We start from the raw sequence: 72,089 nt of genomic DNA, 5'->3' as shown, positions 1-72,089 counted from the left end.
GCTTGCTATTATGTGATTTAAAAAAAAAAATATACATGCCTCAGGCCTAAGAGAATACCTTGCCTTCATACTACCATGGTTAGTTTTAAAGAAAAAAAAATATGGCTAGACCTAATGTCCCATATTAAATAAATAATATAAAGATAAACTCTATTATATGCACAATAGATTATGCCTAGATTTAAATGAAGAAATGAAAAAAAATATGACTATTGCTATGCTGCCATTTATTTTATTTGATTCCTGCAAGTTAAAAATAACAATATTCATCTATGAAAAATTCTTATTAATCCTACCTTTGATTTAACCAATGAAAGATTATATATATATATTTATATTTTTTTTATATAACAAAAAAAAAAGAGATTTAAAAAAAAGATTTTTAAATAAATAAAAAAAAGAATAAACAAATTGGGGGAGCCTCGGCCCCCCCCGCGCTGTGGGTGGCCCCCCACAGCGGCGGCATCAACCGTGCTACTGGCCGCATCCCACAGCGACGGCCAAGGCCGCACTGTGGGTCGTGACCTACAGGCACGACTGCGGCTGTCCCTGCGGGGAGCCCCCACAGTCTCCACCACCGCCGCACCTTGCAGCCGCCTCTAAGCGTCTCCGCCCGCTCACTCTCGGCCCTGCACAAAAATATAAAACCCTAACCTGGTTCGGGTTAGGGTAATTTGAAGTTGTAAAGAAAAATATGGATTGGAAAGGCATTTTATAATATTATTAATTAGGTTGCAAAAATATTTTTTTATAATAAAGTTTGTTTAAAAAATAAATTTCCACATATATAAATAGATGTGTTTAATGTATATTTTGGCCATAGGGGATTATTTTTTTAGTTCACCTAAATTTTGGCTATTCCAGACTAAATTTTATAGGACAATTTACATTATGGATTTAATTGACCCTTTAGTCAAATTAGTTTAACCACATTTTAATTATTGTTAAAATAAAATATAGGCATTAATAATCTAAGTGCTAGGACTAATTTATTTAGTTCCTAAAAACAACTAATGGTTATTGGAGATTAATATTATCTTTAAAGTCAATTAATTTAGAGATTTTTGCGTAATTAATTTTTTTGTTTATTAAATGGTGGGATAATAATAATTTCTTTGGAAGAGGATATCATGGTGGAATTATATATATTCGAAAATAAGTCCAAGACCTTGATCTTGCGAACTCATTTAGCCTAGATGGAATCTTATACTAAATAAAGCAATTAATATTTTAACGTTTGACACTTCAATTTTCAATTGCTCAATTAATTAATATTATCACGTTAAAATCATATTAATAATTAATTTCAAGATGTAAGATTTAATCAAGTTATAAAGGAAGGATGTAATATCACGGATGGAGGAAACTTGTTAGGAGATAAATAATTATTATTGAATCAAGTAATTATATTAATGCCTATTTAGTAGAAGTTGATCTAATTAAGAATTATAATTTGCAACTGTAATAAAAGGGACATTCGATGTGAATTTATTATTGTCTTTATAAAATCATTTTGTTCCGTTTGATTATAGGAGTTATCGTCATTTGATATGTTAGGAATATTTGTACTTTGTCGTCTAGGAGTTTTATAGAAACCTAAGGCTTTTAGATAAATTTGTTCTATTCATCGTTCACGTTTGAAAAATGTTTTATTATAATTTAAGATCCCGCTTGAAACAACCTGTTAAGTTGTCACATCTAATTAAGCATAGGTTGCATATAATTAAGTGTTTCAAAAAAAATTTGTTGTTTGGTTTTTTGCCCAAAAGTTTGGGCATGACATAAGCCTAACTAGAATAGATATAGTTTCAAGAAAAGTAAACAATGCTACATAGCGAATGAGGAAGGAGTAAGTGATGACTCTCAGGATGAACCAATAGAAGACTATAATAGTGGATCCAGAAATGGAAAGGAATGGGTGTTCTATGCTTTAAAGGAAGATGAACCGGAACCGGCTATTTGATGAATACTAAGAGTGGGGGTGAATTAGTATGCCAAAAAATACTGTAAGCAGACTTTTAAACAGTTGAGCAGATAACCAGTGCAGCAAATTCACTAATAAACTGGTTAGGATAAATGCAAACCAAATAGAAAACAAAGCATTCACCCACAAGAGCACAATCACCATAACACAAGATATTTGATGTGGAAACCGAAATGGGAAAAACCACGGTGAGAAGAAACTCACAAGTAACTATCTGTAGAATAGTAACTAGACCAGTTAAGGTCAGACTGGTTAAGGTCATACAATGTTCTTCACCAGAAGAGATCCTGTTAGGAATCCAGATCTTTGTTAGGAGATAAGTCTTATTAAAGACTACCCGTTAGAGGATTTAAGATCCACAGTTGTGAACCACCTTATTAGAGAATTTACAAAGGCTTTGCTAAGCCTACCTGGTTAAGGGCTTTAGACTTGTCGAAGATGTGAGTAATCAACAAGTGAAAGATCTAGATGCTAGCACAGTATGCTTAATTAGATCTTTGATAGCTCCTTGTTAATGCATTTCAGCATTACTTCAGTCTTCAATATCTCCACACTCTATCTCTTCACACAGACCTAATCTTTTCTTTAATGATCGCACATAACCTTTTCTATTCTATATCTCACACATGCAAACCCTAGACATGATGTCATTATAAAGGAATTTGATTTCATGTCGGTCCAATAGAATTAGACTACAAGTTCATAGGTACAATGCATCTAGACACATTTGGTAACATGATACAAACACACCACCAAAGTGTTGGTGGATGATAACTCATCACACATTATAGTAATACCGTTTGGTAACTCATTACAAATATATACCAGTTAATACAATATACCGATTACTGATTGTCAAAAATGAAGACTGGAAGATCCTAGTGTTCCGATCAAAAGTTAACTACCGCTTGAGTCCTTTGTACTGCTTGAGATCCTCGAACTGCTTGGGGTATTCATACTGCTTGGGATCTTTAGTCAATCTGTGATTGGTAAACCATCTTCTGCAAAATATCGATAGTCTAAAGACTATTCATTCAATAATATACAACACCGGTTGGAACAATTACCTGTTGAGCATAACTCATACATCAAGAAAGTGTGTGTCCATCAATGACAATCAAAACATCAACAAAATGCCAAAAATCTCCCCCTTTGGCATTAATGGCAACACTTAGGAAAATTTTGACATCTAAGTGTTTTTACAACAATAACACAAAAGATGCTACAATCAAAATTACTCCCCCTAACCATATATACTCCTACCTTTGCAAAAATTACAAGTAAGTGCATGAAATGGTAACATTCACCAAAATTTTAATGTACACTACTCCCCCTTTGCCAACAATGACAAAGTAATGCAAAGTAACCCCTTTTTCCTTATACAATAAAATAGAGTAGATGTTCATGACAATAAGGAATGAAATTTCTCAAAAACAGATTTAAAGTTCTGCACAAAAGTTTTCATGTCCAATGTCCATGACTCAAGTAATGAGGTAGCAACCTAACTTTCAGTCTTCATATGGAATTCCAGTTCTTCCATTGCATCGATGGTACTCATCTCTTGAGTTACCATGATAGCTTCCAAGTTGAGAAAACATATCTGAAGAACCTATAGTTTTGGCAATAGGAGCAGTTGAAGCTCCTACAAATCTTGAGTCTGGTTGCTGACCTCTAAGTCCATCTTGGCAGTTTGATGCTGAAAATGATGAACAATTTGTCCATAAGGAGTGAATAAATCATAGGCCATCTTGAAGTTGCTGATATATTCCTGTAACTCTGATTGGAGTTGAGCTTTCTATTTGAGCACATCTTTATAAAACAGATGGGGTTGGCAGATTTTACTCAAATGTAATTTACCCTCACCCATAGCAACACCGATATCATTTTGCTACTTCAATAGTTGTGTCTTGATTTCATTCATTTGCTTGACTAAGGCAATATTGAGTGCCTTTTCATGGTTCTTTCTTGCAGTTGCTTTAGCAACATCTTCCAAGCATTATACTTGGTCCTCTACTACAGTACAAAGAAGTTTGAGCTTGCATAGAGAGGAGTCGGTACTGGGGAGGTTAGTACCGGGAATTAGACTGGTAAGGGTGTCAACTACAATTTGTATGAAATCGTGTTCTTTCTTCTTCCACAATTCTTCTAGTCTCTCTTGTGCAAGTTTGATGCCTCGAAGTAACTTAGAATCATCTGTAGATTGAGTCAGACATGCAAGAGTTAGATTAATAGGACTGGTGGAATCAACCTACTTGGTTTGATCACCGGTTGCCTTAGGAGTCTACCCTCCTTCTTTGGTCTTGATCTCCACTTGTTTTCTCTTCTCTACTTCCTTCTCCTCTTCCACTCTTTTATTTTCTTCTTCTTTCTTCTTCTCTGACTCTTTCTTTTTCTCCTCTTCTCGTTTCTTCTCCATTTCTTCCTTCTTCTTATCCTCTTCCTACTTTTTCTTCTCTTCCTCCTTCTTCCTTTCTTCTTCCTTGCTCTTGTCTTCTTCTTCTTTCTTCTTCTCTTCTTCTTTTCTCTTATCTTCTTCTCTCTTATTCTCTTCTTCTTTTCTCTTATCTTCTTCTTGCCTTTCTTTTTCCTCTTGTTCTTTCTCTACTTTCTCTTTGTCCTGTTTCTCCTTCTCAGCTTTTTCTTTGTCAGGAGTGACATCCTCATTATCTAATGCATCAACATCAATAGGGTCAATTTGATCTGTCACTCTTTCACCTTGACTGTCAAATACCTCATCCGGTTTTCCTGAGGATAGGCTAGGTTCTTGATCAGCCTTCCTAGTGGCTTAGAATACCTTGTGTATTTCAATATTAGCTTTAACATGTATGTGTGTATCCTTTTCTACTTCATAATTTTTACCTTCTAGTAAGCCGAGTCGCCTCCTTCTCATAAAGAAGATGCCTTTGTTCTTATCCATAATTTCAAATAACTCAGAATTTGAGGCATCAGGAAAGTACTATGCAAAATTTTTCTTGCTGATCTCTTGTTCTCTTTCAATGGCAATGTGCCATTTATTATCCAAAGAATTATACAAAGAATTTGGAGTAACAGATTTAAGCTCAGAAGGAGATCGATCATTAATACATAAATATTTAATGACCTCCTATTCTACCTCCTCTTTCTCACTATCAGTAAGTCATCAAAATGTTCCTTTATGTCATCAAGCACTTTCCTCCTAATATTCTTTATTGTCCTCTGACAGTGTGTCATTGGTTTATAAAAGGTAATATCTATATTTACCGGTGCAGAAGTTGTTGGTACATTACCGGTAGACTTTGACTTTTTTCTTGATTGCCTTGAATTCTTTATTTCAACCTTCGGTTCAGTGTCCTCTGACTCCGATGAGTGATTCTTGGTTTTCCACTTCCTCTCGAATACTTTTGCTGGAATAATCTTAGGTTTCTTTTTGGCTGGTGACCACTTGGTTACTTTTGGACTGGCAGATGTAACTGGTGCAGATACCGATGGCATTGCTTTGCCCTTTTTCTACTTCGGTTCCTCAATCAGTGTGACCCTCTCCAAGTAGGTACCGGTTCTTTTCTTCTTTGCATCCAATTGTGAGGCAAGTAGGGTAGAGGCATACCCGATCAATATTTCATTTGATAACTCAATGATGAACCACTAGTACCAAACCGATATTGAGAGGGGGGGTGAATCAGTACAAACACAAATAGAGCCCAAAACTAGTTTGACCACAAATACTCCAAATGACTGACAAACAAGGATATTGGTAAAACAACGTGCAACCGGTAACATCCAGTACAACTCAATCAGTAATGAACCGGTCACTCAATAAGCTTTCCTCTTAGCTCAATACTACAGTATCATTATATTCTCATGCATAATCAAGTAAACTTAACCATCAGATCTTAACAACAATGAGTTCAATATGTTTTATAGATAGACATAAAACATAGAACCTTCATGTGCTTAACATGTCAAACAAAGCATCACAAGACAAAAGCATTTCACATGACACACATATTTTTCACGTGGAAACCCAACTGGAAAAAACCACGGTGGGGATGAATACCCACAAGCTTCTTTTTGAACTCTTTAGAAGTCCACTCTGTTAGGAGCCTTGTCTGGTTAAGGACATTACAATAGGTTTTGGTAGGAACTGATCCTATTAGGGATCACCCGGTTAAGGGTTAAACCTAGTAGGGTCACCTTGTTAGAGGATTTCAAGAACTCAATAGCTGAAAGGATCTCCTAAGCTCTCTAGCTTCTCAGAACTCATTAGCCTCGAGTTACTCAATTAAGGGATTTGAATCAAGCCAGTTAAGACCACCCAATTTAAGGGATTTTGAATCAAGCCAATTAAGGCTACCCTGTTAGGGGATATTACAACTCTTGAAGTGGTTAGAGATCAACAGGTATTATAATGATCTGTTAACAACACTCAATGCTAATGTAGATCCATTTAGGCTCCTCTTTTCCTTCTGCACATTCACTTTGCAAGTATCTCTTCTCTCCTTTGGTCTGGCAAGAATCATGTATCACTTCCCTTGGACACACACTAACAACTTTTGCCAACAACCTCAGAAAGAAACACAACATCGACCTTATAGGAAACATATAGGTCGGTAGCAAAAACCCTAAACCCTAAACCTGTTAGGTTAAGCAATTCAAATGGTTCGATCCTGACCGTTGAATCATACCTCATTAAATGCAACAATCTTGAATCGATCTCAAGACATTCTCCATCGTCCATTATCCACCAATTTTTTGGTAGCTGATAACCCATCACGCGTTATCACCATTTGACAGACTTCGCACAAACTCGAGGTAGATAAGAATAGCCTTCTTTATGCAAGATCCTTCATGCACATAGAGCTTATGTGGCAACACGATCTGTCCTCCATCATACTGCTAACTCATCACACAAAGATCACTGATTGAGTCACACAGAATTGAGGTACTCCAACTGGAAACCTCGAAGTGGAAGCTACCTACCAATCGGTAGTCATACAATGCTTCCATGTGCCGGTTCCCATAACTACATGCCGGTTCACCTTGAATAAATATGCTGCTTCACTTTGGCATATAAACTGGTTCATACATATGCCAGTTCCTCTCTTTATTCACCTATCACATGTGTTGGTTCACACTATGTCTCATATTGACATCAATGACAACATACAATATCATTATGTCTTCATGCCGGTTCACATAATGCCAACAATCTCCCCCTTTGGCATTGATGGCAATATACAAAAGATATCTTCTCTGCTTCGCATCTTCTCCCCATTTGCTGTAGATATCTTTTTGCTTCACTCCTATCTTCTCTGCTTCACATCTTCTCCTCATTTGCTATAGATATCTTTTCGCTTCACTCCTTCTCCCCCTTTGACAATAATGCCAAAGTGGAGGTACAATCATCAATGTTTCATCATGCTGCTCCCCCTGAGGAGTAGCATCCTTCAACACACCAATCAACCAAAAATTTGTCTTTCTAGTACTTGACTTATGTGGAACAATCACTTTTAGTTCACCTCCTGAAGGGGCAATACCCCTAATTCACCTCTCAAATGCACAAATGTTGTCTTTGGGAGAGGCTTGGTGAACATGTCTACTAACTGCTCCTTACTGGACACATGCTCCAGTGCAATCTCTTTATTTTGAACCTTTTCCCTCAAGAAATGATACTTAAGCTCAAAATGCTTGGTTCAAGAATGTAAAACTGGATTCTTTGATGTATTGATAACACTTGTGTTATCATAGAATATACTTGCCAGTTCAGATATAGGGATCTTGAAGCCTTCCAATACATGCTTCATCCAGATTTTCTGAGTGTAGTTCATTAAAGTTGCAACATACTCTTCTTCCACTGTAGACTGAGAGATACAACTCTGCTTTTTACTCATCCATGAGACCAGTCTACCACCGAGAAAGAATGCACCACCGGTTATGCTTTTCCAGTCATCCACATTACCTGCCCAATCAACATCTATGAATACTTTTAGATTGAAATTATTGTTGTATGGGTACCACAATCCATAGTCAATTGTTCCCTTCAAATACCTAAGAATCTGCTTGACTGCAATCAAGTGAGATTCTCTTGGACTCTTTTGGAATCTTGTAGTAATGCCAACTGCATGTGCAATATCTGGTCTTCTATGCACTACATAATGCAACTTACCAATCATTGATCGGTATTCCTTCTCATCAACTAGTGCGAAATCATCCTCTTTTGTCAATTTGCAATCGGTCACCATCGATGTACCAACCGGTTTGCTATCTTCCATGCCAAAAGTCTTCAACACCTCTTTGACATATTTGGATTGAATGATGAAGATTCCATTTTCCATCTGCTGGATCTGCAGTCCAATGAAGAACTTAATCTCCCCTATGAGAGACATCTCAAACTCTTTCTTCATCTCATCAGCAAACTCATGACTCATCTTGTCATCTCCACCAGAGATGATGTCATCAACAAAAACTTCACAAATTAGGATATGATCTCCTTCAGACTTCAAGTAGATATTGCTATCTTCACTTTTTCTCTCAAATCCAATCTTCACAAGATGGGAATGTAGGCACTCATACCATGCTCTAGGTGCTTGCTTTAGACCATATAATGCTTTATGTAGCCTACATACCATGCCACTATCTTTAGATAGGGCAAACCCATCTGGTTGCTCAATATACACCTCCTCTTCAAGTACACCATTTAAGAATGCAGATTTTACATCCATTTGATATACCTTGAACCTCTTAAAAGCTGCATATGCAAGAAGCATACGAACTCCTTCCAACCTGGTTACAAGAGCAAAGGTTTCCCCATAGTCTTCACCTTCTTCTTGAGCATATCCTTTGCATACTAATCCGGCTTTATTCCTAATCACTATGCCATCCTCATTCAACTTATTTCTGAACACCCATTTGGTGCCAATTACATTTTTATGCTCCGGTCTGGGTACCAAGGACCATGTACCATTTTTCTCTATCTGGTCAAGTTCTTCTTTCATTGCCTTGATCTAGTCTTCATCTTTATGAGCTTCTTTGAATGACTTAGGCTCAAATTCAGAGATCATACATGAGTTTTCTCTAATCTTTCTTCTGGTAAGGTTTCCTGCATCCTTATCACCTATGATCTTCTTGGGATCATGATTCAACTTGACATACCGAGGAATGGTCTTAACTGGTTCTTCTTGCTTCTCTTCTTCATCCTCATCTTCATCAGTATCAACATTCACTGGTTCAGGAACACTGTTACTTGTACTCGGTTGACTGACAACTGGTTCCCAAAAGATTGCAACTAGTTCATTTACAGCTTGCTCACTGCCGGTTTCCTCAGTCTTCTTAGAGGATTCATCAACTCTTACATTGATGCTTTCCATAATTCTCTGAGTCCTATTGTTGTAGCACTTGAAAGCTTTACTCTTGGTGGAATATCCTAGAAATATTCCCTCATCACATTTAGCTTCAAATTTTCCCTAATGTTCACTCCTCTTGATGTAACATTTGCTACCAAATACCTTAAAGTAGTTAACCACAGGTTTCTTACCAGTCCAATACTCATAAGGAGTTTTGTCCTTATCCTTTTTGATGAGTACTTGGTTCATAGTGTAGACTGCAGTGCTCACAGCTTCTCTCCAAAAGGTGTGAGCAACCTTTCCTTGAAATAACATGGTTCTAGCTGCTTCAACCACCATCCGATTATTCCTCTCTACTAGGCCATTCTGCTATGGAGTCCGGGGGGCAAACAACTGTCTCTTGATGCCAAATTCTTCACAATACTTGTTGAATTCACTGGAAATGAATTCCCCTCCTTGATTAGTTTTGAGACATTTGATCCTTTTACCGCTTTCCTTCTCCACTAATGCTCTGAAAGCTTTGAATTTCCCAAAAGCTTCAGACTTGTCTTTCAAGAATGTGACCCACATCATTCTTGAGCAGTCATTAGTGAGAATCATGAAGTACATATTAGCTTGCACACTTCTAGTTTTCATAGGACCACATAAATCAGTATGCACAAGATCAAGCAAGTTGTCAGCAGTGAAAGATTTACCCTTAAAGGTTGAGGAAGACATTTTCCCCAATTGACATTCTCTACACAAGGTATTATCCAGTTTGCTCAGCATCGACAACCCTCTAACTGCCTTGATCTTACTAGCCTTCACAATGTTATCAAAGTTCACATGGTAGAATCTCCTATTCCATATCCAGCTATCAACAAGCTTAGCCATAAGACATGTAATTATATTTGCATTTAGATGAAATAGGTTACCTTTAGTCTGCATGCCAATGGCTACCAATTTACCATCTTTACCTTTGATTCTGCAAACTCCATTCTTGAATTGCAGACTGAGGCCACTATTTAGCAGGGCAACACTTAGAAGGTTGTGTCTGAGACCATCAACCCAGTACACATTGTCAGCACTACTCTTTCCATTCAAAGAGATGGACCCTCTGCCTTTGACCATGCATGGTGCATCATTGCCAAAGCAAACCACTCCACCATCATACTCCTCTAAGGATAGAAACTTGCTTTGGTCACCAGTCATATGGTGAGAACAGCCACTGTCAATGATCCACTCATTGGAATCATCAAACCGGGAGACAAGAGCCTTCTTGTCTGCCACATCTTCCTTTACAGCAACAAACACAATGTCTTCATTCTCTTCATCTTCTGATTCCTAATATGTGACACCTTCATCAACTACCACAAAACAATTTCTCCAGTTTCCTTCTTTGAATTTCTTGAACCTTTGCGGTTTATCCTTGTTGTCACTATTAGGACAGTTCATAGCAATATGTCCTATCCAGTTAAAGGAGAAACATTTCAAAGGTAGCTTACCTTTGTATTTACCAGTTCCTTTTGAGAATTTCCTGGCAAGAAGTGCTTCAAATTCCATTAGAAACTCTTCATCCTTCATTTCTCTGCTCTGATTAGGTTCCCCACTAGTGCTAGCCTCTTTTCCTTTTCTGGAAGGTATAGTAGAGGCTCTAAAAGCCGATTCTATCTTTTGAACACTGCCATCAAAACTATTCAGCTCATAGGTTGTCAACTTGGCTATGATGGAGTCCAAGGACACCTTAGACTTGTCTATTGATTTCAGCTCCTGAATAGCAACAACCCTTATTGCATAGACCGGCAACAGGGATCTTAGAACTTTACTTACCACAGTGGAATCTTCTATTTTGCCACCTGCACTCTTTATTTCTCCAACAACTATTTTGATTCTTATTCCATACCGCTGAATGGTCTCTCCTTCAACCATCCGCATGTCTTCAAACTTCCCTCTTAGGCTTTCTTCCTTGGCCTATTTTACATGCTCATCACCACCATAGATATTTTCAATAGCATCCCATACCTCTTTAAGATTTTCCTTGTCCTGAACATCAATAAACTCGATATAAGATAGACTACTGATGAGGGCTTCCATGACTTGCCCATTTTCTTGTATCTCTCTCTTTTGGTCATCGGCGAGAGTAGCGGTAGGAACAACATATACACTTTCAACATAACTCTAGTGTTGAACACCCATGCTTTTGATGAATATCTTCATCCTGTCTTTCCATATACCAAAATTTTCCCTGTTAAACTTTGGACCTTCCCTCTTCAGGATTTGACTAGGATCTTTTCCTCAAGCGGTTAGGCTTTACAACATAGAGGATCTGGAGGTGCTCTCATACCAATTGATAACTCAATGATGAACCACTAGTACCAAACCAGTACTGAGAGGGGTGGGGGTGAATCAGTACAAACACAAATAAAGTCCAAAACCGGTTTGACCGCAAATACTCCAAATGACTGACAAACAGGGATATCGGTAAAACAAAGTGCAACCGGTAACATCCAGTACAGCTCAATCAGTCATGAACCGGTCACTCAATAAGATTTCCTCTTAGCTCAATACTACAGTATCATTATATTCTCATGCATAATCAAGTAAGCTTAACCATCAGATCTTAACAACAGTGAGTTCAATATGTTTTATAGACAGGCATAAAACATAGAACCTTCATGTGCTTAATAGGTCAAACAAAGCATCACAAAACAAAAGCATTTCACATGACACACATATTTTTCACGTGGAAATCCAACTGGGAAAAACCATGGTGGGGATGAATACCCACAAGCTACTTTTTGAACTCTTTAGAAGTCCGCTCTGTTAGGAGCCTTGTCTGGTTAAGGACATTACAATAGGTTCTGGTAGGAACCGATCTTGTTAGGGATCACCCGATTAAGGGTTAAACCCAGTAGGGTCACCTTGCTAGAGGATTTCAAGAAATTAATAGCTGAAAGGATCTCCTAAGCTCTCTAGCTTCTCTGAACTCATTAGCCTCGAGTTACCCAGTTAAGGGATTTGAATCAAGCTGGTTAAGACCACTCAATTTAAGGGATTTTGAATCAAGCCAGTTAAGGCTACCCTGTTAGGGGATTTTACAACTGTTGAAGTGGTTAGAGATCAATAGGTATTATAATGATCTATTAATAGCACTCAATGCTAATGCAAATCTGTTTAGGCTCCTCTTTTCCTTCTGCACATTCACTTTGCAGGTATCTCTTCTCTCCTTTGGTCTGGCAAGAATCATGTATCACTTCCCTTGGACACACACTAACAACTTTTGCCAACAACCTCAGAAAGAAACACAACATCAACCTTATAGGAAACATACAGGTCGGTAGAAAAAACCCTAAACCCTAAACCTATTAGGTTAAGCAATTCAAACGGTTTGATCTTGACTGTTGAATCATGTTGCATTAAATGCAACAATCTTGAATCAATCTCAAGATATTCTCCATCGTCCATTATCCACCGATTTCTTGGTGGCTGATAACCCATCATGCGTTACCACCATTTGACAAACTTCGTACATTCCCAAGGTAGAGAGGAATAGTCTTCTTCATGCAAGATCCTTCATGCGCACAGAGCTTATGTGGCAACATGATCTGTCCTCCATCATACTGCTAACTAATCACACAAAGATTACTGATTGAGTCACACAGACTTGAGGTACTCCAACTGGAAACCCCAAAGTGGAAGCTACCTACCAACCGGTAGTCATATAATGCTTCCATGTGCCGGTTCCCATAACTACATGTCGGTTCACCTTGAACAAATATGCCACTTCACTTTGGCATATAAACTAGTTCATACATATGTCGGTTCCTCTCTCTATTCACCTATCACATGTGCCGGTTCACACTATGTCTCATATTGACATCAATGACAACATATAATATCATTATGTCTTCATGTTGGTTCACATAATGCCAACAGTCATTCACCACTTCATACCCCATAGGGCCAACTACTTCCTTTCTAGGTTCCACAACTTCCATTATGCAATCATATGTCCTTATTGTAAAGCAGATGTCATCTTCATACTTCTTCACAATATCACCAGATATCCTCATTCTCTGGTTCATCTTTCATTTGAATTCATCAAAATACTTATTTAGAACATCAGGATATGTAGTTCGCACTGCTTGTAGACTCTCCTTAATCTGTCTGGAAACTGGTAGGTCAGTAGACCATTGAACATCACTGACTCTAGGGAAATAACCTTGAAAATAGAAGAATAGATCGACTACAAGTTGGCCAAACCTGAACCTCAGTGATTTGTCCCATTTGATGGATTTCAGATTCACCAACAATTGCTTCTGTATGCAAGTACATAGGTCATATTTAGTATCTTCCTTGATCATCCTGTAAGCAACATTCACCTCAGCAGCAAGGACAAAATTCATTCCACTAGCATAAAATATCCTGTAACCAATCACCATGCAAGCATATTTTACTAGATCATCAAAAATGGTGTTGATGGTCATTGCTTGTTGGTCACTCACAGAACCGGTGAGCTCTATCATTTTAGTTTTGGTGACCTTCCATAGAACTAGTACTTCTCCAACATTGCGGAATAGGGTGATGACATGAATCGCTTCCGGTGTGATGTCATGGGTCTGCTCAACATACATCTTGTCACCATGCACTCTGCTGAGGATAATGCGAATATGTTCTTCTGTAAATTCTTCCAGAAAGTATACTGCATTGTGTAGTTTCATCTTGTCGAGGATGCTATACTCTAGTTTGATCTTCTTGTCATCTCCACATAACAGACTTAGCTGGGAGTGAATTACTAGGGATACTAGGTCTTCCAACTTACAGTCTATATACCCTAAAATATCTCCCTCGACAATGACTCCGATGGGAATTTGAGATAGGGCATTGTATCTCATTTTATTTTGAAGAAAATTAGGTGTATCTTCAAGTGCACTAGAACTAGAATGTGATGTAGAAGCCATAACCAAATGATAAGAAAGAATTTCAGAAAACACCTTCACAATCTGAAATTTAGGTTTTCCAATATCGTGCACAGTTCACCACTTCGGTTGCTAGTTCAACGCTTAGTGTTCTTCACTGATTGCTTGAAGATGATTGCAAGATTTTGCACATGATTTCTCCAAATGCTAAACATATTTCTCTAGTTGTTCTTCTCTTGAAGATTCTTCTTTCGAAAATAGATAAGTGAAAATGACAATGAAAACCCTTTTAAACAAACTCTCACCGACCATAATAAATGCATCACTACTAGGGTATAAACCCTAATTTTTCTTTTTACCACTTTAGATCTTCTACTGACTGACAGGTAACATGTACCGGTAAAGGTCTTTATCAATATAAATCGAGGGTTTGAAATATTTCACCGATATGTTCCCCCTAAGCTTTTCTGAAGCTAAGTTTGCCAGTTCAAAGACTTCAACACTAGGTGCAGAAGTAGGTTCATCCTATGACTCTCCTTCCGATTTCTTTTTCCAAGTTTTATTCATTTCCACCTGAACAGTTTCAACATCAATCTTCCCTTTTGGAGTGACCGGTATATCACCCGATAGGATCTTTCTCAATCTACAAGTTTTGGCAGTGTGTCTCGATTTGTTGTAATGATAGCATACCATTCCAAGTGTTCTCTATGGTCCATTATTCATACTTCCATTCTTCCTTCTACATGTTGTAGCAATGTGACCGCTACCATGACAGATCAAACAAGTTGCTTTCCAACTAGTTTCCACTTGATAACCGACTGACCGATGGTCATGGGTATCGTACCAGTTGGGATTCTGGTTCACTCCTTGAGTCCTTGGAGGATATCTCCTAGTGTTGTGCAAAATTGACCTGCATTCAAATTCTCTATGCCCAAACTTGTTGCATGCATAACAATTTCCATTGAATCTATTGGATCTAGGCATATTATTTTGAAAATAAGGAAAATTATTGTAGGCCTTGCTTCTACACACATTGGCAGTATGTCCTTCTTCGAGACAATCAAAGAAAACAAGTTTAAATTTTTGCTTACCTTTATCTTTGGATGTCAGTTGCTTCTTTGATGTTTCATCTTTTGTTCCAGAGAACTCACCTTCCTCATACCTAGAGAAACCAAGTCCAGTGGTATCCTTTGCTGGCTTTGCCGATTCTAGCTTTTGCTCTAGCTTAGCAGTACTCTCATTGAATTTGGCAAGTATCTCCTTTGACTCAGTAAGTTCCTTGGAAATAGTAGCATTGGATTCCATCAAGGTTGCATTCTTAGAAATAGCCATGCTTAGTTCACCTTGCATTTCTTCTTTTTCCACTTTACTCTCTTGGAGATGAGTGGTAAGGATACTGATTTCTTCCTTCAGCTTGGAGATCTCATGATCTTTGTCTTTTACCAGATCTTCAGCTTTCCTTTTGTTCTCAAGATCTTGACACATTTTCATAGTCATTCCTTCCAACTCTCTTCTCAGTTTGGATTTAGATTCATTCAGTTTTTCAAATTCTTCAACTAGGGCATCCATGTCTTCTTCATCAGAAGAGCTATTTTCAGTGAGTTCCATCAGTTTCTCAGCATGCTCTCTTCTCTTGGCCAAAGAGGCTTTATACTTGACTTTGATTTCATCATAGGCTCTTTCAATCTGAGTGAGACGATGAGTAAGTTCCCTCACACTGTATTCCCCCATATCTCCTTCCAAGTGGTTAGACTTATAGAAAGGTTGGCTCTGGTACCAATTGATGAATACTAAGAGGGGGGGGGGTGAATTAGTATGCCAAAAAATACTGTAAGCAGACTTTTAAACAATTTAGCAGATAATCAGTGCAGCAAATTCACTAATAAACCAGTTAGGATAAATGCAAACCAAATAGAAAACAAAACATTCACCCACAAGAGCACAATCACCATAACACAAGATATTTGACATGGAAACCCAAATGGGAAAAACCACGATGAGCAGTAACTCACAAGTAACTATCTACAAAATAGTAACCAGACTGGTTAAGGTCATACAATGTTCTTCACCAGAACAGATCCTGTTAGGAATCTAGATCTCTATTAGGAGATAAGTCCTGTTAAAGACTACCTGTTAGAGGATTTAAGATCCATAGTTATGAACCACCTTGTTAGAGGATTTACAAAGGCTTTGCTAAGCCTACCCGGTTAAGGGCTTTAGACTTGTCAAAGATGTGAGTAATCAACAAGTGAATGATCTAGATGCTAGCACAGTGTGCTTAATTAGATCCTTGACAACTCCTTGTTAATGCATTTGAGCATTACTTAAGTCTTCAATATCTTCACACTCTATCTCTTCACACAGACCTAATCTTCTCTTCAATGATCACACATAATGTTTTCTATTCTATATCTCACACATACAAACCATAGACATGATGTCCTTATAAAGGAATCTGATTTCATGTCGGTCCAATAGAATTAGACTACAAGTTCATAGGTATAGTGCATCTAGACACATTTGGTAACACGACACAAACACACCTCCAAAGTGTCGGTGGATGATAACTCATTACACATTATAGTAATGCCGGTTGGTAACTCATCACAGATATATATACTGGTTAATACAATATACCGATTATCGGTTGTAAAAAATGAAGACTGGAAGATCATGGTGTTCCGATCAAAAGTTAACTACCGCTTGGGTCCTTCATACCGCTTGAGATCATTGAACCGCTTGGGATCTTCAGTCAATCTGTGACTGGTAAACGATCTTCTACAAAATACCGATAGTCTAAAGACTATTTATTCAATAATACACAATACTGGTTAGAACAATTACTAGTTGAGCATAACTCATACATGAAGAAAGTTTGTGTCCATCAATGACAATCAAAACATCATCAAAATTCCAACACTATCATGAATGAAGAAAAGGACCTGGCAACAAAAGTTTAAGATAAGGATGAATTGATAATTGATAGTGGATGCTCACATTATATGACTGGAGATAAAGGGAAATTTATGTCCCTACAAGAATACAATGGCAGTCAAGTCAGATTTGGAGATGACAAAGCATGTATGATCAAAGGTAGAGGTACTATTTATTTGGATGGTAAACACAATACCTATAATGTCTATTATGTAGAAGGTTTAAAGCATAATATTTTGAGTGTTGGTCAATTGGTAGACAAGGGTTTCCAAATTCAGTTTATAGATAGAAAAAGCAAAATCATTAACAAGACTGGTTTGGAGATTGCAACTGCTATTCAGATTGGAGGTAATATATTTCACTTGAACACTGGTAATAAGACATGTTTGATTTCTCATATTGATGAGATTTGGTTATGGCATAAGAGGTTGTGTCATGTTAATTTTGATTGTATTGTTAAGATCAGTTCAACCAAGGAAGTTAGAGATACACCTAAGATTATGAAGCCTCATAATCTAGTATGTAAGGAATGTCAATTGAGAAAGAAAGTTAGAACTTCTTTTAAGAGCATGCAAGATAAATCTAATGATGTACTTGATTTGATTCACACTGACTTATGTGGTCTAGCAAGGGCTAGAAACTTTCAAGGTGAGAGGCATTTCATGTTGATTATTGATGACTATTCTGTTGGCATTTCAATAACGATATTGAGAAGGTTGTTGATGATTATGGATATAACTGATTAAGGATGTTTACTGTCTTAATATTATTATTTTGTCATTGATGTCAAGAAATTGATTTTCTAATTCAGTATGATGTTGCCATATCTTAAGAAGTATGATTTGATGAGTATAAAGATGTTGGTAAAAGACACAGAAAGAATGTGATGAATAAGGGGAGAAATAAGTTATTCAATGGGCAGCTATTACCGAGTTAGACAATGATAAGATCATGATGTTTAGATTGTTTTGATATTCTACATATGCTGTTGATTGTAAGGTTAATACTATATTATGTTACCGAGCAAAGAACCTAGTCAGTAAATGCTAAGGAACCTAGTCGGTAAACCTTAAGGTTGTCGCTATCAGTTAATGAAGGTGGAATGTCTATCGAGTAAAGTTTAGTATTTACCGAGTTGTAATCAAGCTATAACAGAATGCATTAAATGATTAAAAGTATTATTTAATGAAGGAAGCTGATGAGCTGGAATTGATTAAATGATTTGTATTTTGTGCATGAAGTTTGTTAAAGAATCTATGGCAATGGAAGATCGGCAGAAAGATCTATAGCTCAGATTGAACCACAATACCTTAGCACAAGTTCCAAGAAATGTATGCAAGTTCCAAGGCGAGGTAAAACATTTTCAGATCGAAGGATACATTATACCTAGTCAAGTTTGAAGATCTTATGGCTATGATTGATCATGGGATACGTGATCAAGGAGATTCAGCGGTTAGCAAATTGTTTATAAATAAGGAACTGTTGATAAGCAATGTATGCAGGCAAGTGTAAGCACAGGGATGCTACATAGTGATTACCGAGCACAGAAGCTTGAAGTCCTATTTGATTAACAGAGTATAGAGCCCAGGAGAGGGACAAGATAAATTCTATGAATAGATTGTATTGAGAAAATAAGAATCTACTTTAGCATTTTTTTGATGTGAAGTTGCAGATATATTTTATTACTGTTATTTTGTAAAGTGACATAAAATCTCATAACTGAGTGGACTTAACAGTCTTATTTGTAAAACCCTCTAGCAAGGTGACATTTTGATTGAGTGTTTGAAACCCTTTAACAAGGTCACTTCTAACAAGGTGAAGATCCTAACAGATCTGAGGGAAATCCCTTAATCGGGTCACATCTAGCAATGTGTTTGTAATCTTTAACAGGATTTGCTTTTAACCGAGCATACTCTAGAAGAGTATATTTCTTAGTGGGTCCGAAATCCCATAGTGGTTTTTCCCTATTCGGGTTTCCACGTTAAATCTGGTGTTATAAGTGTTGCTATGATTATGTGTTCTTAAGGTTGCATGTTTTACAGTTTTGATTACATATATCTGTTTAAGCTACCGAGGTTGAATTTGTTGATTTTATGGAAGATTAAGTGTATATGATTCACCCCCCCCTCTTATCTTGTTAGCTTGGCATATGTACTTAACAATTAGTATCAGAACTATCAATTGGTATTAGAGCATTGGACTCCAGAAGAAAAAGTTTAAAGGTACTTGAGGAAAAGATCCAAAGATGTATAAGAGGGATGCACCGAAGTTGAACAAGTATAGTTTCTCTACATGGCAGAAAAGGATGAAGTTGCACTTATCAGGAGTTGGAGAATATGCTGTATATTATTTGGAGAATGATTTCATTACACCGAGAACCTATCCATTGACAATGGAAGAGATAAAGGCAAAGCAAGAACATATTCAAGCAATGATTGAAATAACATCTGCATTGACCGACTGAGAGTTTAATGATCTAGAAGGTTGCAATGATGCCAAGGCAATGTGGGACAAGCTCATATCTGTGTATGGCGGTGATGAACATGTTCAAAGAGAAAAAGTGGATAGTCTAAGAGGAAAACTTGAGTGTATGAGGATGAATGAAGGTGAGAACATAACCCAATACAGTACAAGACTAAAGGAGATTGTCAATCAAATCAAAGGAGTAGGAGGAACCATTGAGGAAAATAATGTCACAAGTTATTGAGAACCCTTCTACCTGCTTATGAAATCTGAGTCTCTGCAATCAATGAATTGAGGTCTGTACCCAATATGCCAGTTTCTTTGGATGTTACTTTTGGTAAGCTACATGCATTTGAATTAAGTAATTTTGATAACAGTGACTCTTCGGTAAATAAAGTTGAATCTGCATTCAGTTCTTTTCATCTTGGTGAATCTAATGATTACAATGAGAGAATGAGTAAGTATTCTGAAGGGAATCACAGTGGAGCAAGTGAAATATTTCGTAAGAACATGGAAGAAGTACACAAACTGTATGAGGAAATCAGAAAGCAAGAAGATTTTGAAGCACTATTAGCCAGAAGGTTACCGAGAGGCAAAGGTAAGTATAAAGGAAAACTACCTTTGAAATCTTTCAATTGTGATAAGATAGGACATATGGCTTCTAACTGTCCTGACAAAGATTCTACTGAAAAGAGAGATTACCAAGATGACAGAAAGAAAAATAATCATTATAGAGGATACCCAGACTTCAGAAGAAGAGATAGAAAGTCATGCCTAATAGCCGATGAGGATTCAAATGATGATAAATCAGATGAAACTGATACAAAGGAACTAGTTTATGTGGCTATCAAAGATGGATCAGATGAAGAAAGGTATGAAGACAAAGCCCTAATATCTCACATAAATACTAATGACTCTTGGATCATAGATAGTGGATATTCACATCACATGACAGGTGATAAACTCAAGTTTGTTAAATTAGAAGATTATGATGGAGGTTATGTAAGATCCGGTAATGATGCACCATGCCCGGTAAAAGGTAAAGGATCCATAACACTTCTTGACAATGCTAAATGTAATGATGTTTATTGGGTTGAAGGTTTGAAATATAATTTGTTGAGTGTACCACAGCTAAACAACACAGGTTACTGAATAGAATTTCAGAAAGGAATTGTCAAAGTTCATGACAAGCATGGAAAGTTAGCTGCTACCGGGACTCAAACAAAAGGTAACATATTTCACCTTGACTCAACTCTGAATAATTGTCTTTATGCAAAGATAAATGATACCTGGTTATGGCATAAAAGGTTTTGTCATGTAAATTTTTATAATCTGATCAAAATAAGTAAGAAGCACCGAGTAAGAGGTCTACTGAGTTTGGAAAAACCTGAGATTGCTATGTGCCGAGGATGCCAGATAGGTAAGATGACAAGATCAAGCTTTACAAGTAAGTCCTACACTTCTAAGGGAATTTTAGATCTTGTGCACACTGATCTTTGTGGTCCTATGAAAGTTCAAAGTTATTATGGTGATAAATATTTCATATTATTTGTGGATGATTATTCAAGGATGATGTCAGTTATGTTTTTAAAAGAAAAATCAAAAGCTTTTCAAATGTTTAAATGGTACAAGGCAAGAGTTGAAAATGAAATATAAAAAGACAAGTCTCTTCACCAAGAACTCCACAACAAAATGGGATAGCTGAGAGAAGAAACAGATCTATTGTGGATTGTGCCAGAACCCTGATGATTGAAAAGAAAGTGCCACAAACATTTTGGAGAGAAGCAATAAGCATAGCAGTTTACACCCTAAATCGAGTACAACTGAAGAAAGGAACTTTGAAGACACCATATGAAATCTGGTATGACAAGAAACCTAATGTAGTTTACTTCAAAATCTTTGGAAGTAGATGCTATGTACACAAAGATGATAGAAATGAAAAGTTTGATCAAAAAAGTGAAGAAGGAACATTTCTTGGTTATTCTTCTAGAAGTAAAGCATTTAAATGTCTAATCAAATCATCTAACAAATTAGTAGAAAGTGCAAATGTGAAAATTGATGAATTTGCATAAAGAAATGATGAAGGAAATTCTAAGGAACCAGAAAATTATGAAGAATTTGTCTATGTTCAACCGACAAGTCCTACCGAGAGAGTTACTAAAGAAAATAAAGAGGATATTCAGTTATTGAGTGATGAAGAAGATCATACAGAGCCTACCAAGCCTGCATTAGCCAAGTATGTCAGAAGGAATCATGTATCAGGTCAAATTATAGGAGATAAAGATGATCCAGTGATGACAAGGAACAAACTGAGACAAAACATATGTCTGATATCTGAATTTGAACCGAGAATAGTGAAAGAGGAATTTAACAGTGAGGATTGGATAAATGCTATGAAAGAAGAGATTGATCAAATCAAGAAGAATGACACATGGACACTGGTCCCAAGATCGAAGGACAAAAATGTAATCGGTACAAAGTGTATTTTCAGAAACAAGCTGAATAAAAAAGGTGAGGTCATTCAAAATAAAACAAGATTAGTTTGCAAAGGCTATGCTCAAGAAGAGGGAATTGATTATGGTGAGACTTTTGTACCTGTGGCAAGAATTGAAGGAGTAAGAACATTGTTGGCATACATTGGTTACAAAAATTTCAAGGTATATCAAATGGATGTCAAATCTGTATTTCTGAATGGTATATTAGAAGAAGAAGTTTTTATTGAACAACCTGAAGGATTTGTTGAAGGAGAGAATAAAGATCAGGTATGTAAATTGAACAAAGCTTTATATGGTCTGAAACAAGCACCTAGAGCATGGCATGAAAGATTGCACTCTTATTTAATCAAGATTGGTTTTATAAGGACAAGTGAAAACAACAATATGCACATGAAGACAAATGAAAATGGAATACTGATCTCAGCCATATTTGTTGATCATATTATCTTTTGTGTAAATGATCCTTTATGCAAGAACTTTGGAAATGAAATGAGAAAAGAATTTGAGATGTCATTAATCAGAGAGATAAAGTATTTTATAGGTCTACAAATACTGCAAATGAAAGATGAGATTTTCATTACTCAATGCAAGTAGATAAAGGAAATCTTGAAGAAATTTGGAATGGAGGATTCAAAACCAGTAAGTACTCCTATGACTACCAACTGCAAACTATCAAAGAATGATGAATCTACATCTATTGATGAGACACTTTACCGATCCATGATTGGAAATCTACAATACGTTGTTCACAGCAGGCCAGACATAGCACATGCAGTAGGTATAGTTGCAAGATTTTATGCAGATCCCAAGGAAACACACATGACAACAATCAAGAGAATTTTCAGATACTTGAAAGGTACTGAGGATTATGGCTTAGTATATCAGAAAGGAAATGACTTTGATTTAAAAGTTTATACTGATGCTGATTGGGCAGGCAGCATTGATAACAGAAAAAGCACAAGTGGAGGAGCTTTCTTTTTAGGAGAAAGACTAGTGAGTTGGCTTAGCAAGAAACAAGGATGTGTTTCACAGTCAATAGCACAAGCTGAATATGTTGCTACAACATTGAATTGTACCAATATAGCATAGATCAAACAAATGTTGGAAGGTATAAATGAGAAAGTTACCAAGCCTGTAACTATATTATGTGATAATAATAGTGCCATTAACATTTCAAAGAATCTTGTTATGCACTCTAAGACAAAGCACATCTCTATCAAATATCATTATCTTAGAGAAGAAGTTCAAGAGAAGAAAGTGGTGTTGGAGTATGTTAGCACAAAGGAACAAATATCAGATATCTTCACAAAGCCATTGCCAAGGGACACTTTTGAGTATCTCAGAAGCAAATTAGGGGTCCTACCCTATTTTCTACTTACTGATCGAGTTCGGTGAAAGCATCAATTCGATGACTCTAAAGAATATCTTTTAGGAGTTGATGCTGATTTACACACTTTAGGATGTTTTCTAAAGGTGTACAAGAAACAAATATAGGGAACAAGAATTGAAGACATAATGCTTTGATCGAGACCGAGTTGACACATAATAGCAAGGAATTCACTTCTCAGTGGAAGAAATCATGTTTTAGCTCTTTTACTTTTTGGCATTGTTGTCAAAGGGGGAGAAGACTATTGCATGGGGGAGAAGTTTGATGACAGGGGGAGAGCATTTCAGAATCTCACAACAATCCGAATCAATTAGGTCAAATCAATTGGTTTTGCCATCAATGCCAAAGGGGGAGATTGTTGGCATTTCAATAAGGATATTGAGAAGGTTGTTGATGATTATGGATATAACTGATTAAGGATGTTTACTGTCTTAATATTATTATTTTGTCATTTATGTCAAGAAATTGATTTTCTAATTCAGTATGATGTTGCCATATCTTAAGAAGTATGATTTGATGAGTATAAAGATGTCGGTAAAAGACACAAAAAGAATGTGATGAATAAGGGGAGAAATAAGTTATTCAATGGGCAACTATTACCGAGTTAGACAATGATGAGATAATGATGTTTAGATTATTTTGATATCCTACATATGTTGTTGATTGTAAGGTTAATACTATACTACGTTACCGAGCAAAGAACTTAGCCAGTAAACCCTAAGGAGCCTAGTCGGTAAACCCTAAGGTTATCACTATCGGTTAATGAAGGCGGAATGTGTACCGAGTAAAGTTTAGTATTTACCGAGTTGCAACCGAGCTGTAACATAATGCATTAAATGATTAAAAATGTTATTTAATGAAGGAGGCTAAATAGCTGGAATTGATTAAATGATTAGTATGACGTGCATGAAGTTTATTAAAGAATCTATGGCAATGGAAGATCAACAGAAAGATTTATAGCTCAGATTGAACTGCAATACCTTAGCACAAGTTACAAGGCGAGGTAAAACATTTTCAGATCGAAGGATACATTGTACCTGGTCAAGTTTGAAGATCTGATGGCTATGATTGATCATGGGATATGTGATCAAGGTGATTCAGCGGTTAACAAATTGTTTATAAATAAGGAACTGTTGATAAACAATTTATGCGGGCAAGTGTAAGCACAAGGATGCTACATAGTGATTATCAAGCACAGAAGCTTGAAGACCTGTTTGATTAACAGAGTATAGAGCCCAGTAGAGCGACAAGATAAGTCCTATGACTAGATTGTATTGAGAAAATTGTTAGAGTATTTGGGTATTTACTTGATTAATTAAACAATATTTGTTTAATTATTTAAGTTCCCTTTATCTCTTTTACACTTAAGGGAACTTTAGGTGCATAATAATTATTTCTTTTATTAATTATTATGTGCAAACCTATGTTTTCCCTTTTAGGGTTTCTATTATCCTTTTATAAGGATTGTATTGTACTTTTTCATAAATTGATTCCCTTTCTGAATGATAATTTTCTTCTTCAGAGCATTTATGTTTTTTTTCTTTATGTGCCTCCATTCTTCTCTTGTGACATGTATCTGCATGCAGGTGTTCTTGGGATCTCTGAAGTTGTATTTCCTCAACTTCTTCATGGTATCAGAGCCTACATCTGCTGCTGCTTGTTCCTGATTTTTCAGAAGATATTTTGGACGAAGGTTTCAAGTTTTTTTAGAATTTTTTATTAGATCTGGGGTAGTTGTTTTGTTTCTGATTATTTTGGGCTCAAACGGACCTCACTATTGAGCTCAGAACACCCCAAAACCCCCATTTCCATATAAAATTTGTCAAATTTTGACAAATTTGGGTTCTAAAATTTTTTCTTTGGTTTGCCTTTTTTTGGTACGAATTTTGAGAAATTTGTCTAAAGAATTATTAAAAAAACCAGAGCAGTTTGGGCCAAAACAGACCTCACTGTTGGCTTCCAAAGGGCATTTCCATTCATTTTGATATATAATTCGACCTATTTCGGTGACAAGTGCATCTAGGCCATGATTTTTTCATTGGCATGCTTTACGAGGCACACAAATCCATATGGCTGTACCTGCAAATGCGTCAGAAAATTTTTGTCAAAGAAAAAAAATAAATTATTTTTAAATTTTTTATTTTTTTTAACACTTTTTATGCCCAAAAAGAGGGGTTTTTTTCTTTTGGCCATTTCTTGGACATATGGAGTTGTTTTTTAGAAAACGAATAGGTGTCGGAACGCTGGTTCCGAGTCGGACCTCATCATGTTGGTAATTTTTTCCAATTTTGTTATTTGACTATGTTTTTTTCAGTCAAAGTGGGGTCTCTTTTTTGCACTCTGGGAGCCATAGAATGAGCATCCAAACTTTGTTTTTCAAAAACTTTATATCGTTGGAAAGCTTGTTCTGTGCACTTTCCAGCCATATGAGTTTTATTTCCAGATTCTACTCCATGCATATTTTATTCAGTTTTTTGCTTTTCAGCACTCTGGTGGATATCTTGATTGTTTCAGGTCCTGGGATCTCTTCTTTGGGTAGGATGTCTCTATTTTGGTTCTTGTTTCTATTTTCAGTCCTCTTATCATTGTAGCATTGTAATTCTACAAACGCACTGAGATAAAGTGCCATCATGCATTGTTTACTTGAAATCTTGCACATCTTGTGCCTTGTTGTACATGCACTATTGATAAAGTGCCATGAGGGGTTTGATGTTTGCCTATTGTTTGCCATCTTCCTTTGTCTAATGAGTGTTCCTTCCATAACATTCACCTCATGATATGTGTCAAGTGAGTGTTCCTTCTATGACACCGTGTACTTTTCTCAGCACCTTTGATGTTCCTCGTTCTTCGTCATGCAGTTCTTCTTGGCTGTTCTTTTCAGTGTTCCTGTCCCTCTCCCTCTTCCGCATTATGGGGAGGTTTGTCCTATTGGTTCTAATGCTTCCATGGTTCGATTGATCAGCTCTTCACGCTATGGTGTTTTCATGACATCTGTATCTTCAATTTCAGTTGTTTGCCTTGTTTGCCTTCCGATTCGAGTAGTGTCATTTGAGGGCACTTATACAGATTATAGTCTTATCTACCTAGTCATGTTCTATTTCAATGGAGGTTCTTCATATCAGTAGTTATTCTTTGACAGAGTTTGCAGGTTCTTCATGCTTTAGTGGTGTTCTTTTCCATCTCTTTTTGGAGTAGAGTTTTTTTCCCATGTGGTTTTCTCTATTTCTCCAATTCATAGAGATTTCATTGTATTTGGGTACCTGATCAGGCCTTGTTGTCGGGACCCATCTTTCTTGCTTTCAGTAGTTGTTCTAGGTTTTAGCTTCTCCCTAAGTCTAGCTTAAGGGGGGGTGTTAGAGTATTCAGGTATTTACCTGATTAATTAAACAATATTTGTTTAATTATTTAAGTTCCCTTTATCTCTTTTACACTTAAGCTAACTTTAGGTGCATAATAATTAATTCTTTTATTAATTATTATGTGCAAACCTATGTTTTCCCTTTTAGGGTTTCTATTATCCTTTTATAAGGATTGTATTCAACTTCTTCAAAAATAAGAATCTGCTTTAGCATTTTTTTGATGTGAAGTTGCAGATATATTTTATTACTGTTATTTTGTAAAGTGATAGAAAATCTCTTAACCGAGTGGACTTAACAGTCTTATTTGTAAAACCCTCTAGCAAGGTGACATTTTGATTGAGTGTTTGAAACCCTTTAACAAGGTCACTTCTAACAAGGTGAAGATCCTAACAGATCTAAGGGAAATCCCTTAACTGGGTTACATCTAGTAATGTGTTTGTAATCTTTAACAAGATTTGCTTTTAACCGAGCATACTCTAGAAGAGTATATTTCTTAGTGGGTCTGAAATCCCACAGTGGTTTTTCCCTATTTGGGTTTCCACGTTAAATCTGGTGTTATGAGTGTTGCTATGATTATGTGTTCTTAAGGTTGCATGTTTTATAGTTTTGATTACATATATCTATTTAAGCTACCGAGGTTGAATCTGTTGATTTTATGGAAGATTAAGTGTATATGATTCACCCCCCTCTCGTCTTGTTAGCTTGGCATCTGTACTTATCAATTAGTATCAGAACTATCATATTCTAGGATTATGTGGGTGACTTTTCTTAGGGAGAAGTCTGAAGCCTTTGAGAAATTCAAGATCTTTAAAGAAAAGGTTGAAACAGAAACTGGATTGAAATCAAATGTCTAAGATCAGATCAAGATGGTGAGTTCACTTCTCATGAATATAAATGTTATTGTGAGACAAATGGAAATAGGAAAGAATTATCTGCACCTCAGACTCCTCAATAGAATGGAGTAGTGGAAATAAAGAACAAAACCATTTTGGATGCAACAAGATCTATGATGATGGAAGCTAAATTGCCTCACATCTACTGGAAAGAAACAGTGAGTACAATAGTCTACACATTCAATAGAGTTCACATCAAAGGTGAAACTGGTAAGACCCCTTATAAATTATAGTTTGGACATACACCTATTGTTAAATATTTTAGAATTTTTGCAAGTAAATGCTATATCAAAAGAGATGATTCAATTGGGAAGTTTGATCCTAGATGTGATGGAGGGATATTTTTTGTTTATTCAATTCAAAGAAAAGCATGTAGGATTTATAACAAAAGATTACAAAAAATTGTGGAGAGTGCTAATGTGAAAGTGGATGAGCAGTACAAAAATCAATCTATATCATAAGTAAGGGAACTGACAATACCTCAACTGGTACAAGAAACTGAGACAATTACATCAGCGCAGAAAATTCAACTGTGACTAATGATCAGAGCAGTGAACCTGGAGTTCAGAAGATACCAAGGTATGTAAGGTTAAATCACTCTGAAGATCAAATAATTGGAGATAGGAACAAGGGAGTTATGACAAGAAGAAGACTGGCAAATGAAGAGGTATGTATTATTTCTCAAATTGAACTATCATCTGTTATTGAAGCTTGTAAGGATAAACATTGGTTAAAGGCTATGGAAGATGAATTAGATCAGATAGAGAAGAAAGAAACTAGGACTTTAATTCCCCAACCTAAAAATAAGAATGATATTGGAAGTAAATGGGTTTTCATAAATAAACTGAATGAGGATAGTCAAGTTGTAAGAAACAAGGCTAGATTGGTTTGTAAAGGATATTCTCAAATGGAAGGAATTTATTATGGTGAGACATTTGCACCTATAGCTAGAATTAAAGGTGTTATACCATTTCTTTCCTATGCAGCTTATAAGAACTATAAGGTTTATCAAATTGATGTTAAATGTGCATTTTTTAATGGTGAACTTGAAGAAGAAGTATACATTGAGCAACCTGATAGATTTTCACTGACAGATGATAAAGATATGGTTTGTAGATTGAAGAAAACTTTATATGGATTGAAACAATCTCCTAGAGCTTGGTATGCAAGGTTGGATAAATATGTTTTGAAGCTTGGTTTTACTAAAGGCAGTGCTGATAGTAATTTATATTATAAGATCATTGATGATGATATTCTAATTATTGAAGTATTTGTTGATGATATCATTTTTAGAGGAGAAGACAAATTGTGCATGGAATTTGCTAATAATATGAAGAATGAATTTGAAATGTCCATGATTGGTGAGATGAGATTTTTCTTAGGTTTGCAGATTACTCAAACTGACAAAGGCATTTTTATCTATCAAACTAAGTATCTAAGGGAATTGTTGAAGAATTTTGGTATGGATAATTCCAAACCGATAAGTACTCCTATGGTGACAAGTGAGAAATTATCTATCCAAGATACTTTTACATCAGTAAATCTGACAAGGTATAAGTCTATGATTGGTGGCTTGCTACATTTAACTCAGACTAGATCAAATATTATGAATACAGTAAGTATTGTTTCAAGATATCAAATTAATCCTAAAGAAAATCATGCATGTGCAGTAAAGAGGATATTCCGGTATTTGCAAGGAACAACATGATATGGCTTATGGTATTCTAGAAATGATGATTTCACTTTATGTGCATATACTGACTCAGATTGGGTAGGAGATACTGATGACATGATGAGCACTTTTGGTGGAGCTTTCTTTCTTGGAAAGAAACTGGTTTCATGGATCAACAAAAAACAATCATGCATTTCTTTATCTACTACAGAAGCTGAGTATGTTGCATCAACAACTAATTATACTCAAGTCTTGTGGATGAAGCAAATGCTGAAGGATATCAAGGTAAATTGTAGTGAATCAGTAGTTATCTACTATGATAACTCTACAACTATTGACATGTCTAAAAATCTGGTATTTCACTCTAAGACTAAGCATATATCAATAAAGTATAACTTTTTGAAGGACAAGGTAGAAGCAAAGGAAGTCAAATTGGTTTATGTGAACACTAAAGAATAGACTGCAGATATATTCACTAAACCACTATCTAAGGAATCATTTGAGTATTTGAGAGATAGGTTAGGGGTTTCTACCCCTCTCGCAGAGACTTGATTGATGCAGTTTGTCATTAGTCCAACATGCATTATCAGAGATACTATTCATTCTGACACTGATGAGTGGTGCTACTACTCAGGGGGAGTAGTCAGCTTTGAGATTCAGGGAATTACATTATTGATTTGATATTTTTGTCAGATCTCTGGCATTGATGTCAAAGGGGGAGAGATAGTGATGTGAAAAATAAATTCATAACTTTACAGAGATATAATTCATAGGGGGAGAGTTACTGATATTCAAGAGTTTGTTGGTTGTCTTCCATTGGGGGAGACTTGTTTGACATTTTTTGGTACTTAGATGTTTTTCACACCTAGTGTTGCCATCAATGCCAAAGGGGGAGATTGTTGGCATTATGGATGGATTGATTATGTGTTGCATTGATGTTTTGTTATTGATATCAACACTAGCTGTTATGATTGGTTACCGGCAGATAGGTTTTGGTTACTGGTAGACAAGTTTTGGTTACTTTTCACATGTTTGGATCAATGGAATATGTTTGATTTTATGTGTTACATGTTTCTGGAGCATGTTTTGGTCAGTTGGTATTGTCTTGGTGATCGGATGCTATCATACACTCTTGTAAACCCTTACTGACATTAATTTAAGGTTTAACTAGTAGAGATTTCACTGAGGAATCTTGACAGGATGCGTAAGTGGTGTTGGTGCAGCTTCTAGATGGATTTCAGGATGTATAAGTGGTGTTGGTGCAGCTTCTAGATGGATTTCAGGATGCTAAAGATGTTCTTTGATTGTGCTTCAACTTCTTGAAGACATTGCTTTGGCGTGTTGGACCCAGAATAGGTCCAGTACCTATCTAGGTTATGGACTGGTATCATGTTAATGTGTACTCTACACGTTACTGGGATGTTTTGGGATGTTCTATGGATTGGTTATTGTTGTTTTGGTCTTAAGCCGACATGGCATATCATTGTAATATCTTTTAGGTGGCTGACCTAATTGGTTTACACCTTAGGGTTGGTATAAAATTTTGTAAGATCTCATTGTAGATCATGGCAATGGGGAATAAGTGTCGTGGTCTTGAAATGCAATATCATATGCGAAGGAGATTTGGTCAATCATAGGTGATCGAATTGGGATTAAGGAAGAGGTTAAAGGCCTTTGGTATTGAGCTTAACCAAGACTGTAATCAAGCATGGTAGATGCTATCTCTGGTAGTTCACTACTCTAGATTGTTGTCCATTTATCTTGACATTGTTATAACCTCTCTATAGTCAGTGAGACTCTTTTGTAATGAGCAGTGCGCTCTAGGCAGTGTGACTTCCTGCATGTGTAGGCCCCTTATTGTATCACATAATTTCTAAAGAAGTATCATCTAACTATGGGTAGGCTTCCCACCATGGTTTTTCCCTTTCCAGGTTTTCCACGTACAAATCATGGTGTTATGTGGTATGGTTTCATTGTGTTGATTATCTGTTTCTTTGTTAAGTTTTATTGTTTACTGGTATCTATTCCTACTGACATCTATTTCTGCTTTACCAGTACTTAATCTGGTTAAAGGTTATTAAGTGGATTAAATGATATAATTTATTAACAAATGATTCACCTCCCCCCTCTCATTTGTTCATTGGTTATCCTAATAGATATAATTGTGATATGATGCTTGATGATCAGTTATTTGTGTTGTCATTTATGGCAACCATGTTTGTTTATATTTGGTATATCATCTAAGCTATCTAAGTTTACCTAACCGGTAATGAATTGAGCTGGAAAGCAAAACTGCTAAGTAGCAATGAACCGATAAGCAAGAACAGTGAAGGAGATGATTGTGGTAGAGATTCATGTTGATTTAGGTCTTGTGGTTTGGAATGTATGCTTATGACAGTGTAATGAGTCTATGACTGGAACCACATCATGTTTGGAGAACTGGACGTGATGTTTGTAATTGACTGTTGTATAATTAGCTAGGGTTTGAGAACCGGTATCAAGATCCTTTGACTGGTGATGATTTGTGGTTTGGTGGTAAATATTTTCATGTTCATAAGTCAATGATGATGTGTCAATCCGTGTGAAGAGGTAATATTTTGTTTTGGCGCGTACAAGGATCAAATTTCTTGGGAAGCAACAAAGTGCTTAGCATAATGTGTTAAGGGTTTGATAACTTATCAGATCGATGTGTGGTGATGAGTTATGATCATTCAATGGTTGTAATTGTCTTGTAATTTGTTGTAATGATCTATGATGATCTTTAATAATTTGTAATGATCTAATATGATCTATGATGTAGATTCATTGATGAGTTAGGGTTATGTAACCTACCTAATTGTAAAGTCAATTTAAGTCGAGTTTTAGAAGGTTTATTGTGTTAGTGATCAGAGAAGTGTGTGTGTGTGCCCAACCAAATTGATATGTTTTCATGAGAGAAGTAGATTAGAGTTGACAAGGATCTATAATAACAAACTATGAAGTGTTGAGTGCAGATCATTTATCTGTTGTTTCCTAACAGTTGTAGCATCATTAAAATCCCTTAACTGGGTAGGTCCTAACAGGCCTAATCTTGTAAATCCTTTCATCGGGTGGCTCATTAATTTGGGTTTAAATCCTCCAGCGAGGTTACTCCTAATAGGGTAAAGCTCCTAACAGAGTTAAGTTATAAAATCCCTTGATCGATTCTGATGCAGAGGCCTCCTTAAACATAAGGATAATTCTAAAAGGTTAGGGTCTGACCCTTTAAATGTCAAAAATGACCCAACAAGAAAGGGCTCCACATCTTAAGGTTTAGAAGTACTTTTTCACTACTCAAGCGTAACACCCACTAAAAAGGCTTCAACTTCTCAAACATGCCTTACTAGGGACCCTTGCTCTTAGGGATTTTAAATTTGGCCAAGGCATGACACCTAGGTACTATTCCAAGAATTGGTTTTGGACTTAGGCACCAATTCCTTATACCTCCTTTGGAAACCTACCCCTTAGGCTAGTAGCCCTCCTATACTGGTGTGTTGCCTTAAACTCCAAAATATTCCACATGCTCTAACAAAATACTCACCATTCCACATACCCTTTTGGGAGTTACATTCATCCCCAAAATGGATTGGCAAGATCTGCAAGCTAAAGGTCTGATCCCCTTAGAAGCCTAGAGACCTAATTAGGGCGATTAGGTCTGATTTACAAAGCAACCCCCTTTACCGGTATCCCAAATGAAAAACCAACTTTATGAGTATGTGGGGGATGGTGACTAACTTCTAATTCTAGGGTTGCATGCTTGGAATCCACTTCTATCAGATTTTAGGATGACTACCCTAATTTTGCTTAAGGTAGTCACATGGAGATGCCTACCTAGATTCACTCCAAGAGCCTCACAACCAAGTCTTCCCTGCAAAAACCCATGAAAAACTTAATTTAAATGACCAATCTTGCATTCCACTAAAGGAAAGAGCTTCTAGAGGTAGGAGATGCAAGATATGGCCATTATTTGGGGAAACCCTAGCCAAACCCTAGTTTCCTAGGTTACAGTCAGAAAAATAAGGGTTTCTCACTACACAGAAACAATCAAAGCCTCAGAATTGTCGGCATTATGTGAACTTGTATGTGAAAATAATGATATTGTATGTTGTCATTGATGTCAATATGCTAAAGAAGTGAGCATATGAGAGACCCGGTAGAACACTATGAACTGACATTAGTGCCAAAGTGAAGTGGTGTGCTTGTTCAAGGTGAACCGACATATGGTTATGGGAACAAGCACATGGAAGCATTGTATGACTATCGGTTGGTAGTCTCAACTTCAGGGTTTTCGGTTTAAGTGCGTCAAGCCTATGTGGCTCAACCGGTGACATTGTGTGATGAGTTAGCATTGTAATGAAGCATAGATCATGTTGCCATGTCAGCCTTGTGCACGTGAATGATCTTGCATGAAGGAGATTATTCCTATCTACCTCAAGAATGTGCAAAGTTAGTAAAGCAGTGATAACATGTGATGGGTTATCAGCCGCCATGAAATCGGTGAAAATGGATGATGGAGAATATCTTGAGATTGGATCAAGACTGTTGAAGTTAATGGAGTATTCTCAATGATCAGGATTGAACCATTTGAAGTCCTTAACCTAACAGGTTTAGAGTTTAAGGTTTATGCTACCGACCTATTTGTTTTCCTATAAGGTCGATGTTGTGTCTCTTTCCAAGTTTGTTGGCAAAAGTTGTGTGTGAGTATCCAAGAGAAGGGATACATGATTCTTGCCAGACCAAAAGGAGAGAAGTGATACCTGCAGAGTGTAAGTGTAGAAGTTGAAGAGGAGCTCAAGCAGATTTGCATTAGCATTGAGTGCTGTTACCAGATCATTGCAATACCTGTTGATCTCTAACCACCTCAATAGTTGGAAAATCCCTTAACAGGGTAGCCTTAACCGGCTTGATGCAAATCCTTTAACAGGTTAATTCAAAGCTATTGAGTTCGAAATCCTTTAGCTATTGAGTTCTTGAAATCCTCTAACAAGGTAACCTTTAACAAGGTAACCTTCAACAAGGTTTAACCCTTAACCAGGTATTGTAGCCATCCCTTAACTAGGTGATCTCTAATAGGATCGGTTCCTAGTAGAACCTTTTGTAATGTCTCTAATAGGACAAGGCTCCTAATAGAGCAAACTTCTAAAGAGTTCAAAAATAGCTTGTGGGTATTCATGCCCGCCATGGTTTTTCCCAATTGGGTTTCCACGTGAAAAATATGTGTGTCATGTGTGATGATTTTATCTTGTGATGCTTTGCTATTGTCTGTCAAGCATATAATGGTTCTGTGTTTTATGCCTATCAATTAAACATATTGAACTAGCTGTTATTATGATTTGATGGTAGATTACCTGTTTATGTATAAGGGAGAAATAGTAAGGTAGTCCCGAGTTGAGTGAAAAGCTAAGTGAGTAACTGGTTAATGCTTGTCTCAGTCAGTCTTAGCTTTACCGGTTGCACTCTATTTCAAATGAGTGTCACTGTTTGCCAGTCATTTGAAGTGTTTGCTATTAGACCGGTTTAGGCCTATATTTTTGTCTGTACTGATTCATCCACCCTCTTAGTACCGGGTTAGTACTATCAGTTCATCATTGAGTTATCAATTGGTATCAAAGTGTCCTCCAGGTCCTCTATGTTATAAGCTTAACCGCTTGAGGTAAAGATCCCAGTCTAATGATGAAGAGGGAAGGTCCAAAGTTTAATAGAGAAAATTTTAGTATATGGAAAGACAAAATGAAGATATTCATCAGAATCATGGGTGCTCAACACTAGAGCTATGTTGAGACTATCTATGTTGCTCCTACTGGTACCCTTACTGATGACCAAAAGAGAGAGATGCAGGAGAATGGGCAAGTCATGGAAGCCCTAATTAGTAGTTTATCTAACATTGAGTTCATTGATGTTTAGGATAAAGTAAATCCCATAAAGGTATGGGATACTCTTGAAAATATCTATGGTGGTGATGAACATGTAAAATAGGCTAAGGAAGAAAGGCTTAGAGGGAAGTTTGAAGATATGCGGATGGTTGAAGGTGAGACCATTCAATAGTATGGAATAACAATCAAAACTGTTGTTGGAGATATCAAGAGTGCAGGTGGTAAAGTAGAAGATGCCACTGTGGTAAGCAAAGTCCTGACATCCCTATTGTTGGTCTATGCAATAAGGGTTGCTGCTATTCAAGAGCTAAGATCAATAAACAAGACTAAGGTATCCCTAGACTCCATCATTGCAAAGTTGACAGCCTATGAGCTAAATAATTTTGATGGCAGTGTTCAAAAGACTGAATCAGCTTTTAAAGCTTCTGCAGTACCATCCAGAAAAGGAAAAGAAGCTAGCACTAGTGGTGAACCAAGACATGGCAGAGAAATGGATGATGAGGAGATTCTGATGGCATTTAAAGCTCTCCTTTCTAGGAAACTTCCAAAAGGAACCGGCAAATACATAGGTAAGCTACCTTTGAAATGCTTCTCTTGTAACTGGATAGGACATATTGCTATAAATTGTCCTAATGGCGACAACAACGACAAACTGGAAAGGTTCAAGAAATTCAAAGGAGGAAACTGAAGAAACTATTTTGTGGCAGTTGATGAAGGTGTCATAGATGAAGAATCAGAGGATGAAGAAAATGAAGATATTGTGTTTGTTGTTGTCAAGGAAGATGTGTTAGACAAGAAGGCTCTTCTCTCCCGGTTTGATAATTCTAATGAGTGGATCATTGACAGTGGTTGTTCTCACCATATGACTGGTGACTAGAGCAAGTTTCTATCATTGGAGGAGTATGATGGTGGTGTGGTTTGCTTTGGCAATGATGCACCATGCATGGTCAAAGGCAGAGGGTCCATCTCTCTGAATGGAAAGAGTAGTGCTAACAACGTGTATTGGGTTGATGGTCTCAGACACAACCTTCTGAGTGTTGCCCAGCTAAATGATAGTGGCCTCACTCTGGAATTCAAGAATGGAGTTTGCAGAATCAAAGGAAAGGACGGTGAATTGGTGGCCACCGACATGTAGACCAAAGGTAACCAATTTCATCTGAATGCAAATATAAGTACATGTCTTATGGCTAAATTTGATGGTAGCTGGATATGGCATAGGGGACTCTGCCATGTAAACTTTGATAACATTGTGAAGGCTAGTAAGATCAAGGTAGTTAGAGGGTTGCTGGTGCTAAACAAACCAGATAATACCTTGTGTAGAGAGTGTCAATTGGGGAAAATGTCTTCCTCAACCTTTAAAGGTAAATCTTTCACTACTGACAACTTGCTTGATCTTGTGCATACTGATTTGTGTGGTCCCATGAAAACTAGAAGTGTGCAGGGTGATAGGTACTTCATGATTCTCACTGATGACTGCTCAAGAGTGATGTGGGTCACATTCTTGAAAGACAAGTCTAAAGCCTTTGTAAAGTTCAAAGCTTTCAAAGCTTTAGTGGAGAAGGAAAGCGGTAAAAGGATCAAGTGCCTGAGAACTGATCAAGGAGGGGAATTCACTTTCGGTGAATTCAACAAGTACTGTGAAGAACATGGCATCAAGACGCAATTGTCTAGCCCCCAGACTCCACAATAGAATGGCCTAGCAGAGAGGAATAACCAAACTGTGGTTGAAGCAGCTAGAACCATGTTGATTCAAGGAAAGGTACCTCACACCTTTTGGAGAGAAGCGGTGAGCACTGCAGTCTACACAATGAACCGCGTACTCATCAAGAAAGGTAAGGATAAAACTCCTTATGAGTATTGGACTGATAAGACACCTGTGGTCAGCTACTTTAGAGTGTTTGGTAGCAAATGTTACATCAAGAGGATTGAACACTAGAGCAAATTTGATGCGAAATATGATGAGGGAATATTCTTAGGATATTCCACCAAGAGCAAATATCTCAAGTGTTTCAACAATAGGACTCAGAGAATTATGGAAAGCATCAATGTAAGAGTTGATGAAACCTTTGAGAAAATTGAGGAAACTGACAGTGAGCAAGCGGTAAACGAACCAGTCGCAACCTTCTGGGAACCAGTTGTCAGTCAACCAAGTACCAGTAAGAGTGTTCCTACACTGGGAAATGTAGATGCTGATACTGATGGAGATAAGGATGCAGGAATCCTTACAAGAATAAAGGTCAGAGAAAACTCATGTATGATCTCTGAATTTGAGCCTAAAACATTCAAAGAGGCACATAAAGATGAAGACTGGATCAAGGCAATGGAAGAGGAACTTGACCAGATAGAGAAAAATGGTACATGGTCTTTGGTACCCAGACCGGAGCATAAAAATGTCATTGGTACCAAATGGGTCTTCAGAAATAAGCTAAATGAGGATGGCATAGTGATAAGAAACAAAGCCAGATTGGTATGCAAAGGATATGCTCAAGAAGAAGGAGAAGACTATGGAGAAACCTTTGCTCCTCTAGCCAGATTGGAAGGAGTTCGTATGCTTCTTGCATATGTAGCTTTTAAAGGATTCAAAGTATATCAAATGGATGTAAAATATGCATTCCTAAATGGTGTACTTGAAGAGGAGGTGTATATAGAGAAACTGGATGGGTTTTCCCTATCTGAAGATAGTGACATGGTGTGTAGGCTACATAAAGCCTTATATGGTCTAAAGCAAGCACCTAGAGCATGATATGAATGCTTGCATTCCCACCTTGTGAAGATTGGATTTGAGAGAACAAGTGAAGATAGCAATATCTACTTGAAGTCTGAAGGAGATCAGATCCTTATTTGTGAGTGTAACGTCATAAATTGTACGCACTTGCTAAAGCAGTACAATTTAACACCTAGTTTAGCACCCGCCTTGGCGCAGTTGCACTTTGCATGGCATTTCCCCTTTAGCACTTAATTAATCAAATTAATTAGGTCTAAAGGTTCTATTTCACCATTTTCCACATCACAAAGTTGGGCCCTTTCATTAAAGCGTGCCCCTTTCATTTTATTCCTCCAATACATCACTTAATCAAAAACCCTAATTAGGCCCTATTCTGAGCTTGGGGGCTTGATTTCGGGGGTCAAAACATCTCGAAATCACCTGTAACTTTGGGATTTTCTCTAAAATCATCATATCTGACGGCCCTGAAAATTTGGTGAAAAGTTGTCAGGACCGTGGCGCCCGGAGTGCACACGGTCTCGGACATTTTTCCTGAAATTTTAGGAGCGCGATCCAATCATAAAATAAAGCTTAACCCCAAGAAATTGGTGGGATATTCAATCTCTAGGTCGGCCAAAAGATGAAATTGTGACCTAGGGTTTCATACATAAGAGCTCTCTTTCTTCATTTGAAGGGATCGGATTTTTTGTTTTCAGGACCTTATATGCAGCGAAAGAGCAGATCTTTGAAGACTTCAACATCTTACAACATCCCTCTGTCAAGCATTGATCAATTCCATTCATCCATTTAGGGCTTGGAAGACATTGAAGAACAATAGGAGATTACCGACTGAAGATTGGCTTGTACTCCTCCCTTGAGGGTTGGGTATGATTTCATGTTGTTTTCATGTCTTTGCATAAGCTTCAATACATCATTTATTCATGCTTTAGATCACTTTGCATCTTGATTTAGAGCATTTACGTTATCATTTACAAGCAATTAGGGTTTACTTTCTAGGTTGCTCTAGTTTGCTTTCTTGCATTTTAGGACCTTGCACACACACTAGGTCTGCACACACAATACATTTTACAAAACAACTTGGCTATTCGTGGAGGTGGAAATCATCGAAGTGGGGGTTTGACTAAGGTAAAACCCTATATAGCCACCCATACACCCTTTTTCAGATATCATTGTAGGTTTCGGGATTCAGACGACGCCGCGGGATACAGATCCAGAGAGAGAAGGTCGAGACAACACTCTGTATCAAATTGCAGAGCAGAAGACTGGGACAGGGGCGCTGGGCGCCCTGGTCCCTAGGACAGAGGTGCTAGGCGCCCTGGTCCTCCGGACAGACAGCTTTCAGATAGCTTTCTGACAGTGTTCCAGAGTGCAGAACAGCAGTTTCCGGTGCAGTTTTCAGGACAGTGGCACCCGCGCCCCCGTCCCACACATTTTCAGTCCAATTTTGACTTCGGGTACACATCTGCATTCTTATTTTATCCTTGTATTTACAGTTGTTCATTGTTTAATCTCAATTCTGCAATCTTGTTATTAGTTCATACTTGCATTTTGGGATTAGGGTTTGAACTTGCATTACTTGATCTTACAATTTCAACAAGGGAATAGAAATCCTAATAGATATCCCGTGGCTCTCTCTTTCACCAAAAGAAGTAGCCAATTGTGCGATATCTCTAGGCTCTTTGGTATTCCGTAATGTGTGTCAAAAGGTAGGATTAGGGCATGATTAACCTAGTCTCGCTTTTTCCCCCCCACATTTTGGTGAACCCGACGTGAATCTATCATTGCTTCCTCTTGCATTGCATTTGTTAGATCTAGATCTAGATTTAGTGTGTTTTCATTTCATTTTCATTAAAAAGAAAGAGAAAAAGAAAAAGTGTGTTTCTTTGCATTGGGTGTTTAAGTTTTGTGTAATCTTTTCAAAATGTCAGATTTTTATTTGCAAAATGTTCATGGTTTCGATGATTATTATGAATATAACCAAGATGAATTAGATGAAGCTTTAGATGAGTTTTTAAACCCTAAGGATGCCAAACCTTCATTTTACCAAAAACTCATAAACCTTGTTACTATGCCATTTAGGTGTGATGAGAAAGATAAGTCGAATGATTCCTCTCAAGGATACATTCCTATCCACTCTTCCACTAAATCTAGTAACATGGTTGTTTTCAATAATCCCCTCTATGAGGAGATGTCTCCTTTTGAATCAAAAGACAAACCTTTTAACCGATATGATCATGCTTTGTTGGATGATGCTCTTGATGACTTTGTGGCTTTATCGAAATCTTTAAACAAGAACAAAACTTCTAAATTAGTTAACATGATAAACTTGAATGAGCATAAAAAGCCTCTCTTTGAAGTCCAAGGAGCTTATCCTTCTCCCACCTTTCAAGTTTCTAAGTCACCTCTCCTTACTGTCCAAGGAGGGTATGATCATGATTCCTTTCATACTCCAAATAAACCAATCATCACTGTGCAAGGAAGAAAACCTATAAGTCCTTATAATTATGCCAAGCAAATAACTAGAGAGAGTTATCATGCGATTGCCCATACTTATCATACCAGAAATAATAGGGAGCCTAGTCCTCCTCCTGTTATCCCTATTTCCCTTCCGAATCCTCAACCGGTTCTTCCACAAGCTCCACGTATTTCACAAGTTCTTGGAAAGGAATATGATCTCATAGAACAACTTAAAGCTACCCCTGCTAAGATATCCCTCTGGGATTTGATTCAAACTTCTTCCGTTCATCATGGAATGTTACAAGATGCCTTGAAAGATTTGAATGTTCCTCCACCGAATACATCTAGTAATATAGCATCTTTGGTTAACTCTGTGATGAATCCTAAAGCTCAAATTGTGTTTTCCAAAGATGAGTTGCCTACTAGTGAAATCCAACATCAATATGATCCCTTGATGATTGTGGTTATCATGAAAGACACTGCTATAAGGCGAACACTAGTAGATAATGGCTCTGGTCTTAATGTGTGTAGCATTAATCTTTTGCATAAGATGAATGTGGATACATCCTTAATTGAACCGGACTCTCATCCTATTCGAGGCTTTGATAATGTGGCTAAAACTTCATTAGGTACTATCACCTTACCCATCACAGTGGGGCCTGTTACTTTGCCTACACCTATCCATGTTATGTCGGGAAATCTAACATACAACTTGCTACTGGGGAGACCTTGGATTCACAGTATGCAAGTTGTCCCTTCTACATTGCATAGACAAGTTAAATTTATTTATAACAATAAGACATATACCTTGATAGGTGATACTAATTTTCAAGCTTGTTTGCAAACATCCACTTCTAAGGGGGGTTCTTCTAAGCCGTCCTCATCTAGTGATGAATCTTTAAATAAGATACCTATCGGTGAATCCTCGCTTTCCGATGATCAAAATTCTTTGGATGAGTCTAGAGCTCTTGGAGAAGATTCTTCTCGACTTGAAACTACACATAAGAAGGATTTTGATCCTGGGAAGATCCTCGAAGACGACGATTGGGGATCCCTTGATTTTAATCCTACCTTTGTGGGTGAATATAAGGTTCCTTCTAGAGAAATTAAAGTTGAAAAGAAAGAAGAAACTAAAAATCAATCAACCTTACCTGAATCTATGAGTAATAATTTTGTGGCCGCCTCTCAAACTTCTTCTCCTCACATCTCTAATTATGAAGAGTTTGATTCTTTGTCTTATGAAAAACCACCTTCTCTTCCTGAAATGGCTGATCGTTATGGTCGTGGTTTTTGCATTTTTGCTAAGCATGGGTATCATGGAAAAGGTTGTGGTGCTCATGAACAAGGGATAAGAGTTCCTCTAGAGACTAATTTTCACAATTATGCCTTTGGACTTGGCTTTAATCCCTGCAAACGTACTAAAGCTTCTAAAAGACCATGCATTAGTGTTAATGCTATCTCTACGTCTTTATCAATACAACATCCTGAGTATATTGATGGGGATCCTTCGTGTGCCTGTGCTTTGGATGTCTTCCCTACCGACGATGCTTTAGCTGAGTTCTTGGGAGCCTATGACACTCTTGCTCGTTATCATCACAATAGGGGACTCCCTTATTGTTTGAACACTGAAGCCTATTTTGGAAAAGAGATTGATAATGACAAGATTGTGAAAGAATTCCCTCAGTTAAAGGATACTCCTCAACAAAGTAATCTTCTCATAAGTGACACCACTGATGTTAAGATGGATCCTTGCAATAAAGAGAAAGTCATTAAAATTGGGAAATGTTTGGATAAAGAGGAACAGAAACAATATGAAGAACTATTGCATGAATTCCCTGAGATCTTTGCTTGGGCGTATTCTGACATGCCTGGTATAGATCCTAAGATCGTTACTCATAATATTGTCTTAGTTCCTGATGCTAAGCCCGTGAAACAAAAGATTCAAAAAATGAATCCTAAGGTGGCTCTGCTTGTTAAGGCTGAGATTGAAAAATTATTGGAGGCTGGATTTATCCGCCCTATTGACTATTCCCCATGGATTTCAAATATTGTCGATGTGGCTAAACCAGATAACAAAATAAGAATGTGTACTGACTTTCAGGATCTAAATAAGGCTTCTTTAAAAGATGATTTCCCTCTTCCAAACATTGACATGATAGTTGATTCTACGGCAGGACATGCCTTGTTATCCTTCATGGATGGTTTTTCAGGCTACAATCAAATTTTTATTAACCCTCAAGATCAATTCAAAACTGCTTTCACCACTCCTTGGGGTACGTTTTGTTGGATAATGATGCCTTTTGGACTTAAAAACACCGGTGCAACTTATCAATGAGCAATGACCCTTATCTTTCATGATTATATGCATAAGATTTTAGAGGATTATGTTGATGATATTTTGGCCAAATCCTTTCTTCACATGGATCATGTTAAAATCCTTCGTCAAATCTTTGAAAGAATTCATAAATATCACATGCGCTTGAATCCCCGAAAATGTGTTTTTGGTGTGGATAGTGGAAAACTATTAGGGTTCATAGTTTCGCATCGTGGGATTGAGGTGGATACTAAGAAAATAGATGCTATTGTCAACATGCCACCTCCTAGAAATGTGTCTCAACTTAAAAACTTACAAGGAAAGATTCAAGCTATTCGTAGGTTTGTGTCTCAGCTTGCGGATCGTACCTTTCCTTTTACTCAACTTCTTAAAAAGGATATCACTTTTCAATGGAATGAGGATTGTCAGCAAGCATTTGAAGATTTAAAAGTGTATTTGGCTAGTCCTCCTATTCTTCAACCTGCCGAACCTTCTAAACCCTTCCTTCTGTATACAGCTGCTTCCTCTCATGCTCTTGCAGCATTGTTGGCACAACATGATAAAGATGGTAAGGAATGTCCGGTTTATTACATAAGTCGTACCTTACTCGATTATGAGACCCGATATTCTGCGATAGAAAGACAATGCTTGGCCTTGGTATTTGCGACTCAGAAATTGAGACATTATCTTTTAAATTCAGAAGTCCATGTCATGGTAAAGTTTGATCCTTTGAAGCATCTTTTCTCTAAAACTGATTTATCAGGACGTCTAGCTAAGTGGGTTATGATGTTAACTGAATTTGACCTTAAATTTGTTTCACAAAGAGCAATAAAAGGACAAGCGTTGACCGATCACTTAGTTGAGGCCCCTTCACCTTTCTCCTTCCCTAACCCTGAGTCCTTTCCTGATGACTTCATTCTTTCTATAGAGAAAGATGAAACTTGGGAGTTATACTTTGATGGCTCTAAGTGTCGTACGAGATCGGGGGCAGGTGTTGTTCTGATTTCTCCTACAAAGAAACCTATTCCCTTATCCTATCGTCTAAATTTCCTATGTACCAATAATATTGCTGAGTATGAGGCTCTTATAGTGGGAATAAAAGCAGCCTTAGCTCTGAACATAAAACACATACATATCTATGGAGATTCGCAATTGATTATAAGACAAGTAACAGGAATATATCAAGCAAAACAAGACAAATTATCACAATATAAAGATCTTGCCATCTCTTTATTACAGAAATTTGATTCTTATACCATGGAACCTGTTCCTCGAAAAGATAATCAACATGCGGATGCGATGGCATGTGTGGCTTCTCTTGTATCTTTAGAGGACCCTATGGTTGATCTTAAATTTGTTATTCACAACCTTATTTCTCCAGCTATTGTAGAAAATTCTAGCTTGGTAACATGTTGTGATTTTATAGACTCAGATGAATGGTACTCGCATATCGTAAGATATTTGACCGATGGTACCTTTCCTGATTCCGCTAATAGGAACACTAGGGCTAGAATCCGCAAGCTGTTTGCTAGGTATATCATTCTTTCTAATGTCCTTTACCGAAGGGGTTATGATGGTCTTCTCCTTCATTGTCTTAACAAGTCGGAAATCCCTGTTGCTCTTGAAGAGGCACATTCAGGTGCCTGTGGGGGGCATTTTGGGGGCAAATCCTTGGTTCATAGATTGCTTCGTATGGGATACTATTAGCAAACTATGCAGAAGGATTCCTTTTCATTTGTTAAAAAATGTCATCAATGTCAACAACACAATAATCTGATTCATGCTCCTGCCCAAGAACTCCGTTCTCAAGTAGCTTCTTGGCCCTTTTCCACATGGGGTTTGGATCTTATTGGTAAAATCTCTCCTCCTTCATCTCAAGGACACACCTTCATTATAACCGCAACAGATTACTTTATGAAGTGGGTAGAAGCTATTCCCCTTCGCTCTACCACTGCTGAAGTGATTTGTCAATTTCTTCTAGAAAACATCATTTCTCGATTCGGGATACCTTCTACTATAATCTCAGATAATGGGACATCATTTAAGAACAAGGACGTGAAGAAATTCCTCAAAAAGTATCATATCAAACATCGATTTTCTACACCATACTATCCTCAGTCAAATGGTCAAGCCGAATCATCCAATAAGATAATTGAACAAATTCTTCGCAAAACCGTGAATAAGCATGGTAAGGATTGGAGTAACCAGCTAATCTATGCTCTTTGGGCTTACCGAACGAGTGTACGAATTGCCACAGGAACTACTCCTTATAATCTTGTTTATGGTGCTGACGCTATTATGCCTTTAGAGCTAGAGATTCCATCACTTAGGGTTTCTCTCAAAGGTATAGTAGATGATGACTCTTATAGAGAACAACGACTTCAACAGCTTGAGATGCTTGATGAATAGTGTATAAACGCTCTTGAGTATATTCAAGCGTATCACAAAACTCTACAACGAAGCTATAATGATAAGGTTATTCAATGTTCCTTCTCAGTAGGTGACTTAGTCCTCTATGAGAATCAGTGCAATGTGAATGCTTTACCTGCAGAAAAGGGAAAATTCAGTCCTAATTGGCTTGGACCATATATCGTTATTGAGGATTATGGATCAGGTGCTTACAAAATAGCAGATGTAGATGGTACGCCTCTTAAAGAACCTATCAATGCTATGCACTTGCATAGATATTATGCTTAATTCTTCATCTATCTTCTTTTCAATTCTTCAACATTGGATAATATGTTAGTGTCTCTTAATTAAAGCAAAATAGAATTAAATGTTATGTTGTTTAATCTATATTGCTTCGTTCCTGAATAGCGTGTCTTCTTACTTTATGGTTTGTTTTGAAATCATTTATGTAAATTGTGAAAGATCTACATTTCCATTATGCTAGCATATTATACAGTGTCTTTATGTGTTAAGTAGAATCATATCATGTTGTGTTTAAGTTCAGAATTAAATCACATTAGTTATATGATTCTTAGACTTAATGCATATGTCTTCCTTATCATCAATGTAGTACTTGATTAAATATTTAATTAAGTCACACATGTATCAATTTAATCATGGAGCATTGAGAAATCAATCACATGGAAATTAAATTCTGAACATACATGTACATTCACCAGATGTATTAGATTTAATCAAAACAAAATATACATTGTTTTAAGCATTAAAGATAACACATTTGAGACAAAAGAGAAGCATGTATATATACATATATATATGTGTGGATCGTATACAAATATAGGTCACTGTACATCCAAAATGTGACCTCTTTTTTACATCATAAAATCATCTCCTATCCCTAGGGCTAGTGGCTGGAGAGTGTCGAATGGATGCTCCCTCTTGATCTGGCCGTGAAGGTAGACCCATGGGTGTGCAGCATGATACAGACCGTGAGTGACTCCGAGAGGAACTCCTACGATCCCTATCCATAAGGATCGCGCGATAGGTGGTAGCCTTGGCCTGAGCCGCTGCTAGATCTTGTCGCGCCTGCTGGAGGTCCTCTGATAGGACTCTCTCTCTTTGCCGCGCCTGCTGGAGGTCCTCTGATAGGACTCTCTCTCCCTCCCTCCATATATCTACCTGTACTCGGAATGGGAAAAACAAATCCTCATGCTGACCTGCGTTCCCCTGAGGCCTATAGGCAATCTGTGAGGAACTGGGGATATGTGCTATCATGGAAATGTCTGTCATTGCCTGCTGAATCAGGGAACACCATTCCTGCACATTAGCTGTGGTAGTAGAACAGATTTTTGTTAGTACCATTCTATATCATCAAAACATTAATCAATCAATGTAAACCTACTATACCTGGATCTCCCTCGCGCCAGTAGGGATCATGATATGGTAGCATCTATGCCTGGGAACCGCTAGGCTCCCCTCGCTCGAATAATCTGTCCATGATGGGTGTAGGCTGGACGGTACTAGGGACAGGTCTTTGTATCACCTCATGTTCCCCCTGTTGGGGAATAAGAGGTGGATCCAGAGCTATGGTATCGTCTCCTGAATGGTGGGGAGCTGCATCTGACTCCTTCTCGTCATCTCTATCCTCCTCCTCATTGTCCTCCTCATCATCCTCATCCTCGTCCTCATCCGCATCATCACCTGCGTCTCCCTTGTCCTCCTCTCTATCTGTATCCTCCTCCTCCTCGGCACTAGGCTGATCACCTGTAGGTGGATCAGGATCTCCCGCCTCCTCATGACCCTCTCCCTCCTCTAGCTCCTCTGACCTGGATCCCTGGTCCTCGTCTAGGTCTCCATGTCTCCATGGGCCTGGATAGCCTGTTGGATGATCTGGTGGAAAGATAGGACCTGGATATGATCTCGTAAACCATGAGATGTACCTCCGCTATGCTCCAGGCTCTGCAGAATAATCAGTGACTACATCCTGATCAGATCCCTCTAAGTCTATAGTCTCGATGTCATCTATCGTCGGTCTCGCTACTGCTCTAGGTCTGGGAAGGACCCGCGAGTGTCGAGTATAGATGGGCACATCGGCTGGAACACACTGCTCTAGTCCGAACTGTCTCCGTACTCGGTCAAAGTAGAAAGGGACTATGATGTGTGCATATCGTCCCCGCAGTAGGTGGTTCCTCTGTAGGCATGCTAACTGTCTCTCCATCCCATCCCATCTGTGCATCCGTAGGTAAGGTCTCCACACTGTCACCTCGGCTGTTAGTCTGTCAAAAATCACTCTCCAATATAATAAATCTCCAAATCTCCACTCGCTGGTAAGTGGATAAGCGAACACCCTAGGTCGCTTGCTCGCTGTACTCAGTGGAAAGCCGACGGGCCTGGTGCATGTGAAGTGCTCTAAAATCCACACCTGCAGAAGTGTGCATGTCATCAAACTGCAACCCTGTCCGAATACATACTCCTCAAGGTCGTGATAGAGATGTGCAAGCATACTCCGACCCCAAGCATACACTCTCCTGTGTCTCTCCATCGCTCTGATACACCATGTGAGACCCCCATGCATGTGCGTCCCTCGCCCATTAGGGCAGACGGCTAGTGCTATGATGGCTATCATAAGGCATCTCAGAAGGGGTACCTCCCCTGTAGGATGTAAGAGCCAGCTGACCATGATGCGACCTCTCATCTCGCTCGGCATTACTCTCCCTATGCAATACACCTGCTCCCTCTGATGATCCTCCAAAGACTGATCGGTCACGTATGTAACAGTCACTCCACTGATAGGAAGACAAAGTATATGGTACACATCCTTGAGTGTGACCGTGAACTCCCCTACTGGAAGATGAAATGTGCATGTGTAAGGATCCCATCGCTCCATCAATGCCATCAGCATCGCAGGATGGAACCGAATGGCTGGCATGAGGATCACATACCATAATCCTACAATCGATAGTGTGTCTCTCTCTGACTGAGTAAGCCGCGGAATCTGATCTCGTAAACTGCAAAGAATATGTCCTGCTGTATGCTCTCTCATGTACGGAAGGCCCTATAACACAAAAACATAACCGTAATCAGTACTCAATCATCAAAATCGCTAATACAAACTGTCGAACATCATGTGCTAGTCCTGAAACCCCTCGCCAAGCCCTGATTGGGGACCATAGCACCCTGTCAGGGACCATGGCACCCTAAGGGGACCATGGTGCCCTGAAGGGACCATGGCACCCTTGTCAGGGACCATGGTGCCCTGGGGGGACCAGGGCACCCCACAGGGACCATGGTGCCCTGGGTGGGCCTCGGGTCAGCCTTCAGGGCCCGCATACGATCACAAAAAAGTCAAAATGCAGAAAATCAAAAGTCAAAGTTCACTCAACTCACCTCGTCTAGTGGCTCGTCGTCAATCACGGCCTGGCGCAGGATCTCAACCCTCGTGGGATGCTCCGGTCGTCGTGAAGGCATGATGATAGCTATGTGGGCTCCGCTGCAATGAACAGTACTCAGAATCAACAAAGTGACAAATGCAAGTGTCTCTTTCAAGGTATATACGTTCATTCTTGTACCTTTATTTTCAAAACCCTAATTTTCCTCTACCATTCATTTTATCATAACTTGGGTTTGGGAGATGCGATTTTTGAGCCATTTGTTGCGTTGGAATCGTATTTTCCTTCCCCTACTCTCGAGATGTTCCGAAAAGTGCTCTGATGAAGCCTATTTAGTGAACACCCCTCATCAATACTACCTTACACAATTTGTTGCAAGTAAACATGCTACCCTGTTTCACCTCCCTAATAAGCAAGTCGAAACAGGGGGGGGCATATAGCTACTCACATATTTCATCACTTTCCCTAGTAAGCATTAGGTGATTTTGTGATCTAACGTGTGTTTTGTAGGGTGCGGTTCCTAACTGTGTACTGCAGATACCGCTGGGGGCTTCGTCCGACAACTTATGGATATATCCTTTTTCAAATAATGTTTACTTTCTGTACTTTAGCTTGCATATGCACGTAGTACTCATATGACCACTAAAGTGGGGGCTAAATGTAATGTCATAAATTGTATGCACTTGCTAAAGCAGTACAATTTAACACCTAGTTTAGCACCCGCCTTGGCGCAGTTGCACTTTGCATGGCATTTCCCCTTTAGCACTTAATTAATCAAATTAATTAGGTCTAAAGGTTCTATTTCACCATTTTCCACATCACAAAGTTGGGCCCTTTCATTAAAGCGTGCCCCTTTCATTTTATTCCTCCAATACATCACTTAATCAAAAACCCTAATTAGGCCCTATTCTGAGCTTGGGGGCTTGATTTCGGGGGTCAAAACATCTCGAAATCACCTGTAACTTTGGGATTTTCTCTAAAATCATCATATCTGACGGCCCTGAAAATTTGGTGAAAAGTTGTCAGGACCGTGGCGCCCGGAGTGCACACGGTCTCGGACATTTTTCCTGAAATTTTAGGAGCGCGATCCAATCATAAAATAAAGCTTAACCCCAAGAAATTGGTGGGATATTCAATCTCTAGGTCGGCCAAAAGATGAAATTGTGACCTAGGGTTTCATACATAAGAGCTCTCTTTCTTCATTTGAAGGGATCGGATTTTTTGTTTTCAGGACCTTATATGCAGCGAAAGAGCAGATCTTTGAAGACTTCAACATCTTACAACATCCCTCTGTCAAGCATTGATCAATTCCATTCATCCATTTAGGGCTTGGAAGACATTGAAGAACAATAGGAGATTACCGACTGAAGATTGGCTTGTACTCCTCCCTTGAGGGTTGGGTATGATTTCATGTTGTTTTCATGTCTTTGCATAAGCTTCAATACATCATTTATTCATGCTTTAGATCACTTTGCATCTTGATTTAGAGCATTTACGTTATCATTTACAAGCAATTAGGGTTTACTTTCTAGGTTGCTCTAGTTTGCTTTCTTGCATTTTAGGACCTTGCACACACACTAGGTCTGCACACACAATACATTTTACAAAACAACTTGGCTATTCATGGAGGTGGAAATCACCGAAGCAGGGGTTTGACTAAGGCAAAACCCTATATAGCCGCCCATACACCCTTTTTCAGATATCATTGCAGGTTTCGGGATTCAGACGACGCCGCGGGATATAGATCCGGAGAGAGAAGGTCAAGACAGCACTCTGTATCAAATTTCAGAGCAGAAGACTGGGACAGGGGCGCTGGGCACCGTGGTCCTACCAGGACAGGGGCGCTGGGTGCCCTGGTCCCTGGGACAGAGGTGCTGGGCGCCCTGGTCCTCCGAACAGACATCTTTCAGACAGCTTTCCGACAGTGTTCCAGAGTGCAGAACAACAGTTTCCGGTGCAGTTTTCAGGACAGTGGCGCCTGCGCCCCCGTCCCGCACATTTTCAGTCCGATTTTGACTCCGGGTACACATCTGCATTCTTATTTCATCCTTGTATTTACAGCTGTTCATTGTTTAATCTCAATTCTGCAATCTGATTATTAGTTCATACTTGCATTTTTGGATTAGGGTTTGAACTTGCATTACTTGATCTTACAATTTCAACAAGGGAATAGAAATCCTAATAGATATCCCGTGGCTCTCTCTTTCACCAAAAGTAGCCAATTGTGCGATATCTCTAGGCTCTTTCATATTCCGTAATGTGTGTCAAAAGGTAGGATTAGGGCATGATTAACCTAGTCTCGCTTTTTCCCCCCCACAGTGAGGTATTTGTTGATGACATTATCTTTGGTGGAGATGACAAGATGAGTCATGAGTTTGTAGATGAGATGAAGAAAGAGTTTGAAATGTCACTCATAGGGGAGATTAAATTCTTCATTGGACTGCAGATCCAATAGGTGAAGGATGGAATCTTTATCACTCAGTCTAAGTATGTCAAAGAGGTGTTGAAGACCTTTGGCATGGAAGATAGCAAACCGGTTGGTACACTGATGGTGACCGGTTGTAAACTATCCAAAGAAGATGATTCAGCATTGGTTGATGAGAAGGAATACCTATCAATGATTGGTAAATTGCATTATGTAGTGCATAGTAGAATGGATATTGCACATGCAGTTGGCATTACTGTAAGGTTCCAGAAAAGTCCAAGAGAATCCCACTTGGTTGCAGTCAAGCAGATTCTTAGGTATCTGAAGGGAACTGTTGACTATGGATTGTGGTATCCTTATAGCAAGGATTTCAACTTGAAAGTATACACAGATGCTAATTGGGTAGGCAATATAGATGACTGGAAAAGCATAACCGATGGTGGATTCTTTCTTGGTGGTAGATTGGTCTCATGGCTGAGTAAGAAGCAGAGTTGTATCTCTTAGTCTACAGCGGAAGCAGAGTATGTTGCAGCTTTCATGAACTACACTCAGACAATTTGGATGAAGCATGTACTAAATGGCTTTAAAGTTCTTGTATCTAAACCGGTAAGTATATTTTGTGACAATACTAGTGCAATTAATATCTCCAAGAATCCGGTTTTACATTCTAGAACCAAGCACTTTGAGCTTAAGTATCATTTCTTAAGGGAAAAGGTTCAAAACAAAGAGATTGCATTGGAACATGTTTCCAGTAAGCAACAGTTAGCAGACATATTCAACAAGCCTCTCCCAAAGACTACATTTATGCACTTAAGAGGTGAATTAGGGTTGTTGCCCCTTTAGGAGGTAAACTAAATGTTGGCATTATAATAGACAAGAAGAAGGTTGGCATTCCAATTACAATGAGAGATTGTTGGCATTTCAATAAGGATATTGAGAAGGTTGTTGATGACTATGGATATAATTGATTAAGGATGATTACTATCTTAATATTATTATTTTGTCATTGATGTCAAGAAATTGATTTTCTAATTCAGTATGATGTTGCCATATCTTAAGAAGTATGATTTGATGAGTATAAAAATGTTGGTAAAAGACACAGAAAGAATATGATGAATAAGGGGATAAGTTATTCAATGGGAACTATTATTGAGTCAGACAACGATGAGATCATGATGTTTAGATTGTTTTGATATCCTACATATGCTATTGTTTGAAAGGTTAATACTATACTATGTTACCGAGCAAAGAACCTAGTCGGTAAACCCTAAGGAACCTAGTCGGTAAACCCTAAGGTTATCACTATCAGTTAATGAAGGAAGAATGTCTACCGAGTGAAGTTTAGTATTTACCAAGTTACAACCGAGCTATAACAAAATGCATTAAATATTTACATGTAATATTTAATGAAGGAAGCTGATGAGCTGAAGTGAATTAAATGATTGGTAAGCCGTGTATGAAGATTGTTAAAGAATCTATGGTAAAGAAAGATTGGCAGGAAGATCTACAGCTCAGATTGAATCACAATACCCTAACACAAGTTCCAAGGTGGGGTAAAATGTTTTCAGATCGAAGGATACATTGAACCTGGACAAGATTGAAGATCTGATGGCTATGATTGATCATGGGAAATGTGATCAAGGAGATTAAGCAGTTAGTAGATTGTTCATAAATAGGAAACTGTTGACAAACAATGAATGCAGGCAAGTGTATGCACAAGGATGCTACATAGTGATTACCGAGCACAAAAGCTTGAAGACCTGTTTTGATAATAGAGTATAGAGCCCAGCAGAGGGACAAGATAAGTCCTATGAATTGATTGTATTGAGCAAATAAGAATCTGCTTTAGCATTTTTAGATGTGAAGTTGCAAACATATTTTTTATTACTATTATTTTGAGAAGTAGCAAAAAATATCTTAACCAAGTGGACTTAATAGTCTTATTTGTAAAATTAGCTAGCAATGTGACATTCTTATTGAGTGTTTGAAATCCTTTAACAAGGTCACTTCTAACAAAGTGAAGATCCTAACAGATCTGAGGGAAATCCCTTAACCGGGTCACATCTAGCAATGTGTTTGTAATCTTTAACAGGATTTGCTTTTAACCAAGCATACTCTAGAAGAGTATATTTCTTAGTGGGTCCGAAATCCCACAGTGGTTTTTCCCTATTTGGGTTTCCACATTAAATTTGGTGTTATCAGGTTTATATTGTTCATATGCTTTTAAGTTTGCATGTTTGACAGTTTTGGTTATATGACTGATATATATGTTACCGAGGTTGAATCTGATGTTTTTATGGATGATTAAGTTTGTATGATTCACCCCCCCCCTCTCATCTTGTTGGCTATTGGATCTGTACTTACATTAAGTATCAGAACTATCACTAAAAGTATATTCTCCACATCAGTCAGGTAGTGCATAGTCAAATTTATTTTGGATTGATGTGTTGAAGAATGCTACTCCTTAGGGGGAGTAGCATAATGGAACACGGAAGCTTGTGCCTCCACTTTGGCATTGTTGTCAAAGGGGGAGAAGATGTGAAGTGGAGAAGATATCTGCAGAAAATGGGGAGAAGATGTGAAGCGGAGAAGATATCTTTGTTTATTGCCATCAATGCTAAAGGGGGAGATTGTTGGCATTATGTGAACTGGTATGTGGACATAATGATATTGTATGTTGTCATTGATGTCAATATGCTGAAGAAGTGAGAACCGGCATATGAGAGAACTGGTAGAACACTGTGAATCAACATTAGTGCCAAAGTGAAGCAGTGTGCTTGTTCAAGGTGAACCGACATATGGTTATGGGAACTTGCACATGGAAGCGTTGTATGACTACTAGTTGGTAGTCTCAACTTTAGGGTTTCCGGTTTAAGTGCTTCAAGCCTCTATGGCTCAACTAGTGACATTGTGTGATGAGTTAGCATTGTAATGAAGAATAGATCATGTTGCCACATCAGCCTTGCGTGAAGGATCTTGCATGAAGGAGATTGTTCCTATCTACCTCGGGAATGTGCGAAGTCTGTAAAATGGTGATAATGTGTCATGGGTTATCAACCGCCATGAAATCGGTGAAAATGGATGATGGAGAATATCTTAAGATTGGATCAAGACTGTTGCAATTAATATATGTGTCATGTGTGATTCTTTCTATTGTTTGTCAATCATATAATGGTTCTGTGTTTTATGCCTGTCAATAAAACATGTTGAACTAGTTGTTATTATGATCTAATGGTAGATTGCCTATTTATGCATAAGGCAGAAATGGTAAGGTAGTCTTGAATTGAGTGAAAAGCTAAGTGAGTAACCGGTTAATGCTTGTCTCAGTCAGTCTTAGCTTTACCAGTTGCACTCTGTTTCAAACCAGTGTCACTGTTTGCCAGTCATTTGAAGTGTCTGCTGTCAGACCGGTTTAGGACTGTATTTTTGTCTGTACTGATTCACCCCCCCTCTTAGTATCAGGTTAGTACTATTAGTTCATCATTGAGTTATCAAGAACATCACCAAATAAAAGCTAGTTCATTTCTCCATCTACTCCATGAATGATGTTGTCAGATTCAAGTTGGTCAAGGGTGGACAATCTCTACAAACTCAAAATTTCTAGGAAAACTTCAGTATTTCAATGTTTTATTGCTTTATCACTTCAAACCACAACAAAAACAACCTTGGGAATTGTGTCCACAAGGTTTATAAAAATCTCCAATGGTTTCCAAATGAATTTGGAGGTTGGAGCCATTGAAAGGTTTCCCCCAACTGCATTTTGAAAAGTTGCACTTTTGTACTCAAAAGTTGCATTTTCAAAAGTTGCAATTTTGCACAAAATGTTGTCAAACTCTCTAAGGTTGGGATCCACACACTTGGATCAACCAAACACTCCTAAAATATCCTAAAACCCTATCAAACACAAAAACAAACATCCTACTACCCCTGTTGACCACATTATCCTAATTGGCTTATGAAATTGCCTAATTAGGGACATTGGTTTACATGGTGGGGTTTATTCAATACATGAAACAAACATGCATAAACATAAGACACACTAAGACACTATAATGATCCTAGTCTTCATCCTTAGAGCCATGATTGGAATGTTGATGAGATGTCCCTGCGCCATACTCCCTGAGAGAAGAGATCTCAAGCCCACTTGAGATCAGAGTTTGTAAATCTGCACCATGGTTGCAAATTTGTTCATCTGTCATCCAAACTGCTTGAGAGTTTGGTTTGTCCTGCCAAGCCACCAAGTACTCAATGTACTCCTTGTTTCTTGTCTTCTTTGTGACTCTAGTGTCTAACCCTTTACTCAACTTAGGTGATTCATGCCTTGGAATTTCATTGTCTAATGCAACTTGGATTGGTTCCTCCCTTTCATTATCACTACCTTTGAAAAGTGTAAGATCACACAAATTAAAAATGGGTGATATTCCAAGATCAAGAGGAATTTGGATTTCATAAGAATTATGTCCACATTTCTTCAAATTCTGACATGGTTCAATCTTCCTCTGCATGAGCTTGGTGTATTTGCCTTTTGGGAGGCCCTCCTTCAAATGTACCCATACTAAATCCCCAATATCAAACTGTACATCTCTCTTTTTCTTATCAACGTGAACCTTGTACTTTTCTGTAGATTGTTGCAGATGAGACCTTACTTGATCATGTACCTCCTTTATGGCTGATGTAAAAACTTCACCATCTACACTTATAGGCTCTTACTTAGGTAACTCCCTCAACTCCAATACACCTCTTGGGTGGATGCCATACACAATCTAGAAAGGAGACTTCCTGGTACTCCTATTTATGGTGTCATTGTATGAGAATTCTTCTTGTGATAAAATGTTGTCTCATTTCTCTCCATGTTGTCTTGTGAAACATATTAATAGGTTCTCCAAGGACCTACTGACAACTTCAGTTTGACCATCCATTCGAGGATGGTAGGCTTATGAGAAAGCTAGGTTAGTTTCTAGCTTCTTCCAAAGAGTCCTCCAAAAGTGACCTATGAACTTCACATCTTTGTCTAAAACTATGTTTAGTGACAATCGATGTATCCAGACTATTTCTTTGAAGAACAAGTCTGCAACATATGAAGCATCACAAGAGGTTTTACATGGCAAGAAATGAGCCATTTTGCTAAATCTGTCCACCACTACAAAAACATTGTTAAAACCTCTCCTTGTCCTAGGTAGATCCAATACAAAATCCATGCTTATGCTCTCCCATGGCCTAGAAGGAATGGGTAAGGGTTGGTACAAACTTGATTTGTGGATTTCCCTTTGGCTTTTTGACAGATTACACATGTCTCCACAAACTTCCTTACATCTTCCTGCAACTTAAGCTAGTAGTAATGTCTTTTCACAAGGTCAAGGGTCTTGTCAAGACCAAAATGACCTGCCATTGCTCCACAATATTTCTCCCTAATGATATTCAGTCTCATTGAACACTTAGGTACACATAATTGTCCACCTTTGAATAGAAATCTATCTTGTGTTAGAAATTCAGAAAATTCAACATGATATCGATTAGCACAAGTTTCACATACCTTGTAGATCTCTCCAAAGTCTTCATCAACATCATACATGTTCTTCAAGGAGTCAATGCCAACACTTTCCATCTTGATTTGGTTGACAGTTAAGACCCTCCTCCTCAAAGCATCTGCAACTTTGTTCTTCACCCCCTTCTTGTGTTTGAGGGTGAAGGTGAAGGCTTGTAGCATCTCTACCCACTTCATGTGCCGGTTGTTTGGCTTCTCTTGGCTATTTATGAAACTAAGTGCCTGATTATCAGTAAAAACTATAAACTCTTTAGGCAATAAATAGTGCCTCCACTTCTTCAAATACTGAACCAAATCATACATCTCCAAGTCATAAGATGAGTATCTCTTCTTGGCATCATTTATCTTTTCACTCAAAAAAGCAATAGGCCTTCCTTCATGACTGAGCATTGGCTTAATAGCCATGTAGCTTGCATCACACTCCAGTTGAAATATTTGAAGTCTGGTAGGGCAAGGACTGGTTGTTCTGCAACTTTCTTCTTCAAAGTTTCAAATGAGTCATCTACCTCCTTGGTCCAACTGAACCTGCACTTTTGTCCTCCCTTTATGGTGTCAAGCATAGGTGCACAAACATGACTAAATCCTGTTATGAACTTCCCATAAAAAGTTTCTAAGCCATGGAAACTCCAGACATCATTCATAGTTTTAGGTGTAGGCCAAGACAATATGGCACTTACCTTCTCCTAGTCCATTTTCAACTCACCTTGTGAGATTACAAATCCCAAGAAGATGATCTCCTCCTTCATGAACAAACACTTATCCAAATTTATCATTAGCTGCTCTTCATGTAACCTTTTGAGAACCACATCTATGTGGTTGAGGTTATCTTCCCTTGAATGGCTAAAGATCAAGATATCATCTAGGTATACTATGACAAACTTTCATATGAACTCCACCAAGACCTCATTCATCAACCACATAAAGGTACTAGGGGCATCGGACAACCCAAATGGCATGAGTTTCCATTCATACAAGCCTTCATTGGTTTTAAAAATTGTTTTCCATTCATCCCCCGACCTTATTCTAATCTGATGGTATCCACTTTTTAGATCCATTTTTGTGAAATATTTAGCACTCCCCAAGCAATCAAGTAAATCCTATATCCTAGGGATTGGGAACCTATACCTTATAGTTATCTTGTTGATGGCCCTTGAGTTTGTACATAACCTCCAAGTGCCTTCTTTCTTGGGTGCAAGGACTATCGGTATTGCACATAGGCTTAGAATTTTGCCAATTAGTATTGATTCTAGCAACTCCTCAATTTGTCTTTCCATCTCTGTATTCTGATCTGGAGTAAGCTTGTATGCTTCTTTATTTGGTAAGATAGATGTAGGGATAAAATCTATGCAATGACTTATGTCTGTTACTGGTGGTAGGGATCTTGGCATTCCATCTGAGATGATGCCTTTGTACTTGTCAAGTAACTATCCGACTGCATAGTCTATGTGCTTTTGTCCTTCTTTCTCTTCTGCAAATTGCTACTTCTTTGTCATCTTGGACTTAGGAATGAGGGCATAGCAAATTGCATCCTTCTCTGCAATCTCCTTCATGAACTGCAATCTCTATCACCTTACCATCCTTAGTGATTGAATAGGTGTTTCTAACCCCATCATGGTAAGCCTTCAAATCAAACTGCCATGGTCTCCCAAATAAGAGATGACATGCATCCATCCTGGCTATATCAAATAGCAACCTATCCTTGTATGATCTAATCTAAAACTCTACCCGTGCCTACTCTTCTACCACTACTTGCTGACCTTGGGTGAGCCATGAGACCTTATAGGGATAAGGATGTGGCAACCTTTTCAATTTTAGCTTCTTTACCATTTCAAGAGACACAAAATTTTCAGTAGAGCTGAAGTCTATCAAGACCTTGCATATCTTTCCTCTGGCCTTGCAGGTAGTTTTGAAAAGAGACTTCCTTTGTGGGAGCTCCTTGTCAAGTACCTTCATGGTGGTTACTGCTGTCCTCAACATCAAAGACTCTCCTCTTTCAGGGTAACCAAAGTGTTAGGATTCCCAAATATACTAAGGGGGGGGGGGTGTGAATCAGTATCTGACTGGTTAGATAATTTTCTTGACATATAACATGAAAAACATATTAAAACTGTGTACCAGTAAACCAAAAATAATGCAGCAAATAAGAACAACAACCACAACATGAAAAGCACACCATAACACAATATTTTAATGAGGAAACCTAGTGTGGGAAAAACCTCAGTGGGATTTGTGACCCATAATATTCACTTACTGGCCAATAAGGGAATATTACTGTTTACAATAGGGGTCTTCACATGCAAGAAGGCCAAGTTCCTAGAGCTCACTGCTCAATTACAAAAGAAGTCACGCTAACTTACAAAATGGATTATACTAATCCAATGTCTTGTACTACTTCAGATCAACATCTACTATGCCAGATTCAGTACCGGTTTAAGCTCTATAATATACAAAAACCCTTATCCAATAATTCACATATTAGTTCTGCTATATTCCTTTCATACTTCGCATTCTTACACACCTTCTAAATGATCTACAATGATCTCATACATATATGAGTCATATTACAATCTGCCATGTCGGCTTACAAAATATTTTACAATTAATTACAAAATACATTTATACAAAATTCCTATCGGCTAGGGAGCTGGTGATCAATCTTTTTGGTGCCAATTAATTGTATGCCGGTGTAGAGTCTGTCGGTGTCGGTGCCTATGTCAGCCTACCGGTATGACATGATTGTAAGGTTTCCAACAATGATAATACCTTCAATCACCTACAATTTCTCACTGGAGTCTGCATCTGCCAACAATCTCCCCCTTTGGCATTGATGACAACACTCATGAGAAAAATCAAAAAGTGTCCAAAAAGATGTCCAAAAAGAATCTGCCAAAATTGTCTTACCAAAACTGTGTGCCCAAAAATGTATGCTCCCCCTGAGCTGATGATGTCCTATTCTGATCATTTTTCTCATCGCACTACTCCCCCTTTGACATCAATGACAAAGGTTGTCATTCACTGTTAGTGGAGTGTGGTTCCTGCCTAGATTTTTGTAACCAGTGGGTTACAATATAGAAAATATCTGCCAAAACCAAATTTAACCTGTCGAAATCGTTCTGCAGGTGAATGTCGACGAAAGCATCGTCTTAGAGCTCAAACTTTGCAATCCCCAAAAACACCTTCAGCCAATATTATTCCATTTTCTCCACAGCCAACGATTGAGCCGAAATCTCCTAAACATAAGATGCATGATGGTTTTGATTCTGTGCAAGTTAAAGATCCTATTTTTATAAATCTTGATGATGATATAGATGAAAATGTTATTCATGATGAAAATGTTACTCCTGTTCATTCTGATAGTGAATATGAATATGTTGATGTTGATAACCATTTATCTAACGAATTTTCGAAAGCACTTATCCTAGCTCCTAGACAAGAACACCGTGGCTTGGGATATGAACATAGCCCTTGTTTGGATCTTGTGATAGCTCCATCTGCTTTGTTGAATGTCCCTCCTCTAGTGTGTTTCCTACCTTCCCGAAACATTGATCAACAAGATCGGGGGGTAGATGACGTGCTAGACTAGTTCATTAGCATAGCAGACTCTCTCCTCCTCTCTTTTTACTTCTTCTATGTGTTATTCTCATTCTTCTATTTGTTGTCCTTAGTGTTTTCTACTTGAGGACGATGCAAAACATTGAGATCTCTTTTGGTCTCTCTCATGTTGACTCAAAAGACACATGTGTTCCCTTCTTCTAGGTGACCTTCCTTGATTGGAGAATGAAGAACAATTCAAACATTCAAGCATTCAAACATTCAAACATTCAAGCATTCAAGCATTCAAGCATTCAAGCATTCCTTCAAGCAATTGAGCATTCTAAGTCTCCATTCAAGGCTAGGTGTTGCATTCAAGACAAGGATTCAACCATTGAAGAGGAGATCACATACAACATACAACATACTACATACATTACACCTTCGCATGTAAGAATACAAACATTCTTACAACAAGGTATCAGTACTTGTTTACATTACAAACATTTACATTTACAGCATTCTCATTTCTTGGTTAATTCCAAAACCGGGGTTTGACCTAAAGGCAAACCCCTCATCCCTAACCCCCCAATCGTCCTCTCTTTTCTGTGTGTAGGTTGTAGGTACGCGGCTGTAATTGAAGATCTGGAATCCTTGTGCAGAGACGAACAGATCCACCTTCATTTCGCGGATTTTTCAGAGGACCGTGTGCACGTCGGGCGCCATCATCCCGTCAACTTTTGCTCAAATTTGCAGAATAGCACCGTCTCAACATTTTATTGCTAATTCCAGGTCCGCAGCTTCATCCCATATCCCTATCTCTATTTATAAGCGAATCTTTCCTACTTTACTTGCATTCCTAGTTCAATCTTTCTATCTACATTCTTTACAAAAGAGGGTATCCTTGATGTCACAACCCTTGAAACTCATTTAGAATCCAATCTTGCATTGCATGGGATTGGATCTTGTGGGTTTCAACCCCTCTTTTGAATGTAAAGTCTCCCCTAAGTGAAAACCATCAACCCTAGTGACTCTCCCTTCTCTCTCCTTGGAGTTGGGGAGGGGAGAACGACTAGGGTTCGATTTTTCCGCTTTACACTAATTAAATAAATATTTTATTTATTTAATTATCTAAGCTTAATTCTTCTATTAATTAAATAAATCTTTATTTATTTAATTAATTCATTTATCCTCTTCTAGCCTTATTTCTCATTTAAATAAATACATTTATTTATTTAAATTATCATTTTCCTAAATTAAATAAATATTTTTATTTATTTAATTATCCCACTTCTTCTATTGATTAAATAAATCTTTATTTATTTAATTAATTCATTAGCCTTTTCTACCCATGACACATGTCATTCATCTCTTAATTCATACACTACCTATCCCTTTCATTATTTTATTATTTCTTTTACCTACCCTCTAATCATAGCCGACCTCCTTTTACACCTCTCAATCTTATCCCTCCATTTCATATAGTGTCTTCTATATAAGGAGATGCTTCCTTCATTATCAAACCGTAATCATTCTATGCATTCTAATCAATCATCCTAATCAATCATCCTAATGATTCATGCTAATCATCTTTTATGCAATTGACTACACTACGATCCTACTTGCAACCACATTCCGTTCTTTGTTGAGCTCTTGTGCACATAAAATCTGAAAGCAAATATATCAAGCAAGATCAATGGAGATAGGAAGAATGGAGATCAAAACCCTATTGGACATGTGATGGTATAATCTTTGTGATTTCATTTGATTTGCATTGTCTTAGGTAATCTTCATATGTTATGGTGGATCTTTGTTGATTGTTAGGCTAGGGTTTTGTGGTTGAATCTATTTAGCCTTTCAATATCGTTATTATTGTTATCCATTTTCACCACATACAAGTATAAATGTAAGATCTTATTTGTATGATCGAATGTGTGAATGCAAAAAAGAACTAAGTGAAGGTATATGTGAGATTAAGTAGAACTATACACGAAGACATCATTTGAAGGAGAAGCTAGGTTTTTGTGGAAGCATATCAGCATTACACCAGTACTGAATCCAACATATGAAGATGCTATTTTGTGTAGTACATTCTTATTGGATTTAACCATCCAACTGTAGTCAGTGTGACTCTCATTTTGTGATTGAGCAGTGAGCTCTAGGCTGTTGGCCTTTCTGCATGTGCAGACCCCATTTATGTATACATACTATCTATAGTAGTATCATCTAATTGTGGGTAAGGTTTCCCACCATGTTTTTTCCCCTTACAGAGTATCCACGTACAAATATTGGTGTTATGTGTTGTGGATGACTTTGTGTTTATGTTTCATGCATTAATCTTTATTGGTATAGCAATTAACTGTTAACACTATCTACTGGCATATTTAACTGGTTTATCGATATTATGCATTAAGTTGGTTGAGTTGTTTTTGGTTTGAATTTATTGGACAATTGATTCACCCCCCCCCCCCTCTCAGTTGTCTCCAGGACCTAACAGTACATTATTAAGCAAGTACCCAGGATTGGTAGAAAATATTTTGGCTTTGATATACTGGTAGGAAAGCAACTATTGGATCTATTAAACAAAATGGGAGAAAACAGAGAGAAAAATATAAATGAACATTTTCAAGCATTGAAGGCTCGAATGAAGACAAGAATAAGACTGTCACAGGCAATTGTAGATAAATATCATAAGGAAATGTGCTTTGTAATTAAAAAGGATGAAATCTAGATGGAGGCAGTTGTCCCTAGGACAATCTGGGTAACTGAAATGGGATATGAAACAGATGATAACATTATTGAAACTTATGCAAAAGCCCTCCTTGAAGCACCAAAAGAACCATCTGAGAAAGTCTTTGGCAGTGCTGAAATAATAGAAAGTGGTATTCATTCTAGGAAAAGAGTCAAGAAAGTTGAACAAACAGTAAGGAAAGGCACCAGACAAGCAAAAGCACTTAAGGAAGATGTATTGAAGAAAATTGGTATCAAAGAAAGTGAGTTGGAAGAACTTCAACCGAAAACTCATCTTTCACCGGTTGCAACTTCTTCTGAGATTGATATGCTAGTAGTATTCAAAAGGGTAGAAAGGAAAAGAAAACCCTCACTGGTACCCTCACCCACTCCTAGAAAAACAAGACAAAAGCAACAGGTAGTGAGGCCTCCAGTTAAGAAGTTAACTTCTAAGAAGAAGAAGAAGGTAAAACAAAATATTGCTCCACTAGATAAACTCCTTAGTGAAATAATAGAAGATGGAAAGTTGAAAAACATTAGCAAACTATACAACACACTTTCCGTTGATGACAAAGAAAGCATAGAAAATAGTGTAATTTTACACTTGGATATATACAAGAAATTTTTGATGGAAATTGTTGATGAAATACCCAATGATTTGTATAGAATACTAGAAGCTAGAAGGGTAGCCATTGTTGAGCTAGACGAGAATATAAAAATTGAAAAATTACTTGCAGTGCATCCAGTAAACTCACCTGATGAGATAGACAAATTAATCAGTGAGGCTAACTGGACAATATTTTCAACTACTCACCAGCATGAAGCATTGATGGCGAGAAGAGTGAATGAGATAATAGAAGAAATTGTAGACCAATGGGACATATTCTTTGTTGAAAAAGACAAACAAGAAGAGCTAATAAGACCTAAAACCATCAGGGTATATCAAAAGGACAAGGATAAGGGGAAAGGTAAGGTAGGTGGACCTCCAAGCCTAAATATAATTGATAACTTACTCCCACCTCCTTTGGATACTCCACTTGTAGAAACTATAGACAATCAACTGGCTAGTGATATTATGGAGACTCCTCAAGAAGATACAAATCCTGAGTCCGAAATTTTGTACACTATGAATATAGACACACAAGAAGTAAATGTTGTGGTTAATAAAGAAACAACTGAGGATAAAAGGAAAGATGTGGCTACTAAGCCACCGACTGCAAATGCTGAGGTTGAGGTCAATGATACTATAAATATAAGCACAGAAAAACCTACTCAAATAGAGCAACTGGCAGAACACACCACTGATAAAACATTAGAAGAACCGGTAGATAAAACTGAAAAACAATCAGGAGAAGCAAAAATGGACAGTGCAAAGGTACAAACTGAGAAACCAGAAGTGCATACCGAGATTACATCTGAGAAACTAGCAGTTGAGAGCTCAGAGAAACCTTCTGAGACACAGATGGAAAAAATGGAATAGAAATAGGTTGAGACACAGGTTCAGACTGAGACAATGACATTGACTAAAATTGAAAAGCCTAAACTTTTTCTAATAGAAATGCAAACACAAACTGACCTACTAGAGATTGAAACAAGCAAGGTTATCACTACAACTAGTAGCATGGATATTGTGAAAAGAGTTGGGCAGATGTAGTGATAACCTTGCTTGTTTCAATCTCTAGTAGGTCAGTTTGTGTTTGCATTTCTATTAGAAAAAGTTTAGGCTTTTCAATTTTAGTCAATGTCATTGTCTCAGTCTGAACCTGTGTCTCAACCTATTTCTATTCCATTTTTTCCATCTGTGTCTCAGAAGGTTTCTCTGAGCTCTCAACTGCTAGTTTCTCAGATGTAATCTCGGTATGCACTTCTGGTTTCTCAGTTTGTACCTTTGCACTGTCCATTTTTGCTTCTCCTGATTGTTTTTCAGTTTTATCTACCGGTTCTTCTAATGTTTTATCAGTGGTGTGTTCTGCCAGTTGCTCTATTTGAGTAGGTTTTTCTGTGCTTATATTTATAGTATCATTGACCTCAACCTCAGCATTTGCAGTCGGTGGCTTAGTAGCCACATCTTTCCTTTTATCCTCAGTTGTTTCTTTATTAACCACAACATTTACTTCTTGTGTGTCTATATTCATAGTGTACAAAATTTCGGACTCAGGATTTGTATCTTCTTGAGGAGTCTCCATAATATCACTAGCCAGTTGATTGTCTATAGTTTCTACAAGTGGAGTATCCAAAGGAGGTGGGAGTAAGTTATCAATTATATTTAGGCTTGGAGGTCCACCTACCTTACCTTTCCCCTTATCCTTGTCCTTTTGATATACCCTGATGGTTTTAGGTCTTATTAGCTCTTCTTGTTTGTCTTTTTCAACAAAGAATATGTCCCATTGGTCTACAATTTCTTCTATTATCTCATTCACTCTTCTCGCCATCAATGCTTCATGCTGGTGAGTAGTTGAAAATATTGTCCAGTTAGCCTCACTGATTAATTTGTCTATCTCATCAGGTGAGTTTACTGGATGCACTGCAAGTAATTTTTCAATTTTTATATTCTCGTCTAGCTCAACAATGGCTACCCTTCTAGCTTCTAGTATTCTATACAAATCATTGGGTATTTCATCAACAATTTCCATCAAAAATTTCTTGTATATATCCAAGTGTAAAATTACACTATTTTCTATGCTTTCTTTGTCATCAACGGAAAGTGTGTTGTATAGTTTGCTAATGTTTTTCAACTTTCCATCTTCTATTATTTCACTAAGGAGTTTATCTAGTGGAGCAATATTTTGTTTTACCTTCTTCTTCTTCTTAGAAGTTAACTTCTTAACTGGAGGCCTCACTACCTGTTGCTTTTGTCTTGTTTTTCTAGGAGTGGGTGAGGGTACCAGTGAGGGTTTTCTTTTCCTTTCTACCCTTTTGAATACTACTAGCATATCAATCTCAGAAGAAGTTGCAACCGGTGAAAGATGAGTTTTCGGTTGAAGTTCTTCCAACTCACTTTCTTTGATACCAATTTTCTTCAATACATCTTCCTTAAGTGCTTTTGCTTGTCTGGTGCCTTTCCTTACTGTTTGTTCAACTTTCTTGACTCTTTTCCTAGAATGAATACCACTTTCTATTATTTCAGCACTGCCAAAGACTTTCTCAGATGGTTCTTTTGGTGCTTCAAGGAGGGCTTTTGCATAAGTTTCAATAATGTTATCATCTGTTTCATATCCCATTTCAGTTACCCAGATTGTCCTAGGGACAACTGCCTCCATCTAGATTTCATCCTTTTTAATTACAAAGCACATTTCCTTATGATATTTATCTACAATTGCCTGTGACAGTCTTATTCTTGTCTTCATTCGAGCCTTCAATGCTTGAAAATGTTCATTTATATTTTTCTCTCTGTTTTCTCCCATTTTGTTTAATAGATCCAATAGTTGCTTTCCTACCAGTATATCAAAGCCAAAATATTTTCTACCAATCCTGGGTACTTGCTTAATAATGTACTGTTAGGTCCTGGAGACAACTGAGAGGGGGGGGGGGGTGAATCAATTGTCCAATAAATTCAAACCAAAAACAACTCAACCAACTTAATGCATAATATCGATAAACCAGTTAAATATGCCAGTAGATAGTGTTAACAGTTAATTGCTATACCAATAAAGATTAATGCATGAAACATAAACACAAAGTCATCCACAACACATAACACCAATATTTGTACGTGGATACTCTGTAAGGGGAAAAAACATGGTGGGAAACCTTACCCACAATTAGATGATACTACTATAGATAGTATGTATACATAAATGGGGTCTGCACATGCAGAAAGGCCAACAGCCTAGAGCTCACTGCTCAATCACAAAATGAGAGTCACACTGACTACAGTTGGATGGTTAAATCCAATAAGAATGTACTACACAAAATAGCATCTTCATATGTTGGATTCAGTACTGGTGTAATGCTGATATGCTTCCACAAAAACCTAGCTTCTCCTTCAAATGATGTCTTCGTGTATAATTCTACTTAATCTCACATATACCTTCACTTAGTTCTTTTTTGCATTCACACATTCGATCATACAAATAAGATCTTACATTTATACTTGTATGTGGTGAAAATGGATAACAATAATAACGATATTGAAAGGCTAAATAGATTCAACCACAAAACCCTAGCCTAACAATCAACAAAGATCCACCATAACATATGAAGATTACCTAAGACAATGCAAATCAAATGAAATCACAAAGATTATACCATCACATGTCCAATAGGGTTTTGATCTCCATTCTTCCTATCTCCATTGATCTTGCTTGATATATTTGCTTTCAGATTTTATGTGCACAAGAGCTCAACAAAGAACGGAATGTGGTTGCAAGTAGGATCGTAGTGTAGTCAATTGCATAAAAGATGATTAGCATGAATCATTAGGATGATTGATTAGGATGATTGATTAGAATGCATAGAATGATTACGGTTTGATAATGAAGGAAGCATCTCCTTATATAGAAGACACTATATGAAATGGAGGGATAAGATTGAGAGGTGTAAAAGGAGGTCGGCTATGATTAGAGGGTAGGTAAAAGAAATAATAAAATAATGAAAGGGATAGGTAGTGTATGAATTAAGAGATGAATGACATGTGTCATGGGTAGAAAAGGCTAATGAATTAATTAAATAAATAAAGATTTATTTAATCAATAGAAGAAGTGGGATAATTAAATAAATAAAAATATTTATTTAATTTAGGAAAATGATAATTTAAATAAATAAATGTATTTATTTAAATGAGAAATAAGGCTAGAAGAGGATAAATGAATTAATTAAATAAATAAAGATTTATTTAATTAATAGAAGAATTAAGCTTAGATAATTAAATAAATAAAATATTTATTTAATTAGTGTAAAGCGGAAAAATCGAACCCTAGTCGTTCTCCCCTCCCCAACTCCAAGGAGAGAGAAGGGAGAGTCACTAGGGTTGATGGTTTTCACTTAGGGGAGACTTTACATTCAAAAGAGGGGTTGAAACCCACAAGATCCAATCCCATGCAATGCAAGATTGGATTCTAAATGAGTTTCAAGGGTTGTGACATCAAGGATACCCTCTTTTGTAAAGAATGTAGATAGAAAGATTGAACTAGGAATGCAAGTAAAGTAGGAAAGATTCGCTTATAAATAGAGATAGGGATATGGGATGAAGCTGCGGACCTGGAATTAGCAATAAAATGTTGAGACGGTGCTATTCTGCAAATTTGAGCAAAAGTTGACGGGATGATGGCGCCCGACGTGCACACGGTCCTCTGAAAAATCCGCGAAATGAAGGTGGATCTGTTCGTCTCTGCACAAGGATTCCAGATCTTCAATTACAGCCGCGTACCTACAACCTACACACAGAAAAGAGAGGACGATTGGGGGGTTAGGGATGAGGGGTTTGCCTTTAGGTCAAACCCCGGTTTTGGAATTAACCAAGAAATGAGAATGCTGTAAATGTAAATGTTTGTAATGTAAACAAGTACTGATACCTTGTTGTAAGAATGTTTGTATTCTTACATGCGAAGGTGTAATGTATGTAGTATGTTGTATGTTGTATGTGATCTCCTCTTCAATGGTTGAATCCTTGTCTTGAATGCAACACCTAGCCTTGAATGGAGACTTAGAATGCTCAATTGCTTGAAGGAATGCTTGAATGCTTGAATGCTTGAATGCTTGAATGTTTGAATGTTTGAATGCTTGAATGTTTGAATTGTTCTTCATTCTCCAATCAAGGAAGGTCACCTAGAAGAAGGGAACACATGTGTCTTTTGAGTCAACATGAGAGAGACCAAAAGAGATCTCAATGTTTTGCATCGTCCTCAAGTAGAAAACACTAAGGACAACAAATAGAAGAATGAGAATAACACATAGAAGAAGTAAAAAGAGAGGAGGAGAGAGTCTGCTATGCTAATGAACTAGTCTAGCACGTCATCTACCCCCCGATCTTGTTGATCAATGTTTCGGGAAGGTAGGAAACACACTAGAGGAGGGACATTCAACAAAGCAGATGGAGCTATCACAAGATCCAAACAAGGGCTATGTTCATATCCCAAGCCACGGTGTTCTTGTCTAGGAGCTAGGATAAGTGCTTTCGAAAATTCGTTAGATAAATGGTTATCAACATCAACATATTCATATTCACTATCAGAATGAACAGGAGTAACATTTTCATCATGAATAACATTTTCATCTATATCATCATCAAGATTTATAAAAATAGGATCTTTAACTTGCACAGAATCAAAACCATCATGCATCTTATGTTTAGGAGATTTCGGCTCAATCGTTGGCTGTGGAGAAAATGGAATAATATTGGCTGAAGGTGTTTTTGGGGATTGCAAAGTTTGAGCTCTAAGACGATGCTTTCGTCGACATTCACCTGCAGAACGATTTCGTCTAGTCTTAGTAGGGAGTTGCGAAGATTGAGGAGGAGGAATGTTCTCATCCTTATCACTTGGGTGTTTAGGTTGTGGTCTCTTAGGTTGAACAATAGGAGAAGAGGAAGGTCTCTTCTCTCCATAAGAGGAAGGAAGAGGAACTGCTCCATATAAGGGAGGAATATTTGGTTTAGGAAGGAGACCAAGCCCCTCATGACGAGGAGGTATAGGTCTACTTTTAGGAAGTTTATTAGTCATAGGCATAGTCACATCCATAGGAATGGGTTGGGAATCTTCTTGAGGAAAGACATTAGTTTTATCTTTCAAAGGAAGAACTTCCTTCTCAAGAACGATAGGAATGTCAAGTTTGGGTGTTCTAGGTTCCCTTAGAGATAGGATCATATCTTTCTTCCACTTTTGATAAGATTTAAAAAGATGATCACTTCACGGAGGAAGAGATTGGAATTGTTTAGGCCAAAAGTAATCAATAGGAACGCTCGAAGTTCTTTCAGCTAGTTTAAAGAGACTATGATTGACAGTAACAACTTCACCATTACGGGGAAATTTCAAACACTTGTGAATAGGAGAAGCAATAGCTTTCATGGAAGATAGCCAAGGATAGCCTAGCTTCACACGAAATTGTTCGGATGATGGAATAATAGCAAAGTCCACATCAAGGGATTTGTTATGGACCTCAATAGGTAATGTAATAGAACCAATTGTAGGAGAAGAAAATGCATCAAATAGTTTCACAACCACATTTGTTTCATCATAGGTCACTTGATTCAATTGCAAAGTAAAAAGAAATTCTTTAGTAATGATATTAACCATACAAGAAGGATCAATAAGCACTCCACGGCAAGGTGTATTCTTGACTTTTGCAAATATATATAAAGGACCATCAGGTGCCCTGATAGTTTCACTAGAATCAAAGGTGATGGAAAGTTCTTTAGGGATTTTCTGCTGCTCTACAAAGTTAATCACATTCGGAGTCATGGACACAAGATCATTAGGTGAGACAGAGGAATCATTAGTATCAATCGCATTAGAGGTGTGAGAAGGCAATGGATCAGTAAAAATCTTAAGATTTTGGTTAGGAGGAGCTAAAAAATTTGTTGCCTTTATCATTCACACCAGAAATAGAGATAGTATTATTATCAATCAAATCTTGAATTTTACCCTTTAAAGCAAAGCATTTTTCAGTATCATGCCCAGGATGACGATGAAATTGACAAAAAGATTTGTTATCAAAATAGGGTGAATTAATCTTTGCAGGATCTATTTGCCTTATAGGAGGAAGAGTAAGCACATTTTGTTCCAATAACTTATTCATAATACTATGCAATGATTCATTCAAAGGAGTAAACTTTCTTTCTTTCTTGAAAAACTTAGAAATAGGAGGCACACCTGATGTTGCATTCACATTGTTGTTGATGATGTTTTCATTGAATTTAATGGACTCTCTGTTCGGTTTAAACTTCCCAAATGGTTGTTGACTACTATCACCCTTATCACTTGGAGCCATAGTATTTGCTTGTTCCATTTGACTCACAGTCCAATGGCAAGAAATGAGTCTGCCTCCTCAAAAGCCCCCATTTTTCATGGATCTAACTATTCCTTTTGGAGAAGAAGAATGGATACCTATATTTCCTCTCTTGGTTTTGATGTGTGGATGTATGTCAAGAATGGGTATAATATCCCTAGTGTGCCTCCCACTGATCTGGATGCTAAGAAGGAGTATGAGAATAATGCAAAGGCTAAACATGTTATCTTAAGCGGGTTGTCTGATAATGAATTTGTCAAGGTCATGCAATGTGCATCCGCCAAGGAGACTTGGGATAAATTGAAGAGTTTATTTGAAGGAGATGCCAAAGTTAAAGAGGCCAAGCTGCAATATCTAAGAGGTCAACTTGAAGGCATCAAGATGAAAGATAAAAAAAATATTGCAGACTACCTTCATAGAGTAGATGAAACTATAAACACCATCAGAGGACTTGGAGAAGAAATTGCTAATGATATTACTATCAAGAAGGTACTTAGATCTCTGACATCTAAGTATGATACCAAGGTTCCTTCCATTGAGGAAGCAAAGGATATGAAGACCTTCACAATGGATGAGCTATTTGGCTCTCTAACAACCTATGAAATGAGAACAACCGATGAAGCATCCTCAAGGAAAGAGGCAGCATTCAACTCCACCAAAAAGGGCAAGGAAGAGGTTGCTCATAAAGGATCCAGTGAAGACTTTGATGCATAAGTAGAAAAATTTGTCAGAAAGCTCAAGAGAGGATCTGACAAGTATAAAGGGAAGTTACCACTCAAATGTTTCAACTGTGATAAAGCTGGACACCTTTGTGCAAAATGTCCGTATAATGAAACCGATGTAGATGAGCAAAGAAGTTTTGGCAAATCTGTCAGTAAAGACAAAGAAAGGATTATCTACTAGCAAGGAAGAAGAGGCTACTGGAAGCAAAACAACCTATATAATTTTGAGGATGATGCCACAGATGAAGAAAGTGCATCAGAAGATGACTACCATGAGAATGAAAGAGAAGTTAATCTCTTTATGGCACTTGACAAACCGGTTTGTGAAGATGAGGAAGAAGAAGACATTGAAGCCAAAGTGGATCTAGAAGATGAGCTCATAAGTGCTCTTGAGGAGTTAAGTAAGACAAGAAGAGAACTCAAGAAGGTCAAGCTTTCTACAACAGAAGAACAAGATCACTTGAAGCAATCACTGGATGAGTCCAATCAAGTCATCTCTGATTTGAAACTCTAGTTGGAAGAAGCCAAGAGGAAATGTGAAGTTACATCCTCTAATATGATGAAGAAGGAAAAGGAGCATCAAGATCTGGAAGTAGAAATAGT

This window comes from Cryptomeria japonica, chromosome 5 (assembly GCF_030272615.1).
Source record: "Cryptomeria japonica chromosome 5, Sugi_1.0, whole genome shotgun sequence".
Classification (NCBI taxonomy): Eukaryota; Viridiplantae; Streptophyta; class Pinopsida; order Cupressales; family Cupressaceae; genus Cryptomeria; species Cryptomeria japonica.
The sequence above is the reverse complement of the archived record's forward strand: the minus strand, read 5'-3'. Positions refer to the sequence as shown.